This window comes from Neophocaena asiaeorientalis, unplaced genomic scaffold, assembly GCF_003031525.2.
Source record: "Neophocaena asiaeorientalis asiaeorientalis breed wild unplaced genomic scaffold, Neophocaena_asiaeorientalis_V1.1 scaffold85, whole genome shotgun sequence".
NCBI classification, from domain to species: Eukaryota; Metazoa; Chordata; class Mammalia; order Artiodactyla; family Phocoenidae; genus Neophocaena; species Neophocaena asiaeorientalis.
This window is the reverse complement of record NW_020174301.1, coordinates 8183145-8247424: the sequence shown is the minus strand read 5'-3', so window position 1 is coordinate 8247424 and position 64280 is coordinate 8183145. Positions and strand designations below refer to the sequence as shown.

Genomic DNA, 64280 nt, shown 5'->3' with positions numbered 1-64280 from the left:
ATCTGTCCATTGGTTTAAGTGAGGTGTTAAAGTCCCCCACTACTATTGTGTTACTGTCAATTTCCTCTTTTATAGCTGTTAGCAGTTGCCTTATGTATCAAGGTGCTCCTATATTGGGTGCATATATATTTATAATTGTTGTATCTTCTTCTTGGATTGATCCCTTGATCATTATGTAGTGTCCTTCCTTGTCTCTTGTAACTTATTGTTCATCTCTGTTTGTTTGTTTTTTAATTCTTCTAGGTCTTTGTTAAACATTTCTTGCATCTTCTCGATCTTTGCCTCCATTCTTTTCTGAGGTCCTGGATCATCTTCACTCTCATTATTCTGAATTCTTTTTCTGGAAGGTTGCCTGTCTCCACTTCATTTAGTTGTTTTTCTGGGGTTTTATCTTGTTCCTTCATCTGGTACATAGCCCTCTGCCTTTTCATTTTGTCTATCTTTCTGTGAATGTGGTTTTTGTTCCAAAGGCTGCAGGATTGTAGTTCTTCTTCCGTCCCCACTTCTCTTCATCTCATGCCTTGACATCTCCACTTCCATCATCCATCCATCCTCTCCACAAACATTTACTGAGCACCTACTGCAGGACAAGTACTGTGCCTTCAGAGGAGTTCACAATCCATCAGGGAAGACTCACCTATGACAAATAATTGTATTTCAGTGTGCTGAAGCCCTAGTTCTGCTGTGTATCAACTGTTATGAACACACAGAGAAGAAAGGCATGAACAGTATGAGTCAGGAAAGGTTTAACTTAGAAGGTAATATTTGATCTAGGTTTTGAAGAATGAAAAGAAGTTCAACAGCTAGAAAAGAGAAAGGTATTCCAGGCAAAGGAAATAGCACATTCTGAATTCCATTCTGGGACTTCTGTAGTTTCTACTTACATCATGGACCTCATAGTTTTGGTACTTATAGTGTAAAACGTATCATTTATAACCTCATTATATGTCTTGGACTACAAACTTCTTGACACGTCAGTTCATATACTTCATTTGTATTCTCCTCAAACCTTAGCAAAGTGCTAAGCATTGGGCACATAGTAAAGACCACGAAGATGTTGACAGAGTAATCTGATAATCTGTCAACATTTATGTACTCAGTTTTTTTGTGTGTATGTATTCCCATAGAACTTTATGGACATTAAAATTTGGATTTCATGTAATTTTCACAAGTAATGAAGTGTTATTCATCTTATGATTTTTAAAAACATTATCTTTAGAGCAATTTTAAGTTCACAGCAAAACTGAAGGCAAGGTATAGAGATTCTTTCCTATATGAATTGCCCCTCCCCCACGACTGATATCCCCCACCAGAACGGTACATTTGTTACAAATGATGAACCTATACTGACACATCGTAAATCACCCACAGTCTGCATTACAGTTTGCTCTTGGTGTTGTACACTCTATGAGTTTGGACAAATGTATCTATCATCATGGTATCAGACAGTATTTTCACTGCCCTAAAAATCCTCTGTGTTCTGCCTGTTCAATTCCCCTTGCCCCAAAACACACACACACACACACACACACACACACACACACACACACACACACAGTTTTTATGTGTAAGGGAAGGGAACTAATGTTTATTGACTATTGACTACATGCTAGGATGAGTGTCAAAAGCTTTACACGTGTTCCTTCATTTAGAGAGATTAATCAGGCAATGGGCTGTTTCGGAGGATGAAGGTGTTAGGAAAAGGGAAAGTAACATAGATTTCAATGCAGCAATCCAGCAATGATTGAAGAGGATGCCTCTGATGGGATTTGATCACTCACTAGGTACTAAGAGAGATGGAGAGAGAAGACACATTTTGCTCCTGAAGCCTCTCTTTTCACGAGCTCCCGCCCGGTACACATCCCACTGGGTGTTAATGGTGTCTACACTTTATTGACTGCACTATGCTGGGATTTATCAGGAACTTCACTGTAAAAGGGGTAGCGTGTGACGGCAGAAAGAGCAGGAGCCTCAGAGTGCAGTGAAACGTCCCCACCTTAGTTTTGCATGTTACTAGCTGTGTGACATTAGGCAAGTTTCTTAAAACTCTTGAAGCCTTAATTTCCTTGTCTGTCAAATGGATACAATAATAAGTACACCATAGGTTTATATGACATTAGTTGCAAAATACCTAGCACCCAGACATGCTTCCTCTCCTATCTTCCTATGTACAACCTATTGGACCTGAAGAATTTGAAAGTACCAGACATGATGAATAAAGAAAAAGTACTTTTCTTTGGCAACATCCTATATTACAGAAATTTTGTTTCCTCCAATATCAACAGTTGCTGATGTCATAGTGTTAGTTGTTCAACATATTCTTGGAAGATTAACATTGTTATCGATGCTTCAATTTGCAAATTAAAAACAAAATTCAGATAGAGAAATTGTTACACAATTCCTAAAGTTCAGAACTCTCTTGTTTCTATTCTTTCACATAAGTCACTAGACTACTTTTTCTTCAATGAGGCATTTTGTACAGATGGAAATAACTATTCTCTTTCTCAGTTTCAGCAAGAAGCACATTTATCATTTGTTCAACAAAGTCATATTCACTTTTTACAACTGAGAAATAGTTTAGGGATTTCATTATATTTGGGGAAATTTTCAACAATCAGAGATTTAGCAGCTGTCAAAAAAGACCTCCACAATTAATCTTTTATGAGTGTGACTTGTAATCTCTACACTAAGGATAAAAATTACTAAATATAAGGGAAAATAATTCATAAACTATAATATTTCTTGGCAAAGAAAAACTGCTTTATTCTTTTTAAGATGTTTGAAAATTTAAATGAAACTTACATGTTTGAAATTAGTGCCAGATGCAACACAATTCACTAGCTGCATCACATTCACTATGATTTAGTAAAAGATATTCAATAATTCTATGTTTCATAGAAATCTCACAAATACAAGTATTTCATTCACAAAATGCATGGTTTGGCAGGGTTCCAGGACAGGAATTTGCTGGAGGGAAGGTAAATTTATTGATTAAAATAAATCAAATGACTGACATTTCCTCCAGAAAACTGGCAAAATAATAATATTCAGAGACTGAAAGTCTTACAAGCAAAACTGGAAGAAAGGTCTGAGCTATTTACGTTTCTCATAGGAATCCAATAATGTCATAAGAGTAAACAATCAGATATTTGAGAATTCTCAAGTTAACATTGAGAACATTTTAAACTACATATTTTTGGAGTAGGACTTTCCAGAAACCTTTGATGTGAAATCTGGTGGCTGTAAGTCTTTGGAGTACTTATAATTATATTCCCCCTCTATCCCTTGCACATTTATATGCACTAAACAATGAGTATTCTTTGATGGAACATATGTAGAAACAATCCAGATAGTTCTGAAACAGGCCAACAATATTTCCTTCCTACCTCATGTCTCAGTTCTTCCCCTTCTGTGCTCTCTTTCCCCATTTTGGTTACACCTCCACCATCAACATTTGTTATGGACTGAATGTTCGTGTACCCCTAAAATTCATACGTTGAAATCCTAACCCCAGGGTGGCTGTATTTGGAAATGGGGCCTTTAAGGAATTAAGGTTAAAAGAGGCCATAAGGGTAGGGCCCTGATCCAATAGGATTAGTGTCCTCTTAAGAAAAAACAAACACCAGAGAGCCCTTCCTGCCCCCACCCACCCCATTCTCTCTCTCTCCTTCTCCCTCTCCTTACACAACTGCACAAAAAAGATTTTATGAGCGCACAGCAAGATGGATGCTGCCTACAAACCAAGAGAAGAGGCCTCAGGATGAAACCTACTTTGCTGACACCTTGATCTTAGGCATCCCAACCTCCAGAACTGTGAGAAATAAATTTTTGTTGCGTAAGCTACTTAGTCTGTGGCATTTTGTTATGGCAGCCCCAGCAGACTAAGATAGCAATTAAAAGGCACAATGTAACGGTCACAACAGCATTTTCCTACACATCCTCTCTTTAACTACTTTTTATGGATTGGATTCAGGGAAAAACACTATTGAGGGGCTGGACACGTTTGGCCAGGAGAGTTTCATACAGATCCTCACACCACTCAGCCCAGCTTCTAATCGAGCATCAGAGAATGTGAGTGTGAGAAAGGACTTTAGTAACCCAAACTTGTCATTTCAGGTTTTGCTGTGATTCTGGGGTCATAGAAAACTACTCCATACACCTGGCACATGTTCTGGAAAACAATGGGGGTGAGGTAGTTGATAGTTAAGTATTACACTTAAACATCGGTTTATACTAAATTGTGATATGTTATTGAGTGCAATACAAAATTCTTTCACATTTTTAGAATGCTTCAAAGAAAGGCATTACTGATAAGGCTAATGCCAATACCAACTGAAAATTACTGTGGGCAAGGTAGTGCCTTACGGGGTTTATGTGTATTTTGTTACATAATCGTTACAACACTAGAAAATAGGAATGTGTTCTTCTTATTATTATTACAGAACGTTATTTCAGAAAATGGAAGCATTTCTAAAATAGCCCCACTCCCATCACGGTCATATTATGCTGTTTTATTTTCCTCATAGAGCTTTTTTTTTTTCCCGTTTTTTTTTCCCTTGCTTATTTTCTATGCTTCCCTAAGCCCCTTCTCAGAGCCTAAGACAGTGGCTGCCACGGAAAAGGAGCTCAATGAGCTTTTGGCCAAGGCCACGTAGCTGGTCAGTGAAGCAGCTGCCACGATCACCAAACGGTAAGCGCCACTAGAGCAGAAGTAGGGATCATTTTGCTCTAAACATAGGCTGGCAGGGTGCCTGCTCAATAAATATGTACAGAAAGAAAAAAAAGTAAGGAAGGGAGCGAGGGGAAAAGGGTGTATGAATGGAAACGTTCCCGGAAGGGTCTAGAGAGCTTCTGCAGGGACTTTCCGTCCTTGGGGAATGAACTCAGTTCAAGGTCTAAGCCAGCACTTTCCTCACCACGGAGTACGGGAAGGAATGGAGAAAGAAGAGTCTTTAAAAACGTCCAGAAGAAAGAAGAAAACGGCGAGAGAAAAGCTGGGAGAAAAGAAGTAGAAAGAAAGGAATCAACCCCTTCCGGCCTATTTAAAAGCACAGCTGAGCGCGGCCGGTTTCCATGGCGACCCCAGGCCAGAAAGGCCTTAGCCTATTGGCTGAGATTCCGGAGCCAATGAGAAGGCGCGATGTTGACGGGTCTTAAGATGTCTGCTGGACGGCCGGCTACGGACCGGTGAGTAGAGCTGGTGGCTGGCCTGGCTCCCGGGCTGCCCGGACTCCGGTGTGACGGACCTGGGAAGGCCGGGTGCGGGGAGCGAGGGAGCCAGCGTGGGTGGCCTCACAGCCTCTCCGCGGAGCCTTCCAACCCTTTGGCCGGGCCCGCGGGAGAGTCGGCGGAGCTGGCCTCCGCTTTGCTTGGACCCGGCGTCGTAGCGCCTTCCCCGTCCTGTTGGTGGGAGAGGGGTTCTTCGTCCCACCTCAGCCAGAGTGAGAGGGGACTAGGAGACAGACTTTCGGTCCGGGAAACAGTCTCTGGTTTACAGTTGCTGTACCCGGAAGACAGCTGCAGTCAATGGGAGTGTCAGCAAGCTAGACGTCCTACATCAGAATTTGCAACGCTTAGTTCTGTGCTGGGAGGGGATTCTTCCCGCTCGGGGATCGGAGTGTGACCCTGCTGCCGGAGAGCCTGCAGAGTTACGGGTTGTGCAGCCAAACAGGAAAAGATGTACCTTTCTAGAGCCACCCTATTGCTGTCTTGCACCCTGTAAGTATTCTCACAGCTGCATCCAATTTGAAATGAGCCTCGAAGTGTTATTGGTTACTTGTAAATCCTTCCGTGTAGGGTTTTGAGTCTGGGGAAGTGTTGGCTAAACAAAACGCTCACTTTGATGAAAACATAAGCATACATGCAAAATCCTGCTAAATAGTTTATCAGGGTAATCAGATTGGTAACTTAAATCCGAAGTCAGGCCTGTGATTCAGTTGTACTTTCTCTACCTTTTTGAGAAAAGGGAACGTATTTATTTCATAAACATGAATAGGACATTTACATTAATGTTGATGACAGCATGCTTAAAAGTATTTCAGTTAAGTAACTAATTCCCAGTCACAGAAACTGATTATTGTGTAAATTATTTAACACAATCTTGAGATCGGTGGGTGGTGGCTTGTGACTGTCATACAAGTAAGATTAAATTCAAATCAGACAAGATTCAGATTTCTTTATTTCTAATTGAATATAAAATCTGGGAAATAAGACAGCTTCATTTGGTAAAAATGGAATTGAAATTCTGGAGTATTAGAGGCAGGAGACATTTACCCAGTAAACTGCTCAGATTGAGTTTTGGTTATACACAGTTGCCTGGACTTCCAGAAAATGTGACATTATTACCCAGACCTCTGAATGTGACTTCAATGTATGCGATTTAGCCTAGCATTTTACATAGCTTTCTGCCCTTAGAAAGTGAGAAGAAAATTCTCACTGTTAACAAATGTTAACAGAATTACAGGCTGGAGACATTCTTCAGACCCATTCTCTAATCTGTGTCACCAAGAATATATTACTATTTAAAGTTTATTCTCTATAGAGTTTTCAAGCTATAGAGTTCTATTTTTCTAAGATAAGTGGATTACAGTGCATTAGGTGAGTCCGTTAGCTCATCTGTAAAAGGGGTTTAGATAATAATTCCTAGTGGAAGGGTCACTGGTGAGGATTAAGGGTAAAACGGTGCCTGTCACATTGTTTGTATGCCATGTATAGCGGTGACCTGCTTTGTTTTTCGTTTTGTTTCTGTTTCTTCTGTCACAGTTGGGGTTTCTTTCCCTTTCTGCAGAGCATCTTTTAGGTGTTCTCTCTGAAGTGCAGAGTCTTACTGAAAACTAGCAAGCTTGCCTGTGGTGGCTGGGTTAGGAGAGAACCCCTATCTTCTGGGGTGTTGAGGTTTAATTAGTATTGTTCTGACTGCGAGAGGATGGAATGTTACAGCAAAGAATGAGGTGATTCTGGGCATTTGGGCACGTATAATACTGAGATCCATAAAGAAACATTTTAGAGCAGCAGGACATCCCAGAGATCTGATCACACCCTTCATGTTATAGCTAAGAATGAAGACCCAGACAGATGCAGTGTCTTCCCCACAGTTTTGTTGTTCAGGACCAGGAACCCATCTTCTGACTTTCAAAACAGTGTTTTTTTCTGCTGCTCTACCACTGGTTCTCAATCCTTTCACAACCCAGAACTCCTTTTATTATAATTTGATATCTCCATGGTTGCTATATTTTGAAAGATTGTGTCCACTAAACTATATTCATTAATTTTTGTTCTTGTTTTTTTTTTTAATAAAAATCAGGTCTGTAGCTGCCAATCAGAGTCTCTGCTGAATGAATGTGTGGTGAAGAATAATGTTTCATTGAATTTCGGTCTCCTGACCTAAAGGTGGATGATATTGTTTGAGGGATAATAAAATATACGGGGCTTTTTGAATATTGAAATTAGCTTAGAGACCTCCATTACTGTCTTCATAAAACTTTGGGAAAACCTAAGCTGAGGAACTGCTGAGCTGTGTCGTGTTCTTCTAGGTGCATTGCCATCTGCCCAGGTGTGCTAAGTGTAGTGACTGTGTTTGGTTTCCACGGGCAAAAGAAAGCCCAGCCATTGAGACGAGGATGATACATAAATATTTTTTGTTCATCATAAATCATGTTAGCCCTGGACTAAAGATGTGTTCTGCATAGCATACACAGCATTTTTTTTGTAGAATAATTGTGCAATTGGAAAAATCTCTCCAATATGAAATGGAGAGGCTGATACTCAAAACCATAGAGAAAAAAGGGATTCTGAATGATTTACATCTTCTTTGGGGCTAAGTGATGAAACTAAAATATTTGACGTGCAGGCTAAAAACGTGAAAATTTATGTATTGATACACGGACTGTTATATAGACCTGGCTATCATCTACACTAAAAAACTTGTTTCTTGTTCTCTGGTATGCCACGTCTCTTGAGAATGGCTGAGTAATTTTCACATGTGAAGGGTAATTTGGAGTGATCTGCTTTAAAATGAAGGAATGCACTCTGGAAGGTATGAGGTGAGCAGCACTTCAAAGAACTGGAGAATCACAATCCAGACGAGCACAACAGAAGAAACAGGGGGCCTGATAGGACCAGTTGGTACCATAGTACAATACAAATGTATAAATAACACGTATGTGCTTTGAGTAGAAAGACAGTGTTTTGGAACGTAAGCCTAAAACAGGTCACGAAGCAGCCACTCCATATTGGCTGATTTGCAGCCAAGCTGCTGTTCAGGTGGGCAGTTTCACTTTGCACACTCCTCAGTGAATAATCTGTGTTTGTCCGTGGCCACCAAGTTGCCCTGGTATTTGTGTGTGTGTATGTGTCTTATGGTCAGAGGAGAAGGGCACATCACTTTACAGATATTTAGGAATTAAGTTCAGAAACACACCTTATTTGAACTTTGCCTTGTTTTATGGATTTGGACATAGAGTTCACTTTTTAAAAGTTATTTTAATTTCTTTCCCCTGTGGGCACACACAAGAAACTATCACACCAGTCAGTGGCCTCCTGAGGACAGCTCTTAATGCCACATCAGCAAGAACTTACTAAAAATAGATGATTTTGAGAAAGTCCAAAAGTGATCAAAAATGATTGAGGGCTGATGAGGAAAGGCATGCCCTGTCCACGGCAACTGGCACTGCTTCCCAAGGTGAAACCCATTTGGGTGCCCAGAGCACAGAGTCACCCTGTGGAGATACTGAAGCAGTGGCCCAGTGGAGGAACTGTGCCCATCTGAGCAGTCACAGCTGAAGTCTGGGCTGAGTGGTACTTGGCTGATGGACAGAAGCTTGCCATTTGTATAGAATGTTGGTTCCATGAGGATAGGCATTTTTGCCTGTTTTGTATACTGCTGTTCCTATGTCTTGAAGAGTGCCTGGCACACAGTGGGCATGTAAAAGATGCTATGGACAGGGAGGAGAAACAGTGGCTTCGAACGTAGAACCCCAGTTGGTGCTAAGAAAGCTAACTCTGAAACTTGTTACTGTCCTTAAGTCCTGAAATGGGATAGTGAGCCTGAAGGTATATTATGTCAGTGGCAAAGTCATGATGGAGCTTATTATCACTCCCCTCCCCCTGCTTCTCAAAACAGTAGAAATATTTTTATTAATAGCACAACACCTGTTTTTCAATATTGGCATGTTTTACACTATGTCCTTTGTGCTAACAGAATATCTCAACATAACCTCCATTCCAACTTTTAAAATCCTCAGGCCAGATTTAGGGATGGATCCAGCTTTTATAGGGCTTGGAGCTTATGTAATTTGAGGTTTCCTCTTTAAAAAAAGGAATACAGATTTAAAATATAGAAAATCAGGTATAGTGCTTTGGAAGGACCTGTGAAAAAGAAGAGCCTTGAAGCTTAGGTTCCATTTATCTTCCTGGTAATTTGCTTCTGGTTTTATTGCTCCATTCAGAAAAAGACATCAACATTTTTAATTGAAACTTCAGTCAGACTGTGGAAATCAAGGAAGTAACTGACTTGCATCAATTGCGAAGTGAATGCACCTTAAACATTAGAAACTTCAAAGCTACCTTATGGATGCTGCCACCCATGATAGAAATGATAAAAATGCAGTACCTGGCCTCAGAAGTAATAATAATGATGGCAAAAAGCACTTAGCATTGATCGAGTCCCCAGAACCTCCTAAACACTGTGTTGAGTGTCTCAATAGCTTATCTTGTTTCATCCTCGGAATAACCCTGTGTGCAATATAGTTATTCCTGTAAAACAGATGAAAAAACTGAGGGTCAGAGGAGCTAAAAGTGATTTCCTCACACCACTCATATGTGGCGGAGTCAGGATTACAGCTGGAGTAATTAGATGTTAGAACCCTTCCTCTTGAAAAGCCAAGAGAATGTTTTGGTGAGGATGTTTCAGAGAGCCAGCAACTAGGAGGCTGGACCCAGACTGGAAAGTGAGAGCTGATTCTTTGGACTTGGGAGGAGGTCCTTAAAAGTTATCAGGCGTCCATTATTCGGAGTAATGCAAAATCCCGTGATACTTTGTCTCAGAGACAGTGCTGGTGGTTTTCTTACTAGGTTAACGCAGTAGGGGGCAGAAAGGTTAGCAAAAAAGATTTCCATCTTTCTATTTTATTCCTTTAAGTTGATAGTAAATCTTGAGCAGTACAGCCAACTTCTGTATTCTAGGCCTCTTTTGAATGAACTGGTTTTGGCTCCTTACATATGCTAAAATAGACTGTGTCGTGGAGATTAATAGTGAAAATGTACTCAATTATAATTTTAGCAAATGATTACCACCTCAGTTTTTAAAAATCATTTTTATTAGACTTAACAGTAGTTAATGGTTCTCTCTACCAATGGGCTGTATAACTAATGATGAGAATTACCCTGAACTTTAACTTGTTTCCCAAATACAGTATTATTTTAAAAAGCTGTATGTTTTTGTTAAATTGTTAGGATTGTACTCCATTTAGTATTACTTTAGCAAGCAGTATAAAATGTAAAACTAGGACATCCTTTTTACCACCATACTTTTCTCAGACTACCTGCATAGCTTAAAATTTTTCCTTTGAGTAATACTTTTCCTACTCTGTAGTCCCCTGAAGTTTCGTACGTTCAAATACAGGCGAAACATCCAATTTTATTTTCTTCTCTAACTGTTACAGCTTGAAATATGTATTATAATTCTTAAGTTGCCTGCAGTGTATATTGTTAGGCTCTTAACATTCTTGAGCAGTGAATGCTTTTACTGAATTTCCTCTTTTCTTTGGACAAGATTATCCATATGTTAGAGAATCGAGGTTCTATTGTCATTAAGTCATTCATCTGTAGGTGTGTCTTGTAACAAACTTGCTGAAAATACACTTTTTAAAAATTTATACACACAGGGCTTCCCTGGTGGCGCAGTGGTTGAGAGTCCGCCTGCCGATGCAGGGGACACGGGTTCGTGCCCCGGTCCGGGAAGATCCCACATGCCGCGGAGCGGCTGGGCCCGTGAGCCATGGCCGCTGAGCCTGCGCGTCCAGAGCCTGTGCTCCGCAACGGGAGAGGCCACAACAGTGAGAGGCCCGCATACCGCCAAAAAAACAAAAAATTTATACAAGCAAAATATTTAAATTATCTTAATATGGAGGATACATCCCACTTTATACCAATTAAAAAAAAAGTTTCGATAGACTGTTCCCAAACCACTGGTATAATTATTAGGTTCCTGGGGTATCTTTTAATGGTTTTAAAATTCTTTCCATGTCTACTTTATACGTCTTAATTCATTTTTTTCCCTTTAGCAGAAAAGATGTGGAGTGGGCTGCTACCTCCTGGCCTAAATGAAAGTGATGTTGAGTTGAATTCTGATGATGAAGCCACAGTAGAGAGCTCTGAACTTAACTTAGAAGAAGGTAAAGAAGATGGGACCATTACAAACACAGAGGTCTCAGATATCCCTACAGATGGACCAAAAACTGAAGCAGAGGCAAATGTAAATGCATATGAAGAGTGTCCCTCTGGAATTCCCTTAAATATGTGGAATGTAGGTTTTCTCTGACGTGTTCTTATTAAAGCCTGTACCTGTGTGTTTGTGCATGGTCCTGTGTGTGTCTCTGCTGTGGTCAGAATGTATATGTTCTTGGGAGGTAAATAGGCACGGAAGATTGACTCAGAATAATTTTATTACTCTGTGGGTCTGTGGGCAATTCACTGGCCACTCAGATACTTATGTTCATTTTTGTTTTGTTTTTCATAAAAAGAGGAAGGAAAAAAAAACAGTTAGTAGGATTAGCTACTTGGCCTAACATAATACAGTCTTAATCTCTTTGTTGTCTATGAGCCATTGACTTTTACCCTCAGATTATCAGATTGACTTATTTGGAAATAAATGAAGATAAAAACTCAGGTTGTGAAAGTCTCAGACAATAGAGTATCTCAAGAAGAACTGAACTACTTTCATTAAATTTGTATTTTTATAAATGTTATATAGTTTTTTATTACTTAACATGTTATTTTTCAGATGTATGCTTTGCTTCAAAGCATATTTGCTTCTCTTTCTTTTTTTTTTACTTTTATGTAGAAATTTCAAGAACTGCATACAAAACATTCTGAACAGAAAATCTCAACTTCAAGATCCAGAAAGAAAAAAAGAAAACGCTCCAGAAAAGGTGTTTTAATTTAGGTTAATTGTCAGTAGTGCTAATATTAAATTGTGACCAATTGAGCTCAACAATTTTTTTTTTTTTTTTGCGGTACGCGGGCCTCTCACTGCTGTGGTCTCTCCCGTCGCGGAGCAACAGGCTCCGGACGCGCAGGCTCAGCGGCCATGGCTCACGGGCGCAGGCGGTCCACGGCATGTGGGATCCCGGACAGGGGCACGAACCCATGTCCCCTGCATTGGCAGGCGGACTCTCAACCACTGCACCACCAGGGATGCCCTCAACAATTTTTAATAACCATGATTTTGAAATAACTGAATACTTGGTATTGACACTGTGAATTCTTTTTCAGGTAAATTGAAGAATGAAGAAGAATCTCAAAGGTAGGTGGAATCTAAAATATCTGTCTGTCCTAGATAGTATTGTAGAACTTATACAAATAGTTGAACTACTTAACCTCTGAAACGTAAGAACTAGTAGATGTAATATAATTGTAGTAACCAATTAAAAACAGTAAACGTAAAAGTGAGTACATTTTGTAAAACATAAGTTATTGTCTCTCTTCTTACAGTGAACAGTCCTCAAATGAAACCCAGTTGAAGGAGCTTACTCAGTATTTTGGAGTCAACGATAGGTTTGACCCCCCTGTTAAAAGGAAAAAAATTGAAAAGGTAAGATCTTTTTTATTGCATCTTACATTAGCCAGTGGGAAATGTTTGTAATTAACCTTGCCTAAGGTGTTTCTCCTCATTAATTCGTTCAGTGAAGAAGTTAATGTGTGCAAGATGCTAGATAAACAAGTAAATATATAGTTACAAATCGTTAAAAAAGCTGTTAAGAAAGAAACGAACAGGGTATAGTGAAGAAATTAATATGGAAGCCCCACTTTAGCTGAGTGGTCAGGGAAGGCCTTTCTTAGAGGGTGCCGTCTCACTAAGACTGTAGGATGGGAAGGAACCATCTGTATAAGGAATGCTAGTGTAGAGGTGATAACCTGGGTAAAGATCCTAGGGGTGGAAGAGTCATCATAGAACATTTGAGTAGACGTAAGAAGCTCAGCCTGGCTGGACGGGGTCAGTGAGGAGGAGGGTGGGTGGCCCAAGGTAAGATTGGAGAGGCAGGCAGGCAGGGACCAAACTCTGTAGGACCTTAGAGGACGAGGTAAGGAATTGGGTTTTAGTCACAGTGCAATTGAGAGACATTCAAGGGTTTTAAGTTAAGGGAGTGATGTGATCTAAGTTATGTTTGAAAAGATTGCATCTTACGTGGAAGATGGACCTTGGGGCAACACAAGCAGATGAGAAGAGGACAGTTAAGAGACTCTTCCAGGCATGAGATGATGGCGGCTTGAACAAGAATGGTGCTGCTGAAGGTAGAAAAGTGGGTAGAGTTGAGGTACACTGTAGAAGTAGGATCAACAGTATTTGCCTCCTGATTGCTTATGAGGTGGTGGGGAGATTCAGGATTATGAGGGCAGGGAGAGAACCATTCAGGGTTTTACTTAAGCAGTGGTGTGAATAGTCATGTGAATTACAAAGATGGGAAAGCTTTGGAGGGGAGGTTTCGAGTGGGGCCTAATCCAGAGTTAATTCTGGGGCATGGGTAACATCAGCAAGCAGGAACAGAGTAGACTGTTGGTAAAACGAGGCAGGAGCTTCAGAAGAGTCTGAGCTTGAGATGCATGCTTGGGAGTTGTCAGTCTAGAGATGGCGTTAATATTTAGTAGAGGCTTGAATGAATGAATAACCCATACATTCACTTAGGGGAATGTTGACAGACTCCAGGAGCATGAAAATTGAGCTCTGGGCCATAGGGACAGAAGTACAGAGGCCTACTGGTTGAAGCCCAAGGATATTGTATCCTGCATGTATAGACAGGATCATTGCTGTATACTACTGTGTATAGAGATGATTACCATTTTCTGGTTAATCAGTATTTCTTATGAAAAACCTCTGATTTTTAAACCCGTCATTGGGTGGAATTGCCTCCTTGAGGGCACATGCATTAAGAAACTGACACAACAGAGTTTTACATGCGAACCTTTTGATTCCAAGTTTGCCAAGAATTCCTGTCACCTAATCCCTAGAACACTGTGGAATTGGAACCAGGATCACCTGCTGCTGCAAATAATTAGAGCTATTGAGCAATCTCCTTTTTCCAAATGTTCAAGCAGGTGCGGAAATGCTAAATTTCTTACAAAGAAAGAACACTGGTAGAGGAGAAACTGAAACCCAGGCTTTATTGCGCCATTCTCAGTTCTCCAGCTTCACTGCCCAAGGGGCTGGTGAGCATTTTAAAGTGTGATTGCTGTGCTCTTGACTCCTGTGATTCTGGTGGGCCGGGAGGAGGGATCTTGCCAGGAGGATGCTCTTGACTGTACCAAACCTGTCCCGAAGCCTGAGGGAGGAGGCTTATGCTGATGGCAGCGGTCCACGGGCCATCTCTGGCCTGCCTGCTTTAGAGTCCCAACCTCTGAATGGATTGTTCTTTTGACGGAAGAAACGGTTAAATGTTGGTTCTCATAGGAAATATTTTTTAAAGTTTTATTTGTGACTTAGGTGGTCTTTGATCTTCAACTGTTAGAGTATTTGTTGTGTTTTCTCATAGCTGTATTGACTTTAGAATGTCTGAATTGTTTCTTAGTGAAGTTAAAGCTATGAAATTCAGATTTTAGCCTTTCTAAAAAGTAGAAATTTTGAAGGCATTTTTTTACAATCTATCTGTATTAGAATATTTTTATTTCCCTACATATATGAAATTGTACCTTCTTGATACTTGCAAGATAAGGCCAACTTATTCTTTGTCTAAAATTTAGAATTTGTGAAGAGTAACTTTAATCAAGGATACTAGGATTTCATGTGCAAAATCTTATAAACAACTCAGTTTTAGGAACTAGTGTTCTGTCTCGCATCGTACATTAGACGAATTCTAGAAAGAATTATAAGTCAAACACCATTTTAAAAAGGAATTTCTGTTTAAGGGAAGACCGCTCTAAACCCTTTTATAATCACCTGTTGATCTGTTTTATAAGTTTGGCTTTTCCTAATGGTAGGCATTCCTCTGTATGAGTGGCATCTGCCCAAGAAAGTCATGGCATCACCTAAACAAGGAAACTGATGCCGGCCAGGCTTGTATCTGCCCAGGATGTTGCCAGCACTTAATATTCTATAAATAAGTGCAAGCATAGAGGAAAGGAAGGATTTGGTGAAGCCAGATTATCTCATATTCTCTTGGTAGTTCAGCTTAACTGCACGCCAGCAGGTTCACACTCATTCTTTGGTTTGGGATCACTGTATCACATGCGCCCCTTTTGCTGTCATGCTAAAGTCTCTACTGTGAATCCAACAGAGTAGATAGACATTAAAGAATGTCCACACGGGGGGCACCAAGATAAATGCTAAGAATAAATGTAAGTTCAGCAGATAATAGCACTGCCCAAGAAATCTAGAGAGGATCATGAAAATCCGTGTTGCAGTATGGACAAAACTAGCATGGATTTATAGTCCATTATTTTACTTCTCTGGAGCAGAGGCTGATCTGTTACCATATCTCAGAGACCCTTTTTAGTCTCTTTTCGCTCAATCACTCAACTCTCAAGAATGGTAAAACAAAACAAACTTCTTACATCTATCGTGTTGTCCTTTTTCTTTTTTATTCTTTTCCTTCTTTTCTTTTTCTCTTTCTTTCTTTCTCTCTTTTTCTTCCTTCCTTCCTTCCTTCTCTCTCTCTCTCTCTCTGTCCTTCCTTCCTCCCTCCCTCCTTTCCTTCCTTCCTTCCTTCCTTCCTTCCTTCCTTCCTTCCTTCTCTCTCTCTCTCTCCTCTGTCTCTCTCTCTCTCTCTCTTTCTTTCTTTCTCCACTGCCAAGCCAAAACTGTTGCTCAACCAAGGATGTGTATTTACAACACTGCTGTCACCTGCTTCCCTGACAGTGCAGAGAGACTTATATTTTTAAAATGTAATCTTCCTAATATCCAAAGCTGTTTTAAAGTGTTCTTTGTATTAAATACAGCTATAATTGTGTTAATGGCAGCAGTTCCGGCACTTATCAATAATTCTGTAATCATAACAATTGTTTTGTGTCTATGTGGGAATTTCTTTAGAATAAATTTTACTCAATTTCATTATAAATGTCTCAAGTATTCTTTAGTTGAATCAGTTTGATTAGTCAGTCCTTTTTGAAAGTAGTTTTATGTATACTTAATGGATACTTTTTGGCAAGAAAAACCAGAGGTACTTTTAAAAATTTTGAGAGTAACTGCACAATGTCTTTGATAATTTTTAGTTGTTTATGAGAGGAAGCTGCTATTGTATAGTACGGCTTTTTTCAAACTTATTTTTTTAGCAGAATACTCTTTCTTACTAGAATCTTACACGGAGCGCCAATACAAAGATCACAGGCTGGTTGCCTTGAGTGGGCGGGTGTTGGGTGGGTAGGGTGGATGGTGGGGTGTAGAGGTACCATGTTGTTCCCCTGGGATCAGGTACAAACCATTCTCTCGTCATCCTTATGTGATCCCCGTCGGGTGGGTAGTATGGCCAGTATTATTCTCACAATACAGATGAAGAAACTGAAGCCTAGCATGATTTGTCTAAGAAAACAGAGCAGGTTGAAAAGTAAAATAGTCCCAAATCTAGATTTTTCTGAAGTAACAGTCCAACTTAGTTTTTTACTTACCTGATTCAAATAATTTAGGTAGGCGTGATTTTTATGTAAAAGTAGTAGCACTTAATTCTTAGTTCTTTTTTTTCTTCCTCCTTTATGGAGAGATTACCTAATTTTTTTCCCCTAGGTATTTAGGTCTAATCATAGAACAACAAACTTGAGTGGACACTTCATTTGTATTAAGGTTTGAAAATTGAATATGTTATCTGAATAAATATTTAATAGCAAAATTTCTCTAGAAATATATTGTTACAGTTTGACTTAAAGAGCTTTAATCGGTATGTTAAGAGATTTTACTACACACACATGGATGGTTAGTCCTTAATGTTAAACCTCATACCCACACATTTCTTAGATATTTATAGTGCTGCCTTGACGTCTGCAACAAAACTGTTAATAAGGGCTTACTTATTGCCTCATGGGAACCTGTCAGATACTGGCCTTAGATGATTTTCCACCTGGGGCCAAATTGCCATCCCTAAGTTTGTCTGTACTGAGGCATATCTGAAGCTCAATTTCGATTCCTGCCAGAAGGCCTCTTAGGAGCATGCTGAGGACCTGCAGAGTATCAGCAGTGCTTCTGTGCCCCCTGCCACTCCTGTGGTATGAAAGATGCCCTAGATAATTCCAATAAAGGTTACTCTGGGGTCCAACTTAAGACTTTTAGAAAGTTTTAATACTCAAATCTTATTTCATGAGACTACTTACTGACTCACAGTTGAAATCTTGGGTCTTATACTTGGGTCTGAGCCCTTGACAAACTATAATGAGGTCTGTAGTAATACAGAGCTGAACCTTCTTTTTGTTTCAATGGTATCCTGATAGATACAATGTAAATAGCTTATTTATTGAATGACTTCTATGATCTAAAAACTTTGCTAGGTATTTTACTTTTTTTTTTTTAACCTTTACCATAACTTTGCAAAGAATGTGGCATTATTCTCATTTTACAGGTGAGATAACTGCAACCTTATAGAGGTTTAGGGACAAAACCCAGGGTTTCTTGGCCAGTAAGTAGAGGAGCTATAATTTGAACCCAGGTCTGACCTCAGCAACCATGTTCTTTGTAAACTATTACTAACTTTTAGTCTTAAGGTGATGGAAATGTTTTACCTCCGGTTTTTTTTTTGTGTGTTTGTTTTAACATGAGCATTTTGAAAATATTTGGAATGTTAGTAGTATCTTCTTACAGAAGCAGAGAGTTTGGGTGTGCCTATGGAACCAGAAATTTTTCAGAGCCAAAAAGAACTATTATATTTTACTTAAATAAATTGCTAAAAAAAAAGAAAGAAAGAAAGAAAAAAGAAAAGGGAGGAAAAAAAGAAACATGTGTAGTGAAACTTTGTTGAAATAAAAAAAAAAACTTTTAAAAGAGCTAAAATCAAAGTTGACCATGTAAGTGGAATTCTCGGATTTTATTTCTAGGAGAGAATTTTGGTCATCCAAGCTGATTCTCTCATTTTCTTTAAAGAAACGGAGCCTTATGAATTAAGTACCTCCTTTACCTGGCGCTGTGACTGTGTCCTCTGACTCCTGGTCCAGCACTCTTTCCACTATATTAGATGCTGCTTGGAATGGCTGGGGGAATGGGAGTTAGTTGATGGTGGAGAGAGAGATTTGTAATTTTAGCTAATTTATTTTTAAGTGAAAATTATACCTATCGGCCAGCAGTTCATATAAGTTTCCAGAAAAGGGGAATGTTCTTGTTTTCCACTTTGTGACATTAACTGTAAGCTGTGGCTCTGTGGCAACCAAAGGGTGTTAAGTTAGCCAGTTGCTGCAGCGAAATGCCTCACTAAATAAGCAGACTGCTGGTTTAGTTCCTGGGCATTGGTAGTAAAAAGAGATCTGCATTATCCTAGGGCCTGGAGTAAAGGTGTACAGCACCCAGGTCCTAAATAATCTCAGGAAGCCTAAATAATTAGAGGGAAACAAGCAGACCTATTATGTGGAATAAGCAGGACAGGCTGGAGAATGGATGCTGTTAGGTTGCTGAGTTGAAAGTGCTGGAGAGAGACGTGGCGTGCAGGCACGGCAGCAAGCAGGGAGCGGTTAGGTACTGGGCATTGGGGAGGGTGCTGTGGGGTCAGCGGGTGTATAGGCATGAGGGAACCTGCAGAGATACAGAAGGTAACGTTCGACATGAGACTTACAAGGGTGGTTAAGATTTTTCAAAGAGAAACACATCCAGAGGCACAGGGAGTATGAAGAGACTGGTAAATGTGGCCAGAGCATAGGAAGTACAACCTTGCCCAAGATGGGGCTGAGAAAGCATTTGGGGACCCTGTTGTGAAGGGATTTGGGTGCTATTCAAAACGAGGAAAGAAGTGATAGTGTTTGGAGCTGGGTAATGACATGGGATATGCTTTAGGAAAACAGAAGACTAGTTTGACGAGGGTTGAAACCTTACAAACAAGAGGTGATGAGGCCCTGAGGAAGCGCAGAAGGGAGACATGAGAAACACTACAAAAACAGAGTGAAAATAAGAGCCAGGGATCGGAGGCGTTGAATATAACGGAGGGTTCTCTCTGGGGTGACTAGGGGTCACCCCTGAAGGAGAGTCGGGGCAGGAATTGATGAGCTTGCTTTTCCACATGATAAACATGGAAGACCCTGCCTCTGCAAGGCCTTCAACATGAAGATGACTAGCAAGCAGCTGGAGACACAGGTCTTAGTACAGGGGAGAGGTCAGGTGTTTTGAATTATTTAGAGATACAAAGCAGCTTATAAGAAATAATTGAAGGCCTAGGATCGAGTATAATACTGAGGAGAGGGAAGAGTAAGAAGAAAAGGGGGCCAATCACAGAACCTTGAGGACTGCTACAATTAGGGGACAATAGGAGGAGATAAAGGGCATCAGAGGAGAGTTAAGATAGACATTTGGGGAGATAGTTTTAAGAATGAGGATGTAGTTGACATAAGAGATGATGGGAGGACAAATGGTATCATTTATGACTGTAGAGGGAGCAGTTTCAGAGGAATGATGAGGACAGAAGGAATAGAGAAGAATGGGAGATGACACGGGACAGCTGATATACTGCTTTCGAGAGAGATGAAGTACCGACATAAGAAGAAATCAGTTTGAGGGAGGTGAGCTGTGTCATCTCATCCAGCCCCTGGTCCAGATTGGGGAGGACAAGCTTATTTATAGGATGAGAGAAAGATGGAGAAAAGAGAGAGAGAGGAGAAAATTTAGAGAGAAGGGTTTTGGCTAACATGTAAGCAGGTGGAATTATGATGAGCACAGGAGGTGGGATAAGTCTTGGGAAGAGAGATGATTCCTTCTTGGAGGCAGTAAGGATGGAAGAACAGAGTAAGTGAGAAGCGGGTGAGAGGAAGATTATAGAAAGTACATAAGTACCCTTGGTTATCCTCTTCCCTCTCTCCCACCACCTCAGCCTCTCATGAAGTAGGGGTAGAGTATAATCTGCTGAAAAGGAAGGAGGTAGGGTTGAGGGTATTTGAAAAAATGAAAAAGACATGCAACAACTTCTTAAAGGAGTGTGGGAACTTTCAAGGGCAGAACTGAGAGCCCACCCAGCTGAGTTTGATAAAGAGCGTTTAGTAAAGCCAGTGAATTGAGTCATTTGATTTTCTCTGACTTTGCTGGGACACCTAGATGTTAAAGTAGTGGAAACAAGTGGTTGGGAACGACCAAAACAAGATGTGATGTTGGAGAAAGTTGCTTAGTTGCCTAAGGTATTGCTTAGGTCAGTGGTTCTCAAACTTTAGCCTGGTTAGAATCAATGAATTTCTGGGCCCCAACCCCAGAGTTTCTGATTCAAATCTGCATTTTTAACAAGTTCTCAAGTAGTGCTAATGCTGCTGGTCCAGACTCAGACTTTGAGAACTTTTGGCCTAGAGTCCAGTTTGAAAAGGTTAATCATGGGTTGCAGACCAGAGAGGCAGGATAGGAGACTCCAGGAAGGGGCTGAAGGACTGTGAGAATAAATATGATGGTGACAGAGTATGGGGTTCCAAATGAAGACAAGGCCGGTTCACTGGCTCCGAGGACTTGGGGTAAGTGGAAGGACAGAATCTTGTGTTTAGAGAGAATCCTAGATTGTAAAGCTCTTACATGGCCTAGAGCAAGCGTATTCAAAGTATTGGGCTTCCAGGAAATAAAGAACTTGTGCCTGAGTGTAACTCAGTGTACTACTTCCTTCTTTGAGAAAGTCTTGTTGTCCCCATCCCATACCCTTCCTCCCCTGAAAAAAGTCAGCTAGACAAACCTGTGCGTAGTCAGGTAATTGATTTGCACACTGGCACAAGCTCAGTTCCTAGACTGGCATCACTCGCAGACCTGACCTGATACACAGACCACACTTGGAGAATCCCTGGCCTTGAGTATAGATTCTGGGGTGGGGTATTATTTAGCAGGCACTGAAAATGAAGGATGTTGGAAGAGTGAGTCCAGGACGTTGTTTGGACTATCAGGAGAAGAATTCTGCAGAAATACAAAAAAGAGAAATTTCTGGAGACTGGTGGATGATCACAGGACCAGAATGGGAAAAGGACAGTAGAGCAGCACGGCCTGGGCTCTGAGGCTCTGAGAGGCTATTGAATGCCAGCCTCAGGCTCCAGTCGGGAGCAAGTAAAAGAAGCCTAATCATCCTCCAGGCCCTTGGGTTGTCGAATGAGGGATCGAGAGAAGGAACAGTCTTCACTTTAACGCAGACATCAGTGACAACCTTGCTGGTCTTTGTTTCCAAAAATCGTTTTAGGCAGATTTTGTGTGGGTATTTTTAAAATCTTGTTTCAGTAAAGGCTACATGGGAGCAAAGTTTCTCTTAGTTGACTGGTATAATCAAGCAGTATACTGCTGGAAGAGACATTCCCTGGACTTCTTTTATTAGGTCAAGGAGGGAGAAGTCCATTAACTGAAAATGTGGAAGATACACTAGATAAGCCATCGTTGGGATAAAATTTTCTTCTAAGAAGCATATATTAGACTATTTTTAAAAAGTTATATTTTCTTTAGTAACTATTTCCATAAGCTAAAACTCAGTTATTTAACTCTAAGAAGCATCTTTCCATAAAGTATGATGTATCCTACACAGCCTGTTTGGTGATCCCATGAAAATTTCCATTGTGATTTCCTGAAGTATCTTCAACTAGTAAATAACATTTCCATAGGAAAGTACAATCATTCTTATATGTAACTTTCTTCCCATGTTTAATATCCAACTTAGTACCCATCCCATCGTCAGAGACTAGGAGGGGCTGTTGAATGAAAGTCTCAAGTTACAGGAATAGGCCATAGTGAAAAGAGGCAGAGGAAAATGGTGGTTTAGAATACAGGCTCTGGGCAAACCTAGATTCATGTGATGGTGGCTTTAACATTTACAGACGCTGTGACCTTGGCCAAATTAGTGAGTCTAAGCTTCTGTTTCTCCATGTTCAAAACAGGATAACGGTATAATTTCATTGAGCTGTTATGTGGATTAAATGAGCTTTCTTATAGTACTAAGCACAGGGTGTACCACATAATAAGCATGCCATAATTTCTAACTTATTATCATTAGCATTATATTGTTATTAAGGGAAAGCGTAGTCCTTAGGGTCACAGAAGTTTGGATTTGCATCTCCTTTTTCTTAGTTCAGGAAATGATCTGACCTTGGCTAAGTTATTAATACCTCTGAACCTTCTCATCAGTAAATGGGAGTGGTACCAACTACCGTATACGATTATTGTGAAAATTAAGTAGTCTAAATGTGTAATGTGTTTGGTGTGGTCCTGTGACGTAGTCTTTACTAGCAAATGTTTGCCTTTCTTTCTTGCCTCTAACTTTTAGGTTTCTTTTCTTTCTAGTCGGGCCTTGAAAAGAGCATAGACCAGGCTGTGGAAGAGTGGAACATTGAGAAGGCTGAGGAGCTCAGCAATCAGCTAGCTACTCGAGAGGTGAGTCAGCCCAACTGATGACACTCTTCTGTGCTTCCAGATCTTCTAAAATGAGCATATGTTCTTTCTGTGATCATGAGTGAGTTCAGTATTCAAATATTTGACCTAAGATTTTCCTTTCCGTTTTCTTCCCTCTTAAATCCACCTTTTATTTCGAAATGCTGGGTTTTATTTTTGTCTTTAATGTTATTAAATTATTCTGATCTAAATCTTGTGCTGGAAATAATCCATGATTAATGTTCAACCCCTAGATTTCATCTAGTTCAGAGAGCTTTTTGCCAGTTATGATTAAAAGGCTAGCTTTCTTTTTCCATTTGCATCTTTAACTCAGTTTAACTCTCCCTGAGGGCAGCCGTGTGTTCTAATGTCACATCTCTCAACATGTTCCTAACCCTTGCTCCCCAGAATGCTTTCTTACTGCATATTCTAAGTAGTTGCCTCAACCCTAAAGAATTTTCAGCCTTTTTTTAAAAACCTGTAGTCTATAGTATAAAACTAGTAGGTTTATTGAATATTCTTTTTCCAAGTACCAAGGCATCAGAAGGTTCTCACTTGCACCCTCTGGGAGGAATATTCCTCCAATTAGGAATGACTGCCAGGTATCGCTAGGTAAAGTCACACATAAAGAGCTCATAATTGGCATATGTTTTTTTGTTGTTGTTTTGTAAATCTTTTTTGTCCTAGTTTCTAGGAAGAAAGCTCTATCAAAGCTTTCTTTTTTAATATATCCCTACCTTCTTTGCCTCATTCTTAAACTATAACTACTCCATGGTGTTTAATTACATAGAGAATATCATCGGTCACCTGTGTAAACTCTTGACACATGCACTGATCTTTCTTATTCACATTTTTGTGAACATTTTTTCTAAACTAAGACTAGTGGTGAAATTGCTATTTCAGTAAATTCTTCTATGGAAACACCATTCCACCCTTACATCTGCTGATGTCAAAACATCTACCATTGGTGGCTGTATGTTGGCTTGTTTTCTCTTTTTGGTTGCTGGCCACAGGTATCTTTTGGGATTTATACTTTCATGTAGGGGAGAAAACCAGTTCAGAAGCAAGGCTTAGGGATTCACAGGTTGTCTCTTTTTTCCCCCTAAGCCTTAAAATCAGTTGTCACATTAGATATTGATACTTCCATTTATAATGTTTATGTATATGTATGTGCATTTATTAATGGCTAATCTAAAGAAAATTAGTAAGCTGTGAGCTTGAGTTTGGGACCTAGGTAAGAAGCAGCATAAATGGCAGTTATGTGGCCTTTCAAAAATGTGAGATTTTAAAAAAGGATTTTTTTTTTTTTTGGTAAGATTCATTCATCCCTCCTAGCCTATGATATTCTTGTGCTTTCAGTTTGAAAATTGCTCTTTTCATCTTTAAAATAACCATATTTTGATTTCATTGATTATAGCATTCATTGAGTATAATAGCATTTTATTATTCTCTTTCCAAGTAGAAAGATTCAGGTATTACATTTGAATGCAGTGAATTTGATGGTGTGTTGAATGGTACCACAAACTCAGGAGGATTTCAGTGTTAGCTGTTAGTTATTGTAGTGGCTTCTTCAGTCACTAAGTTTCCTCAGATCTTTGCCTTGCTAAAGGAAGAAAGAGTAATGCCAGCCCTGGTCTATAACGTTAGAATGTGGGCTGCCCGTGATCCATCCATGGCTGGCTATTGTTCTTTTTTGTCTTTTTTCTGTTTTTTAGCACCCATACCAGAGGCCAGGGGAATTCAGAGAGAAGCATTTACTTTACTGCAGCACTGTGTTCCTTTTAGGTAAAGTTAGTAATGCTGAAATTTTAAGAGTTGAACACTTTGATTTTTTTTTAAAAAATCTTTTATCTTGAAATAATTTCAAACTTTCAGCAAGTTGCAAAATTTGCAAAATGTTAACAGTTAACATTTGCTTTACCATTCTTTCTAATTTATGTACCTTATTTAGATTTACCAAATATGTCACTGATTTCCTTTATAGCAAAAGAAAATTTTCTTTTTTCTGGTCATGTCTTTTTAGTCTTCTTTAATCTGGAATGTTTCCTCAGTCTGTCTTTGTTTCTCAGGACCTTAGTATTTTTGGAGAGTAGAGGCCACTTATGTTGTAGGATGCCCCTCAGTTTTTGTTTGTCTGAGGCTTCCTCATGATTAGATTCAGGTTATGCATTTTTTGGCAGGAAGATCACAGAAATGATACTGTGTCCTTCTCAGTGCAAGATATCAGGAGGCATGTGATATCTATTTGTCCAATTTATTGCTTATGTTCCTTTGATTATTTGGGTAAGGTGGTGTCTCCAGGTTTCCCCTCTATAACGTTACTGTTCTTCCCTATATAATTATGAGTATCGTATGGAGAGGTGGGAGATGATTTGAGACTGTAAATACGCTTTTCCTCACTGTTCTTTACTTGCTAGTTTTAGTATTCACTGCTGATTGTTTTCCTGCTCAAGACAATTATTATTACAGTAAGATCTTGAAAACATTATTTGATTGTACTTTTCATCTTTACCTGGCAAATCAGATCTAAAATGTGCCTTCAGTGAGATACCGGATTCTAGAATCTTTTATGTATCTATACTAAATCTCTCAGTAACCTGGTCAATTGGGAATTGGATACAGTTTCCCTAAGTGATGCGCTGGGAGGGCTGGGGTTGCAGTGGCCTTGTGTCCACCAGGGTTGCATGTTCACTCCCTCCTTGTCTGCCTTATCAGTGGCCACGCGTGAGCTCTCCTTTCCCTGCCGCAGGAAGCTGCTTGTCAGAGGGAACAGAAGTAGTGCCTCCGAGGCCTCAGAAATCTGTGTTTCCTTTGAGAATATTAAGTTTCTGTGTTTTGTTTTGTCAGACTGCTATTTTAGAAATGGGAATTGCATAATACTGGCCAGGTATTTTCCATTTTAAGAGTTGTTATTTCCTGTCACACTTCATGGCATATGAATGAGATTGCTTTAGGAATTTATACTATTTTTAGCACTTGTAAGGATAGTAAACACTTTCCCCAAGTGTTCTTTTTACTTCCATACAAGTATAATGCTTTGTTCTAGTAAAAGAAATTTATATAGTGTGGGGTTAAAGAATTCTGATTAAAAGGCAAAACAATAATTTGGGCCCTATTCTTTTACTTGTATAAGTGGAAAAACATCTGGAAAGTTTTTGCTGGTCAGACACAGACATTGGAGAGATACTGATGCCGTGTTAATTAAACACCCGCGAAGAATACCTAAAGTAATCAAGATGGAATTCTTGAATGAATAGTTTAGTTTGAGGTTTAGTTTCCATGTTTATCTCCTTGGTGCGAATCACTGTGGATATGAAAGATGGGATTTTGCAAAGTAAGTAATTGTGAGTTTGGGGCAGAAACTCTTTATGAATTAAATGTATATGTGCATGGTAGGTGTCCTTTTGGAAATCAGGTATATGGGTTTTTAATCAGTACCGTTTTCTTTTTTTAAGAAGCAGTGACTGGGACTTGCTGATAAAGCCTTTGCTCAGAGGCACAGACCCCAGAGTTCTTAAAGCCTTTTCCAACCATAATAAGTGAAACTAATTTTCGATGTTTAACATTTATAAGCCTGTGAAACCAATAGGGCGGCATCAGTATTGAGAAAAATGAAGCCAAAAGAAGAGCCATGTCTGAGAATGGGCCTTGAAAACAGTTCCTCAAAACAGGGCAAAACAAAACAGAACAAACTGGCATGCCAGAACAAAGCTGTCAGTGCGCTAGCATTTTGACACAGCAAGCACATATTTTTCCAGAATCATATTCCCTTAAATTAATGATGACGTTAAAGATGTATTTAATCTGGTTTGGGGGATGGCTTAAGTTCACATGTTGGAAACCTAGATTGTGCTATCAAGTTTGGTTTTGCCGTGTAGTAATGTGGTCGCTTTGGGACTGTCCCTCCTGTTGATTAAATCCTTCTTTGTTGTTAACAATCTTGGAGGAGAGCTAAAGTGGAAAAGTCCTGTTGATTAAATCCTTCTTTGTTGTTAACAATCTTGGAGGAGAGCTAAAGTGGAAAAGTACACTTGGGTTTGTGTCATACTGATGAAACTGTTCTAATTTGAAAACAAAAGTTCTTTTTTTAAACAATACTATTTATATATATATATATCATACGAGTACATTCACACACGCACATGCACACAGGTGTTTGAGCACATTTGTAGCTTGTTAACCTCAGGCCTGAATTGGAAGGGCGTTCCATTCATTGATAGTGATCCTCGAAAATGCCACCCTTTGGTACTTGCCTTTTCTGGCACACCATCTTTGTTACAATCCAGATCATACCAATTTGTAGAAACCAGAAGAAACAAGTATCTCAAAATTAAGTGCTAAAGCCTAGATTTAATAAAGTAAGCTGCACTTCAGCTGAATCTCCCATTTTGGAAAGAGAATTTTTCTCTAGGCGTCTTCGTGGTAGCCTGCTGTAGATAAAAACCAGCGTGGTTTGGCAGCAGTGAGTTTCTCCCATCGAATGGGTCACACCTACGTTAGCTACATCTATTGCTTTCAATTATAGCTGTACAATGTCAGGGCAGAAATGAGCGGGGAAGGGAGGTGGCCTGTGAATTTGGTTTGCGCTTTGTATACCTCATGCCCTTAAAGGTTGCCTTTTCTGTAAGTGACTCAAACAGGATGGCCTTCGGCAGCACCAGCTAAACTTAATTCCTTGAAAACATCAGTACATACTTCATGTTGTAATGTTATAACCATTTCGTATAACTTAGAATAGTCATTAAAAAAATAATTTGCAAGGTTTTAATATTCACATCTGAGATATTTTGGTTATAATCTGCTACCATCTTTGCTAAGGCCAAAACCTTTCAGTTTGGAGTAAAGAATAAAATGTTTCACATTTTAAAGCTCTTTTGCTGCAACTTCTGGATGGAGGCCTAAGGCAATGACTTCAGCCTTTAGTGCTGTTAAGTATAGTATTTATTTAGAACCTAACCAAGGTATCACAAGTATAAAATGATTTTAAAAAAGTATCTCACTTTGATAGTATTCTTTTTATAGATATAGATATAGATAAATATTACATTGGCAGTATGAATTAAACTGAGAATTTAATTTTAACTTTATTAAATTTATTAAATAGACTACCTAGATTTTTGGATTCCAAACATAGGTAAACTTAATAATGTTGAAATAGTAATAGTTTGTTAATATTTAAATAACAAAGGTAGGAGTGGCCTTTTTAGAAACTAATGTTTGAATTGATTAAGTTGTATTCTTTCCTAGCTCAATATATTAAATACTCTCTAAATTTGGGCAGATTATTAATTTGTTGCCTAAGTTCTATTTTTAGAGCCATTTCCTAGAAAAACTGAAGGCATTCTCATTGGAGAGGGATATACACACACACACACACACACACACACACACACACACACACATTTGAGGAGATAGCATCTGTATTTTATGTTAACATGTGAGAAGTGGTCCTTTCTCAGAAATATTTCAGGTGCTACAGCACTTGGCCCTAGCATTCAGAACTTTTCCAGTACCGTTCCTTGTTAGGCTTTAGCTTCCCTGGGAGGATTCTGGCTACAATTCACCCTTTTCATTTTGGTTATTAATTTTATGTCGATGTACATGCTGTGTTGTCTGATGGAATAAGAGCTTGAATTCACTGCCCGCCCCCGCCGCGCGCAAAAAAGCAAAACACCCTGCCCCAAATAGTACAATTTTGACAGATTTATCCATCAAAAAGTACCTGGAGCATTCTCACATCTAGAGTTCAGAATTGAAACATTTGTTTACATTTTTGAGATAGGGATGCTGCCAAACTTGATCAGTTTGAAGTTACTTCTCATCAGTGCTGTTTTCAGAGCTTCGATATTTTAGGAAAGGTGTTTGCATCACATACAAAATAAAGACTAAATTGAAAGACATTATAGTGAAGCAAGTCTTATGGTTCTAAACTCTTTATTCTGTATTCCAGAGAGCAAAATTATTTTCTTCCTGTTTTTGTGACTACTTTTAGAACTATCTTAACAGCCGTGATTGCAAAGGTAAAATGATTTGTTCAGGTATGAAGCTGAACGTGTATTCCAATTAGCTATTGTAAGAATTTATCATTAGAACCATGAAGGCTGGCAGGTGCTTTCTATTCTCTTAATTATTGTGTTTTCTAGCCACTGAAGGTAAGGTAAACAAAGTGAAAATGCATTAAATAGTACTCATTTGTACATATTAAGAGTTTAAAATTAAATATCTCCATTTCAACATTTTATTTTTACAGAAAGGAGATTTCCTTTTTTGCTAGTACGAGGGGTGTATATGAAGAATATATTATTTCATACAAAGTCATCTAATGCCTGCAAACTCTGGCAAAATTTGTTTTATGCCCCTATTTGAAATTTTCCTAACGCTGACTTCCATCCCTTACTTTTTCTTTCTTTCTTTCTTTTTCTCTTTCCAGTTAGCAGAGTGTAGGACCAGTTTCTTTGTGGTATATTTCACTGATTAGCATTGGGAGAGAATCTAGGACACTAGGGAGAGAAAGCCCTCACTGAACAGGCTCTTGCTAGTTGGCAGTGATCAGCCACCTGGGGAAGCCGGCTGCGCTCTGCCTGCCGCAGAGGGAGGGGTGTGTGCTTCCATTTAGGATCATCTAGAACTGACTCACTTTCATTAACTTTGGTCATTTCTCAGTGGTTTTTTAATTTAGATGTTCCTCTGTGTGTCATTTTGTAGTCTGTGCATAGTATGCGGGACTTTTAAATGGTGATTTTAATTCTTTGAAGCCTTGTTCTCCTTAGTTCTTAAAAGTAACTCAGTTATTTCATATAGATGAACAATTAGCACATCGTATGGAAAATCAGCTATGCCTATCCAGGTGAGGGAAGGCCTAGTTGAATTCCTTTACGTGGAACCTAAAGATACGTTCTTTCCTATAAAAAATGGTGTACATCCTTGAAGTTGGAGCATTTTAGAAATGCTCCAACTTCAAGAGAAAAATAAAAATGGTACCGAGGGATGGGTTTTCCTTTCAGGCTTCTAGGTGTGCTTTTTAGATCTCATTGCACTGAGGACATTTTCTTTTAACCTCTGGGGTATGATTGGGTGATCACCTAGAATGGTGTTCCTTATACTCTCTTTTAATTATGTTTATCTGTGCTTTTAACAAACCTTAAAAAAAAATTCAGATGTTACAAGTCTAATTAAAGAGACAGACAAAGCACAGTTTATACTGTAGATTTTTTCTGCAGTTCAATTAATCAGCATGTTTTCTCGTTTAATTAAAACCATTTTAGTAAATTAAAGCCCACAGCAAAACACATATATAATTTGTTTGTAATTAGCTCTTAATTGGTGGTAGTTGAAGCTTAGCACCCATGGTTTCTTTCTTCATGATTGCCATTTTATTAGCAGCCAGTCATTAATTAATCTTTTTCTAATTAGCTTATAAAACTGTTGATGGCACATTATTGTAAATGTGATTTTAAGTTCAAAGCTTGTTAATAAGCTTTCTTACTTAGAAGAACAGAGATAAAGAAATTGCTGAAAACAGTACTACAGTTCTTTAAAAAAACTGTCTTTCTGATGGGGACTGTGTAAAGCATCTAACAGCTTATGGTTAATTTTTTAATGCTTTTTTCCCTTATGAATGGAATAAGTTGCTTGAATATAAATGTCTGTATCCGGGAGTGATTTCAACAGTATAACATCTTTTCTCCCTGCTTTGGAATACTGTAATCTACATATAATTTGAAGCCTTAACAGTCATCATTAAACCAGGTGTTATATAAACTATTCCGCTATGAAATCAGAGTTGAGGATATGAATCAAAGTCTATCTTCTCATACCTCATGGACCAAATACAAAATTTTTTTATAAATTGCAAGGTGAATCACATACACACACACACACACACACACACACACATATATGTAATATGTCTATACAAATATATCTTATAATGTATTTTAAAAACAGGGTTTGTTGGGTTATGCTTTGAAATAAAAACCATTTGGATTTAACTGATAATGAAGTTGTAGGTATAAAAATAAATAATAGGTGTTTGTACAGTTGTGTACACAACATAGGTGTAAGTAGTACACAAACATGCAAACCTGTGTGTGCACATTTTAAGATGACAGTGAAATTGGGCTGTTTCCTCTAACAGAGAGAAAAAGACTTGATTTACAGTCAGTGTTTAAATGCCTGGATATGGCAGAGCTTATTTGCTGTCCTCAGAGCTTTGGCATCTCAGGTATGACCGTGGAGAGAAAGGTACCAATCCGAGTGGAGACATCCTGAATCTACTATAGCACCTGCCATGTTAAATTGTGGTTTGAGTGAAATACATTAGCCACATCATCTTCCTTATTGAAATATACTAGCGATTTCATAAAACTCCTTAACTGCATGGTGTTCTGAGCTGTTAATATTTTTGCAAAGTTTTGAAAGTTACTAAAAAAAAAAAATAAAGCATCATCAGTCCTTGGAAGTGCTTTTTCTTCTTTGCTTTTTGAACTTTGCATGTTATTTCAACTTTGGCTATTTCTCTGCTTGTTTCTAAGAAGGCATTTTGTGATGCCATGCAGGAGACACTAGAAAGGGATAGCTGACAAGGAAAAAATTAAAAATTGGATAAAAAGTAAATGAATAATGTCATATTACCAAAAAGATGAGAGGCTAATTTGTGCCGACTTTTTGCTAATTTTGTTCAAGCCTCAAAATGAGGAGCTGTCACCCGTTCTGTGTAGCACTGATGACAGTGCCAATGATCCATGAAATAAGCTGCCGCTGGCTTTGTTCTGATAAGAATGAACAAATCTGCACAATGTTCGGCTCCCAGAATCTCATTTTCATACTTGCATGCAGGCGAAAAGAAATAAGCTGTTTGCAGGCTTGATTAATCAGACATTGGAGGGGTTTTTGTCTCTTTGATCTCTTTCGTCTCCTAGGTAACTTGCTTGACATTAATGTTGAGCTCGAGTAAAGACAATCATGAATTGTCGACCAAACTGATATAGAAATTAAAGACCTTAACACTTTAAGTGCTCCAGTAATGGTTCCGCTTTACTTCAGAAAACATCTGTTTTCATTTAATTAAAGAACAAAAGAGAATGGCATAAATATTTTTTCATAGAGACCTATTATTCCATCAAAAGTTAAAGTATGATAATTGGTATTTTTAAATAAGTGCCTTGAAAGTGTTCAGAAGGGAGGAAAACTTCATAAATCTGTTACAAGCTAGTAATTCAAAGATGAGTAAAGTATTTTATGAAATGGATAAGAAGTTTACAGTGATGCTAGATTAAGCTGTTTGAATCAGATGCTTCAAATGATTAGCGGCAAACTTCAGTAGGGCAAGGTTTAGTGAGAAAAATGAACTTTATTTTGCGAGTTTGTCTTTTAAAAATCTCTACTGTGTTACAAGATGTGCCATTATATCTATTTTACAACCCAATATGATTTACGCATGCTAAACCTGTAAAATTGAAAGGAATTAAAAAAATGTCGCCGGGTGCATTTGCTTGAGGTTATGCAGACGCTTTTACAAATCTTCCAAGTGGCTGTAAAGATGAATGCCTCAAGGGTCCAGCCAGGGCCCTGCTTTTCCAACCAGCTAAAGCCCTTATCTTAAATCCAAGCAAAGTACCATTAATCTTTTTGAAAGACCTTTTATGGCTTTTAATATATCCCAAATTAGAACATTTTACACCCTTGGTTCCTGAAATATGGTGATAAAAAGCCTTTAGAGCTTAATTTTCCTTACCGTTTGCTCTGACCAATTTGCAGTTCTTTGTGATAATGTTTAGACACCTTAATTAAAATGCAGCAAAATATTGGATGTTCTATATGGAAAATGCTGATACTTTGGCTACACATACAAGAAATTCTGTATATATTTTTGTTTGTTTAAAAAAATTTCTTCCCACATTGTGTTGCTATAGTTATCTGATGACCTGAAACAGTTTTTTAATATAAAAACCATTGACCAAGCTTTTGTGATGTTTACATTGGGCACGAAGATGCATTTTTCTTTTTAGAGAAGCAGAAGGGGGATTCTTGTGGGCCTATATTGTTTGTTTGTAATACGGAAACATAGCATGGTATTCTTTTATCTTCTGGAACTTGGGCTGGTCATCTTGCCTGAGAAAACATGTTTCTTCTCAACTGTGTCTTCTATAGAAGATCTCATGATCCTTTCATATTTCCAAATATTTCCTTTCTTTTTACTTTCTCCACAGGAATAAGTGAAACATTCATTTTAAGCATGGGAAGGACACAACATTGATAAGACTTTTCATCATCATTACAAGCTAAAAGATTCTTTCTGTAAAATGCATTAGACCAGGCTTGTTTAATGTTCATCAGTTAAAGAACATTTCATTGAACCTAACCCCAGGCAAAATACAGTTAGAAAATATACCTTTCCTACAAACAGGTCTGCTTGAACGTATGGCCTGCGTACCTAATCATTTACTATATTTAATTAGTCTACAAAGCGATGGAGCCCTCTCATGTAAATACATGTTTCTTACATTGTAATGAATGCTTTTTAACAAGTTTATGCTATGTCTTCTGTGGCATATGTGCTCTCAGTCTTTACTGTGATGCTGATTGTGCTGGGTTTGTCCTTCGTGTTGCTAGAAAACTAAAATCTTTTACATGGTAAGAGTATATGACCATGCTGAAGAGGCCCCATTTAAATCACATGACCACGGTCAGTGTCCAGACACACTGAGATGCTCTTTGGTTTGTCTATCCCCAAACCAGAAAATCCATACTGGGAAATTTCAGTAAGCTAAAACTGTAAGCTGCGTCTTAATTTACAACAGTTTTAGGAAATAATTTTGTCACGGGGTTAATGGTACGTGGCAAATATAGTTCAGGTCATTTTTGTTTCATGCTCAAAAGTATAGGCTCAATTTAAATATAAGATAAACTAGCTGAGTGGAACTTCAGTTAGGGAGTGATCCTGGCAAAACTATATCATATTTCAAATTTGCATATGCTATCTAAAACATAGGAATATAATTAGATAGGCAAATACTGAGTTCTGTGTTTTATCTTTTGGAGGTGGGGGACAGAGAGGAGACTAAATATCCTACACGAATGTGGAGAGACCCAGCGTACCTCCTAAACCCAGGCGGCAAGCTGCATGTTATGACAGTAGACAGTTCATTAGGTGCATTTAGTGTTCCCCTGATGTCCCCCAGCACCCCTGTGGCCAGCCGCCTCGCAGCCAGGTGGAATTGTGAGTAGTTCTGACCAGACAGCTTTGAGCAGAAACGCTGTGTGTCGCTTCTGGACTAAAGCATTAAAGAGCCAGCGTGAGACCCTCTGGCCGTCTCTAACTCTGCCACAGCGCCTTGAAAGCCACGTGTTGAGATGTTGGCACCACAAGATGGAGAGACCTGCCAGTCCACAGCTGACATGAAGTGAAACACGAAATAAAAGTTCAGCCACTGAGATTTGGGGGTTTGTTTGTTACTGCAGTTTTGACTAGCCTAACCAGACAGGCGTAACTTGATGTTTTTACATTTATGACAAGTGAATGGCGTTTCAGTTGATAGGAAATCCATCTTCGTGATAAATGATTCCAGAGCTTTCTTCCAGAGCTTCGTTTTCTCCTTAGATGATGATGCTATAGCCCTTTGATTCTTAATCTTTTTTATAGTTGACTTATATGAATTTTTCTGTAATAAAGAACTGGAAATGAAAAGAGAGCCAAAAGAACAGGTCCGGGATTGAAGCAGTCAGATGTAACTGGCAACCCCTTCTCCCCAGCTGCCCCCGAAGCCCTCTTTATAACAGCTGTATCTGCAGCGCCTGCAACAGTGCCTGGCAAAATAATGCATTTGTGCCCTCGTGATATTGGTTGAATGAATGTCGTCCTTGTGAAAAAAGATGCTGCTGCTAGTGTTGGCTTGAGTGTCAGGAAGGCTCCGAGTTGGTCTGCTTTCCCAGGTGGGCTCACAGCCACAATCGACCCTCCTTCCTTCAGTGGCTTTCCTTTTGGTGTCGACTACCTCAGCACGCCGGCTTGATTGTCGTATTGCTTCCATTTACTTACCTTCTTTATGTGTATTCTTTCCTAGACTGAAAAATCAGATCTGTTTTTGTTCTCATTTATAAACCCCAGTCAGTGCTTGATGACTGCTTGTTTGTTTCATTCTAAAGGAAACTGTTCTCCAAGATGAGCTGAAAGGAGTGTTGGGCATGTCAAACCTCACTTTCCTAAGTCGGCTTCTCTCCTTACACACGAGCCCCTGACCGCCTGCCGTGCCTCACTGTTGGCCAGCAGGTCCCTAAACCTTGGGCTGTAATACTTTGACTTGAGAGTAGCTTCTGGGTCCTTGCCTCTCGTCCACAAGTCTGCTGGCTACTGAAATGCAGTAGGCTGTGTACAGAGAGAGAAAAGGAAAGAAATACCAGGAAGAGATTTTTAGCCTTTGTTGTTTAACCTGGGTTCTTAACAGATACTTTTGAGCCATCCATATAGCTGGGCGTTTTTAAAATCAGAGCCCACCAAAACTAGGGGATTACCGTGCCTGTCCTGGAGACGCTCGCCGAGGAACAGCTCTGTGGTCAGAGAGCTGTACCATGGGTTATGGCACAGAAGCTGAAGGGCTAGAGAAATAAAGAAATAAAGACTTTGTTGGGTTGAGTTAGAGATGACTTCCGGGGGTGGGGCTGAGAGGAGGCTTTGTTCTGCTTCAACCTTCTAGCACTGGGGCAGATGGGTGTAAGGGGGGAGCATGCAGGCACGGGCGACTGGCAGAGGGAACACTTCGGTACTGTGGTCCTGGTGCCCCGCCTCTTTGCCTCTTGGCACCCCTTGTATTCCTTTTTCTATCAGTGAGTGACAAGCGATTGCCCATCACACAAACTGTTTATGAAGTAGTAATTAGCTTTCCTGTGTTTTATTAATCACATCTATGACTGCCAATCTGAGCTTCTGATCAGCGTGAGATAACGGGTACACCCATACTGAGTTTCTGTAATTCTAGCCCAGAGCAAAGAAACTGGATGTCTCTGTCAGCCTGTGCAGCCTTATCGGGGTAAATTCCTGTCTGGCCTACTGAAATGCTGAAAGCGCTTCAAGATCTTCATCCACAGCCCTCGTGGACCCTCGACGGGCCTTAGTGTGGGAAGGAGTTCCGTCTGGGAGACTGGGAGGCTGGTACAGCTGGGATAAAGGTCTGTGGGAGGTTAGGAGAATAGGGGCTAGCTACATCTTTGCATTTGTTGTAATTCGGTGGTTTTGGGGGCCGAGCATAAGAATTTCTGTTCTTAGCGTGTCTAAAGCAACGCTGACATGGGTTTCATACCCACAAATTCTCGAGTATTTGTATCACTGTGATTCTTGTATCAGCTAGAATATTTATTTTCACTTTTCCTCCTGTGTAATTCTTAGCTTGGTGTAAAAATTGCCAAAGCGATTGCCTGCCACAACTTTGTAAAAGCCAAAAAGGATGCTGAAAATTCACAGGTTGCTCGAAAAAAGAAGAAACTTGCCTGGGGGTGAGTTCAAGATTTTTTAAATTAGTAATTCTGCTAAATTCATAGGAATTACAGAAATCCTGTGATATATTTGGTGAATCCAGTTTATGTGTAATTGTTATTCATTTTATTCTTTGTATCTTTGCTGAATGTTTATCAGATTATAAATATGGAGGCATTTCTTCCTCCTGTTCGATGTTTATTTTGTAATTGATGGAGTATGTGAAAACTTTTAAAGTTTATTTTACTTTGGCACTTAGTAAACATGTTACTTCAGGAAAGTATTTAGAAATAAATTGGGATTTTCATATTCTTCATTTTAGGTTTGAAGCAAAGAAGAGGTGGGAAACCAAAAGCAACATGGGATATATGTGACTTGCCAGAGTTCTTCAAGACCTTTGAGACTTCACTTGAGTCTTCAGTTGCTTAATTTACTGAAAAGATTTTCCTGTTCATGTTAACTAAGTCGGGAAATTGATGGAAATAGAAAAAAATAAGCATAAAATTTGGAAGTTGATTATCAAATCTTTTTTCAGTCTTTTTCTAAAGAGCTCATCCTGCTGAAGTGAATGAAATGGAGCATTCTGTTATTTGTACAAGAAATCTAAGCATACATACAGGAAAAAAGAAAGATAGGATTTTATTTATTTATTTATATAGACCTTCAGTATAAAATCAATTTTACTTTTCATCCACTTGGTATAGCATAGCCAATGAGCTCCTTGTACTTTCTTATCTGTACTCAATGTAACTGCACTTATTCTGGAGCTGTGTTTTTAAGATTGGCATTTGTTTATAATGGATTAGTCATAAGTGCAAGAAAGATACTGTCTTCACAAATGACTTTATCTTAATGTTATAAAAGTAATTATTGGTTCTTTATTGGAGACAGTAGAGTTGATATTTCACAGTCACATAATAAAAGCAATTGATTAATTTTTGTGTACCTTCAGATTAAATATCACAGTTTTTAAAAAGGACAGAATGTAGTATTTAGAGGATGATTTAAATTCACGTTCTCTGCCTGGAAGTGTCTTCCTAAATCTCTCTCTCAGCCATGTCGTTCTTTAAATTATGAGATAGTTCTTAGAAGAGAAATTGGTATAATAGTATTAGACAGTTATAACTCAAGACAGGGTAACTCTGAACCTTCTAAGAACAAACATGGTTTGATTATTTTTTCTCCTCTTCCCCATCACTCCTGGAGAGACTGAGTGAATGAATGAGGATAACAGGGATTGGTGCCCTGGGAAGTGGTTTTCACTCAAAGTGTGTTTCGTAGTCCGAACTAGAAGGGGCTTTGAGAAATTGTCACAAGCTGATGGACAAGACCACAGCTGGATGTTGTGATTTGGGGGTAGGCCTAGGTATTTTGGTACCTCCTCTTGGTGCCCAGTGGAGGTGAAGGACTGCTTATTGTGGCTTTCATCAGGTCTCTTCCCTTCTTCAGCCTTCATCAGAGGTGTCTGCTGTCCGACACAGACTTTCTCTAGGTTGATAATATAAATTCAGGAACATAGAAAATGAGTCATGATGATATTAGTAGTAGTATTATTTTGTTATTTTTATTTTATTTTATTTTTCTTTGCGGTACGCGGGCCTTTCACTGCTGTGGCCTCTCCCGTTGCGGAGCACAGGCTCTGGATGCGCAGGCTCGGCGGCCATGGCTCACGGGCCCAGCCACTCCGCGGCCTGTGGGATCTTCCCGGACCGGGGCACGAACCCGCGTCCCCTGCATCGGCAGGCGGACTCTCAACCACTGCGCCACCAGGGAAGCCCTATTTTGTTATTTTTAGACTTACAAACAGTAATCAAATTTTACTTATTTGTGGTGGCATATATTTTTTTTCTGTGTTCTGGAATAAGTGAGCAACTAATTGCTATTTACGAGAACAAAAATAGTATCTTGCTTCCACTTAGGTGACAAAAGCCAGTATAATAGAGAAAGCAAGATTTTAAGAGATTGTGTACCTTCTTATAGATTTCATAATGGAGAGATAGTCAGACTAAATATTGGAAAATCTAACATTTTATGATTTAATATTCCCTGTTGGGTTCTGTGGATATGATCATACCCTGCTTAGCTACAACGTCTTATTTCAAACTCCTTATAGGTGAATACAGACTTAGAGTATAGGAAATTTTCCTCTAAAAAAATCCTTCATGGGGGAAATATCCGCTACACAATCCAGTGGTTTTGTCTGAAGCATGAAAAATGTTCGCTTTGAGCAGGCAGGTATGAGTATTCTCATGCAGAGGGCCCCAGCACAGGCATCTCCCTGCAGTCTCTGCCCGCCTTTCCCCCTGGATCCACTTCCTTAGAGCAATGAGTGACCCCTGCAGGCACATCCCCACTCTGCTTGTGCTGAGGCCTTGCCGGAGTGGCCTCCCTTAGGGTCTGATTTGGGAGCCCCTGAACCCAGAGTTCCCCTGACCCTTCTTCTTCTGCCTGCTCCGGGGCCAGAGGTTGCCCACTTCCCGTACTCAGAGGTCCCACGTGGATGGGAGCTTTTTCCCTGAGTAGATGGCATTATGGTGGAATCAGGTAGCAGGGGATTCATTTGAGAAGAGGAGCCATGACGCCTAAGGCCCCACTCTTCGGGGCCTGGGTTTTGAAAGGCTCTAAAACAGTGCAGCCGAGGAGGGGGTGGGAGGGGAAGAGGGTTTGAGGGAGAGGAAGGGACTGGTTTTCTTGGGTTAACCCTGCTGGCATGTCATTTGGGAACACTTTACTTTTAATCTGTTTTAATTTGAATTAGACATTTTACTCATTAAAGCATTAAAATGGGGACATTATTCTTAGAAAACCCAGGTTGCCCCCAAAGTGTAGTCATTTGTCCTCTCCGTCTGGTCACAGTGAAATAAAGATTCTTTTTGGATCAGTAGTAACTTCAGTTCCCGAAGCTTTAACATGTACATTTACTACCACCAGAATGACTGAATTAGATGAGTAATGTAAATGTCAGGTATTGTTAACTGAGGTTAATATGTTTCAGGCCATGGGTATGGCATTAATGTAACTACAGTTTACTGTTTGAGTACTTCAGGCTAAAACACCTTACTAAAGAACAATAATTTTGAGCTTTGCAGCGCTGGTTCTGAGAATTTGAACTTGATAGTGCATTCTTCTTTGGGAACCCTCAGGGTGTTTCTGATTTTCAGCAGAACATTCTATTCTTTCACCAAAAGAAGAGTTTGAGTATATAATCTCAGGTTTGCTGTAATTAGTTCTGATGACAGACTTAAAAACCTTGGCCAAAACTGCAAATCAGTAGTTAAGCAGGTTTTTGCAACTGATCATAAATCTCAAAACTCCGTATTTTAAACGTGCTTATTGTTTTTTAGAGAGACAGCTAAGGGAGGAGCAGGCCAAGGACAGGAATAAAATGTTACCTGAACTTGACTAACAGCTTAAAACCTCACCTTTAAAATCTGCTGATTTCCCTGATACCTATCGTCTAAAATGTTATCTAAATATTTTAATAACTTAGCTTATTCTTTGGTAAGACAAGTTTGAACTTAATTTTTAAAATATGAAGGTTGATTTTTCAAATGTTCAAATTTTCATTTGTCAGGTAAAGATATCACATTTTTAGAAAGGTATGTCCTGCTAAACTATAAAAAATATATGAGGTTAATATTTAAATTAAGATGCCAATTGTGAGTAGTTTGTTTTAAGAGGTAATGTGTGAGGAAACAAGAGTATAACAGTAACGTCAGGCCCCATTTTGGAAAATTAACTTAGTGAAACCTGGTAGTCAAATTCAGGACCAACCAAAATATTCAAGTTCTTCCATGTTGGCAGAAGTCGCTTTTATTTGTAGAATCTGGCAGAGCAACAAATGCTTTGCATGTCAGTTTAATGTTTTTTGAAGCCAACTGTTTATTCATTGGCTTAAAATTTACACTCTAGTAAAGTCTTAGCCTTGACTTTCATGAAACAAATAGTAATATTTGGACAAAACATGTACACGAAAATCTTTTTCCAAGACCAAATGTAGATTGGTGTTTGTGGTATCAGTGCTTTCTAACATGGTAATGGATCTGAAAATGCTTTGAAAAGTCTAAGTCGTTATAAACCCAGGGCATGCATTCCAAGGAATTAATTTTTATTATGAAATAATCAGAGCATCTTTCTAGGTTTTCAGATTTAAATTAGTGAGACTTTCTGCTAGAAAGTAGAATCTATATGGAGTAAATTTCAATGAACTATCAAAAGATTCTTTTATCAATTTATTTATTCTTGACCTCAGCATACTGAGACAAGGAGATCCATTTTTCCATTTTTGAGGTTGGGGTGCTCTGTAGATTTTGTTAAAATGAGTAGAGCTGCATTCTTTAGTTTTTATTATCTTATCCTCCCTCCACTTTACTCACCTTAAAAGACACACGACACACGCGCGCACACACATTCAGTGTTGTAGCTGTAATCAGCACGAAGACATACTGGGCAAGGGATTCTCAACTCCAGTCGAGAACATGGCAGCATGTAAAAGATCTAGATGCCATGAAGAAACTTAGGAAGGAGTCAGACTGTTGTGCTCTCGTGTTAAAATGAAGTGTGCAGTTTCTTCAACAGCGTCTCCTGCTACTCTCCTATGAGTATTCTGGAGATACGTGTTCATTTTGCTAAAATTTCTTCAGATATGGCAGTGGTGCCACGCTAGCTCTTGTGACCATGATCCCTGGAACACAACTACAGGCCTTTGGTGGGACTATCTATTAAGTGCCATGTAATACGCTGGGTTTTTAGATACGCTTGTAAAATCAAGAATTAGCTGAGGGATAATTATCTTTTTATTAATATTAGTAACTCCCTTTGTAGATTCAAGTAAAACATAAGAATTTTCCAAGTAGGAGGAAATTTAGGAAAAAATTGAATTTTGGTACATGCCTTTTATATCCAGACCAGGTTTCTTAAGGAAACACAGAATAAAAGGGACTGAGATGGGAACGGAGGGTAGTGTCCAAGAGAAGCCTTGGCTCCTGGGTGCTCCTGCCTGGGGTTCCTCCTGTGTCCTTACTCGTGTCATTCTAGAAGGCCCAGCCCACATCTCCTCCAGGGCTCATGGGCTGCCTCTTGCTGAATTGCTGCAGGGGGCCAGCTATGTGACGGGTATGGAATGAGGTAATCTTTTCCCACTTCTAATATCTGAAAAGTGTGTCTGTCCAGTTATTGTTCATTGAACTGAAAGGTTTAGAAACCAACATCTGCGGTACAAGCTGTAATTATTGATGTCTGTTTCATATTCATCTGTAAGTTCTGACATTTGATCAAGAAGTTAATATATCACTTCATCTTCAGGCTGCATATGCCTCCGCTATAAACGTTTTATTTTTTGATGGATAGTATCTAATTATGACTGCCCAGAATAAAAAGTGTTTTCATTTGTGAGTGATACTAGAAGTAATTATGAATGTCACAAGGAGTAGTGAAACAATGAAGCCTTGCGTTTCTTTGAATTCCTCCCTACTTGATATCTGAGAGACGTTCACTGAACGTTAGACACTAACTCGTGCTGATGCAAAAATGAATAAGCACAGTGTGATTGGGAAACACATATAAAGCGTGTTTTGGACAGCTTGATTTTTAGGTAGGCTGTTAACACAAAGCAATAATCTACATGTAATAAGTTAAATAACTTAGACGTAAAATTTTTAGTTCTGTGGGTATACGTTCTCTCCAGGGTGTGAAGTCTCGCTGAGCAGCTGCTTACGGTCACTCACTAGCTTAGCACTCACCGCACAGTGAGTGGGACTGACACCCTGACTTTCACCTTATTTCTTAGATTCATGCAGAGGTGAGGGTCACCGATGGGGTGAGACTAGGGGGTGAATGCAACTGTTTTGCACAATACTCCCTAATTTTAAGCTTAAAGCTTTTCTTAGGCTGTACCAACACGTCCTTTATACTACAATGGCTGTGTCACAGTGCCAGCCCATGTTAGGGAAACGTTAACTACTACAAGAAATATGTCCCCAAACTACAATGACTCAAACACGATAGAACTTTATTTCCTGCTCATGGGACAAAGGAGGATGTTCCTGTCACCGGGGGGCTCTGCTCCGTGCACTCACTCAGAGATCCAGGCTGACAGCAGCTCTCTGACTTTCTCTTCCTAGCAACCCTGGGGGGTCACCATCCCAGTCAACTGGAAGGGAAGTAACCATAGAATAGCACTCAGGGGAGGTGATGGGCCTGGCCTGGAAGGGGAATACATTACTTCTGCTCACTTTGTACCAGCTAGAACCTCATTACTTCACCTAACTGCAAGGGAGGCTGGTAAATGTAGACTGTTTCCCAGGAAGGGGAGGAAATACATTTAGTAAAGAGCTAGCAGTGTCTGCTGCGTGTGACCGTTGCATGTGACCCTGACTTGTAGTAGCCAGGTGTTACTGAGGCATGATGTTGAATGCCACAAACTGCGATTTGTGGTTTGATGTAAGCATTTTACTTGGATGTGTTCACAGAGCTGATCAAAATAGCCGCTCAGATTGCCAGGTAATGCGCATGGTAGAGGTCCCGAGCATCTCCCACAGTGTATGTAAGTGCTGAAGTAGAATCACATTTCAACAAGACTCAAATGAGAATGTAGTTGCCACCCGTGGAAGGTCAGTCAAGGTCACGGCAGAGGCGATGCTCAGTTTAGGTCGAAAAGGGTAGAACTGGGACTTCATACAGGAGACCAGTTGAAGCAAGGTCATCCCAGGCAGGAGGAGCAGCATGACACGTTGGAGGCGCAGCGAGGAGTTTAGCAGTGGGGCAGCGTGGGAGTTTGGAGGCCGAGCCGGAGAACCATGGTGCTGGGGAGGGTGGCTGGAGCCCCCCTGCGCACAGACAGTGAGACGCGTGGGGGAGTTTGGACTTGTGTCTCTAGGGAGTCAGGACACATCAACTCAAGCAAGCAAGAAATGCATGTTTGCATGATGAGAAATGGGTTGGGAGGCAAACCTGAAGATAGGTCGGTTAGGGTGTTTCAATAGCCCAGGGAAGAACTGATGAGAACCTAAACCAAGGCTGTGGGAATTGAGGGGAGAGCATGAATGTCGAGGATGTTCGGGGAGAGACTTGACGAGACTTGCTGACTGTTTGCACAGGGGTGCGGGAGGGTTGGGTGCCTGTGGACGGTGATGTGGGATGAGTGAGGCAGGTAGCAGAGAGCAGGAAATGTAGGTCGTATTTAGTAATTTAGTCGTGTTTCGTCGTGTGAAATCAGACATTTAGTAATAGGTCATTTTTAGCAATGCTGGTGATGCTTAGACTCACTGTGGCAAGGTTCATGTGGCATTTCCTTCCGGAAGGTCAGAAGAGAAGGTTGTTGCAGAAGACAGGAAAGAGGCTTATTTGAAAGGTGGAGTGTCAACAGCAACAAACGCTGCTGAGCCGTCGAGTAAGATGACAGCGGCTTCAGAAGGCCCTGGTCATCTTGGCCAAATCAGAGATTTAAATCTGGATCACAATAAGTGGCACCTCAGATCAGGTTTCTGAGAAGCAACGTCTCAGATGTCTTCTGAAAGTGATGTATAAAGGTGTGCATGTCTGGAAAAACCTGTAAGGGAGAGAGTGAACCCAATGAGGAAGGGAAAGAGCTGGTTAAGCCTTGGCCCCTTATGGCAAAGGAGACAGCCTCTCCTGCCCTTATCCCAGTCGGCCAGTGGCTGTGGGCCTTCCCTGGGGCGTCACTTCCCTGGGCAAAGCGGCCTCCCTCAGTGGAGGGCAGTTCTCTCAAAGAGGGACAGCCGGGCACTGGTCGCAGCTGAAGCAGCAGCTGGGGGATGGATAGGCCCACCCAGGAAAGAGAGACGCGGGGAGTGTGGATGCGTGTGCAGGACAGGACAGACAGTCGTCATCATGGCAGTTGGGCGCAGCTCTATCTGGGGGAGATTATTTGGACAAACAGTGTGGGGTGGTAAACTTGAGGTCAGAAGGGTTTAGGTAATCCCCACCTTGCCTGGTGTCTTGATTACATGAGAAAGAGAGATGCCTGATAGTGCTGGGTAGAAGCCTGCTGGATTTGAAATCATAGGTGTTGTGATTATTGATTCCAATAATAAGTGAAGCCCCTTAATAACCCTCCCTGAGATAGTATGAAAACTGAGCTGCTTAAAGATTTAAAAAACTCGTGAGCGCCTGCAACCGTGAGTACACGGTAGAGATCGAAACCATCTACTGCTGTAAGATATGTGCTTAGGGCTGCCCTGGTGGCGCAGTGGTTGGGAGTCCGCCTGCCGATGCAGGGGACACGGGTTCGTGCCCCGGTCCGGGAAGATCCCACATGCCGCGGAGCGGCTGGGCCCGTGAGCCACGGCCGCTGAGCCTGCGCGTCCGGAGCCTGTGCTCCGCAACGGGAGAGGCCACAACAGTGAGAGGCCCGCGTACCGCAAAAAAAAAGATATGTGCTTAAATACCAATATATAGATAAATGTATGTACATATATTGATAGATATAGAGAGGAGGAGCTCCCATAGTAAGTTCCGTGGAATCTTGGCCCATTAAGAAGAACAGGTTTCTGTGGTTAAATACATTTGGGAAACACTGCATGTTAGCACCACTGTGACCTTGACGGTGCACATCATCAGCACATCAGGGCCTCTGAGAAGCCACTGACCTCCCGCTGCTGTTCATCACAAGCTTCTCAAATTTGTGTGACAATGTGATCTTTCTTCTTTTCCACCTACCACTTATTAACAGTCCACGTGAATGAATCCGTGTATTTAACGCTCTGGGAAACACAAACCTAACTGTACAACATCTAGAATGGTAACACTTTAGACTACCTAACACTGCTTTTGCTTCCGGGAACCCTGTCTGGGAAGGGCCTCTGTGCTTTCCCCCTCTGTGTTTGTGCTGAGCCCCTCCCCTCCCCCTGTCTAGCCAAATCTATCCTTTATTTGAGGCTCATCTTATATCCTCATTCTCTCAAGCTTTCCTTGGTATCTCCCCCCAGGGTGTGGAAATCACATCCTCTGAACGCTTATATTATGTAGATTTCTGAGTTCAACCCAGGCCTACTGGATCTCTGAGCCTGTGGTTTGGAACTGTTTTGTTTGATTTTCAAGGTCTCCAGTGATTCTAATGCAGCTAGACTGGTGCAGGATTACAGGCCAACATTTTATGTGAATGGAAAAATGGTGGATGGGTGGATGGGTGAATATATACATACCTGGTCCTTCCAGTTGAACCATTTGAAGTCTTGTCTTGATGTCCGTATTAAATATTCATGACTCATTGAGAATATAAGCCTTGGAACTATGGTATTGTTCTACTGAAAAAAACTTTTAAACATGCTGAGAATCAGTATTGTATATGCTCCTGCCTCAAAGAAACACCTTAATTCTACATACATCATATAAAAGTCTTGCCGGTTGAAAAGCTAAAATGTTTTCATTACACGTTCCATACTCTTGGAAGCATCCCTCTAAGGAAGCCAATACACATTATACTTTTTTATAGATGAGGAAACTGAGATGCCGGGAGGTTAAGAGAGAACTCTAAGTCTGTCCCTCTCTCTAGCATACAAGAGCTGGGATTAGGGCTTAGGCCAGGCCTTTGCTCTTTATCCCTCTTCCAGTGATTCTTCCTTTTTTTGTGTGGTACGCGGGCCTCTCACTGTTGTGGCCTCTCCCGTTGCGGAGCACAGGCTCTGGACGCGCAGGCCCAGCGGCCATGGTTCACGGGCCCAGTTGCTCCGCGGCATGTGGGATCTTCCCAGACCGGGGCACGAACCCGCGTCCCCTGCATCAACAGGCGGACTCTCAACCACTGTGCCACCAGGGAAGCCCCAGTGATTCTTAAAGTGTGATCCATGCACTACCAGCAAGCAGAAGAATCACTTGTTAAAAATGTGAACTCCAGGGTCCCTCTCTGGGGGTGGGGCCTGGGATTCTGCATTTTAATAAGCTCCTCTGTGATTAATGCACATTAATTCTGAAGGATTGTTGTCTTGGAGTAGCACCTCCTTTCTACACAGGTAAGCTGGGTTGGGAAAGACAAAAACAAGCCAGTGAAACTTGCATGTCTTATCATAAACCATAGGGAGGGAGGGATACCTCAGTATAAATACTGAGTCTGGGCTTCCCTGGTGGCACAGTGGTTGAGAGTCCGCCTGCCGATGCAGGGGACACGGGTTCGTGCCCCAGTCTGGGAAGATCCCACATGCCGCGGAGCGGCTGGGCCTGTGAGCCGTGGCCGCTGAGCCTGCGCGTCCGGAGCCTGTGCTCCACAACAGGAGAGGCCACAACAGTGAGAGGCCCGCGTACCGCAAAAAAAAAAAAAATTACTGAGTCTAATTCCATTAATATAAATGCTCATATTCCCCAAAAGCCTGGCTCTACTCATAAACCATATTCATTAACCAAAAAAAAGGAACAGAAAAAGAAAAGTTCCGTGTCAAAGAACTCAACTGGAAGCCTCACTTGGGACTCGCTTCCTTACCAGCAGTGCTCAAAAAGAAAAGAAAAGGAGAAAATCTAAAGTCCGTGTGCATAAAAGTTCCATTCCCCATGGCGGAAGGCTTAATTAAAGTTCTCAGATGTTTCTCTGCAGCTTGGAAGACATTTTTATGGAATTCACATATTACTAGAAGTGGCTCCAACAATTCTCGAGGTCAAAAGCTTTGTAAATGGCCTCGCTGCATCAGGAGCACGCCGCCCTCTTCAGGATTCCTGTCCTGGCTCCTTTCCCTCGAGTCTCGTGGTGGGAAACACTGACTGCTCCTGGATGGCACTAGAGTGTTTTCCACAGTTACGGTCAAACGACAGAATCTGGAAGAAATGGACTTCCCTGCATTTTCTTTCCTGAGTCTTTCAATAAATATGTGTTGAGGGCTTGTTATGCTCCAGGTACAATTGTAAGCACTGAGGATATGGCAGTGAGCAAAACAGAAAAATCCTGAGCTTCATGGAACCCATATTGTAGTGGGAAAGACAGATCATAAACAAACTAGACAACATCACAGTGGTTCCCAAGGTGAGATCCTGGACCAGCAGCACCTGGGAGATGGAGAAGTGCATGTTTTCAAGTTCCAGGCCAGACCCGAATCAGAAATTGGCATAACAAACCCTGCAGGTGACTCTCATGTACACTCAGTTTGAGAACCACTGTGCTCTCGTGTGGTGAGAAGCTATGGAGAAAAAGACAGTGTCCAGAGCAGGTGTTGCTGATACCAGCAAACGTTAAAACGGTGAAGCGGTTACACCCTGGACTCTGGAGCAGCCCAGATTCAAATGGCAGTGCTACCACTATGAACTGTGTCACCTTCAAGCAGGTCACTCAACCTCTCTGTATCTTGGTTCTCCTACTGAACAGTGGAGCTACTAATAGTACCTATGTGACAGACCTGTGAGGATGAAAGGAATTGATGAATATGAAAGTGCTCAGATCCGGATACATAGCAAGTAATATCCCCATGGGAGACAGTTCTCTGGGGTTTCTTGCATTACTCCCATCTTGCAAGCAAGGCGGAGCTACCCTTTTGCTGCAAACTATCTTTGCAAGGATGTTTGTGTATAAACAGCCTTGGAAGATTGAGATAGTGTCTCCCTCTGGATCAAAGAGCAGCCATGCTTACTGTCCAGTATGATAAAGAACGTCTTCCTTTGGAGCTAAGGCAGCCATGCCTGTTCCCATTATAAAGATCTGGAGCAGGTGTCATCTGGCCCTCTTAGTATCGCACTATTGGAATCAGTGCAAAAAGTGCTGAGACAATGGCTACTGCTTGTGAGTAATAAATTGTCCTTTGTCTCTGATCCAGGAGTCTAGTATCCTCTACCAGCATCCATGAAACAGTGGCAGGCTGACTCGCTGACTTTAAGTAGGGCGAAATCTCAGCCCCTTCATAGTTCTTGATGATACGTGCATGAATGTTTGGGTGTGTGTTAGTATTACTGCTATTACTCCCCACATGTGCCAAATTTCTGGAAGAAACAAAAATATAACTGGTGACTCCAGCCTTCAAAGAGCTTCCTAATGACCCAAAGAGGTTAAATATCTGTATAAAGTTGACAAGAAAGACAGTAAAATGGGTTTGAATCTAGGCTCTGGACTCTCACTCTCTACGGGAACTCTCTAAGCCTCAATATCTTATGTCAAGTGGCGTTAGTAATAATGCTTTACCTTGTGAACTTGTTGTGGACATCGAGATAATGCACGCAGAAAGTTTAACCCGAGACCTGGCATTCAGTAAGCACTCAGTTACCATTGGCTCACATTACTGTATTAATTTTGTGTGTAAAATACGGTCAGAGCATTTTCTATCCTCTCCCTGGATCTTTAGGGAAGTCAGACCCAATACCGTACCGTATTCCAGGCAGAAGCTGCTTTTCAACTACCCAAACCCCAACGCAGTGTATTCCTGGATTCTGCCCCAAAAATTCTCCAAATTAAGCTCCTGTAGGTGGGGTGGATAAAGGACTGACTTTAGTCAGAAAGCTCTCAGTTCATATACAATTTGAGTTCATATATAATATGATAATAATTTGAAGTTTATATGGTTGTTTGTAAAGATTTTATTACTGTACATAAAACTCTAGCACATAATATATATTCAACCAATGTTATTCAGTCCCCTTGGCTGCAACAGCATGGTTTAATGGACCATTCCTTTTTCATGACTGCATCCCTAGGACTTTTCACAATGACTAGCACATAGTAGGTGTTCAATAAAAAATTTTGACTGACTGAATGAACTGAAGTACCTGCTAATTAATAAATTCTTATTTTCCCTTCCTTTGGAGACATTTTTGCTTTTAAATGTCCTCAGTATATTTTTCTGAAACCAAAAGATTCTTGACAAAGGTCCTCAGCTTCCTCTCTGCCACTGGCTTTTAAACTTCTGGAGGCCACAGACAGACCCTCTCTCTGGAAAGACACACATGTGAACATATACACTGTATTCTGATATAATTCCAGTGGTTCTTGGTTCTCTTAAACACTTCCTATCTAGAGGACCCTACTTAAAACTCCTGTTCTAGAGTACCCAGCCCACTAAGATAAGAAGGCCAAGAAATCCCGTCCCCTCTATCTGTCCCAAATCAGCAAGCTAGTATGGACAGCCCATAACACAGTGACTATTTCATCCATTTAGTCAGGGCCACATAAGACCTACTTCCAATTACTTGTGTTTTAGAAGAGCAAACCTTAAAGCACTTCACATATTTTGCGTTCCTTAAAATAGATTTGTGGGTTCTGAATAAGCTCAGGGAAATGTTATTGTAAAAATAGGTTCATTCAGTCTTACTGATCATGCTTATCATCCTGAAAAGTCTTAACATACTTTCTATAACTATATTTCTGCTCTCCCTCCATTCTCTAGTTGTGAGAATACCCAATGGTCAAAGATTTACCAACCTTCTCTGGGCCCTAGACAACTGGGCAGTCAGCACCCTCCTGGAAGCAGAAAGGAGGACTGGACAGGAGAAGACTTTCTAAAACTAAATCATGTCAAGTGCCTTGTTTGACCTCAAAAAATACTTCACCAGGGTTGGTAATTGATTGACAGGGAAACTCAAAGGGAGAAATGGGGAATGGATGAAAATACTTAAGTAAAAACTGCCCAGAGGAAGAACCTGAGAAGTTCAAGCATAGATTTTCTGCAAAGATGAAAGTATAGGCTTTATCGTACTCAAGAATTAGATGAGTTTTCTCCTTTTGGAAGCTAAAAAAAAGAATGATCTGCTGCCCAAGACAAAGAAGAAAATGATTTGGGCCCAGAGGGAACTGTCACTCATACCTACACTGTCCAGGGGGCTAGAGAAGGATTATAGCCGCTATTTTGGCTTCTCTAGAGTGAAGCAGCAAAACAATGTCTAGTAGTTGCTAGGCAACCATTAGCTCATCGCTGCCCTTTTCCATTAAACATTATCTCCCTTCTTAGATTGTTTTAATTTATTTTTTTTAACAGGAAAGGTAATGCAACAGAATTATCAGTGTGACCTAACAATAAAAATGCATTTGAGGTAAAGGTTTTTGCAAAGGTTAGATCACTCTTGGGTGGGATGTTAAAAATAGTGACCATTGACTGAAACCTCTTCCCCCAAATATTTCGTCACTTGACCTCATGTTTCCCGATGCCAGAAATAACACTGGAGACATAACAATAATCTCTGAACATTGTAAAACTTAAGGTCAGACATTTTTACATTGATCCAGTTTGAATAATCCTCCTAGTGCTCTGCTATGACCTACCTCAAGCTAGAGCTTGTCCTATGGCAAGTTTCTCTACCGGAAAAGAATGGTGGTTAGAGGTGGTGAAATGGAGTTCTGGCTCTGATCAGCTCTGCAGACAGCTGAAAGCATATTACTCACAGTATCTGAGCAGAGAGACAGGGAAATACCTCCTGTTTATGTAAGGAACAATTTCTGGAACATAAAAGTGAAAAGTACCTGAAAGGAGACGGTATGAGTCTTTGTTCAGAAACCCATGTGCCTTCAAGTTTTAGAGATACATTTGTGACTTTTACAAGAGGATGAGGCGGTACCCAGCAAAAGGGTATAAAGTCAGGACTGGGAGAGTTACTGGTAGCCTGCCATGCACTATGCACATAGGGTCTTTTTTTAAAATTCCAGTGGGTTCACTGTCTGGCGCTGGGAACCTGTCTGGGAAGGGATTCAGGGAAAGAAGATGGGCTGATTCCATGGACTGGGGCTCAAACACTTAAAGCCGCACATATGAAGTTAGTTCTCTCACTTCCATACACACCCAAGATAAGGAGATGAGAATGGGTGTAGGGCCTGGGAGAGTCAAATATGCAAATAACTAGGTTCCAAGCCTGGTTCTCTTGCTCACAAGTTGTGTGACCTTGGGCAACTTTCCTGTGTTCTTTGTTTGTAAGTGAGGGTAATAATATCTACTTCGTCAGGGCTGTTACGAGAATTAAACAATATAATGGATGGTAAATGGCAGCCACCATTATTATTATTATTACTTTACTGTTGCTACTAACGCCACCTCACTACCAACACTGTTCCTCTACAGTAGAGAAACATGGCTTCACACTGCCCCTTTCAGATGTCTGTTATTCCTCCAGGCTGCATTTAGTGTTCTAAATGCAACTCCATCTGGACTAGAAGAGTATATACACCATATAATTCCAACTATATGACCTTCTGGAAAAGGCCAAACTTTGGAGACAGTAAAAAAGATCAAGGGTTACCAGGGCTGGGGCTGGGGGGGAAGAGGAGAGACAAAAAGGTGGAGCACAGAGGATTTGGGGGGCAGAGAACATACTCTGTGTGATGTTACAATGACGGATATATGCCATTATACATTTGAATGTACAACACCGAGAGTGAACCCTAAGGTAAACAGTGGACTTTGTGCGATTATGATGTGACAATATGGGTTCATCCTTGGTAACAAATGTACCACTCTGGTGAGTGATATTGATAAGGGAGGAGACTATGCCTGTTTGGGAGCAGGGTATATGAGGTAGCTCTGTACCTTCTTCTCAATTTTGTTGTAAACCTAAAACTGCTCTAAAAAATTTGTCTTGGGCTTCCCTGGTGGCGCAGTGGTTGAGAGTCCGCCTGCCGATGCAGGGGACACGGGTTCGTGCCCCGGTCCGGGAGGATCCCACATGCCGCGGAGCGGCTGGGCCCGTGAGCCATGGCCGCTGAGCCTGCGCGTCCGGAGCCTGTGCTCCGCAGCGGGAGAGGCCCCAGCAGTGAGAGGCCCGTGTATCGCAAAAAAAAAAAAAAAAAAAAAATATTTGTCTTTACATTAAAAAAAGAAAAAAGAATGTAGGTTTCCCTCTTGCAGTCACTTTCCTCTTAAAGTCCAGTGTAGGAGAAAGATGTCATCTGAGTCACCCAAATAGATAAAAGTAACTGGGGTAAACGGTGTAAAGGAGTTCTTAATTCCAGGAGAGGCCATGATAAGTGGACGTGACTGGGTCAAGATGCAGGAGGACCTGGGAGACTTCCCTGAGGACAGGATAGTGGAGCTCAGCTCTGAAAAGGCGAGCACGGGAAGCATGTTCCACACCGGGGAACAGCCCAAGGCCCTCTGGTGAGGGAGAGGTGACACTCTTAGAGGCTTAAGAGGATTGGGGGTGGATAAGCGAAATCCAGGAGTGGGGAGGTCAGGGGCGAAGCTTCAGGTCAGGAGTAGAATAAGCCCACACAGCATGTTGAAGACCCAAGCACTCCTGCGATCACTAACATTGGTCGAGCCCACTTGCTGTGGAGGCCCAGGGATCTCAGGGGCTGCCAGCTGCCCAGGCCACCCCTGGACCCAGCCTGGCCCAGCTCCCTGCGGCAGCCCCCTCCGCCATGGTCTCAGCCTCTGGGACCATTGCTGGTGGCCCTCTGCCTTTCTGCACATCCATCATCCACTCTTAGGAGCTTCACTTAGTCATAGCCTTTCCCTCTATGGTTGAAGAAGTTTTACTCGGTGCTTTTACATCTGCTGTGATCCCCCATTGTCCCAAAGCAGATAATGGTTCTGGAAGAGGCTATAGCGGGTGGGAAAACCGTGCTTAGGAATGCAGCAGCTGGACCCCTGGCTGTCCAGAGGAGCTGGCCCTTCCCGTCTCAGGACGACTGGACTCCTCGCAGCCTCGCCACCCTCCTCCTGGGCTCTTTGGGAGGATGATTTTTCCTTGTCCTTTTGTGCCATGCAGACACGCAACACTTTAGGAGAACATCGATAGAGCGCCGGGAAACCCCATGCTACAAAATAACCCGCACTGTCATCACGTACATGTTTTTATGATCATCAGTTATTTAAAAGGAGGTACTCTAGGTACCTCCTGAGTGATTATTGGGTGGGCCAAAAGGTTCGTTCGGTTTCTTCTGTAAGATGGCTCTAGTAGCACTTAGTTGTCTCTAACTTCATTCAAGACAGTTTTGTTAGATTGTATGTGACAGCTGTCATAGCGTGCATTTAAAAAAAGACTTAATCAAAATTGGTGAATTTTTGTGTAGCCATTTTAATATTGAAGAACGAAGAAAAAAAGCAACATTTTCAGCATATTATACTTTATTATTTCCAGAAAGGTAAAAACACAACCGAAATGCAAAAAGAGATTTGTGCAGCGTATGGAGAAGGTGCTGTGACTGATCGAACGGGTCAAAAGTGGTTTGTGAAGTTTTGTGCTGGAGATTGCTCGCTGGATGATGCTCCACGGTCAGGTAGACCAGTTGAAGTTGATAGCGATCAAATCGAAACAATAATTGAGAACAGTCAATGTTATACCACGCGGGAGATAGCCGACAAACTCAAAATATCCAAATCGAGTGCTGAAAATCATCTGCACCATCTTGGTTATGTGAATCACTTTGATGTTTGGATTCCACATAAGTTAAGCGAAAAAAACCTTCTTGACCGTATTTCCACATGCGATTCTCTACTGAAGCATAATGAAAACTTTCTGTTTTTAAAAAAATTGTGACAGGCAATGAAAAGTGGATACTGTACAATAATGTGGAATGGAAGAGATCGTGGGACAAGCGAAATGAACCATCACCAACTACACCAAAGGCCGGTCTTCAGTGAAAGAAGGTGATGTTGTGTATATGGTGGGATTGGAAGGGAGTCCTCTATTATGAGCTCCTTCCGGAAAACCAAGCCATTAATTCCAGCAAGTACTGCTCCCAATTAGACCAACTGAAGGCAGCGCCTGACAAAAAGCATCCAGAGCTAGTCAACAGAAAACGCATGATCTTCCATCAGGATAACGCAAGATCGCATGTTTCTTTGATGACCAGGCAAAAACTGTTACAGCTTGGTTGGGAAGTTCTGATTCATCTCCCATATTCACCAGACATTGCACCTTCAGATTTCCATTTATTTTGGTCTTTACAAAATTCTCTTAATGGAAAAAATTTCAATTCTCTGAAAGACTGAGGCACCTTGAACAGTTCTTTGCTCAAAAAGATGAAAAAGTTTCGGGAAGATGGAATTAAGAAGTTGCCTGAAAAATGGCAGAAGGTAGTGGAACAAAATGGTGAATACGTTATTCAATAAAGTTCTCGGTGAAAATGAAGAATGCGTCTTTTATTTTTATTTAAAAAACCAAAGGCATTGGGACTTCCCTGGTGGCACAGGGTTCAGAATCCGCCTGCCAGTGCAGGGGATGTGGGTTCGATCCCTGGTGCGGGAAGATCCCACATGCTGCGGAGCAACTAAGCCCATGTGCCACAACTACTGACCCTGTGCTCTAGAGCCCATGAGCCACAACTACTGAAGCCCGCATGCCTAGAGCCCATGCTCTTCAACAAGTGAAGCCACAGCAATGAGAAGCCCGCGCACCACAATGAAGAGTAGCCCCTGCTCGCCACAACTAGAGAAGCAACGAAAACCCCATGCAGCAACGAAGACCCAACGCAGCCAAAAATAAATAAATGAGTAAATTAAAAAAAAAACAAAACTGAAGGCACTTTATGGCCAACCCAGTATTTTATAAGCATGGTTCAGTTGATGATCCATTAGCAAAATTATTTTAGAATAATATTATACTTGTCGGGCTTCCCTGGTGGCGCAGTGGTTGAGAGTCCACCTGCCGATGCAGGGGACACGGGTTCGTGCCCCGGTCCGAGAAGATCCCACATGCCGTGGAGCGGCTGGTCCCGTGAGCCATTGCCGCTGAACCTATGCGTCCGGAGCCTGTGCTCCGCAACGGGAGAGGCCACAGCAGTGAGAGGCCCGCGTACTGCAAAAAAAGCCATAATGCTTATAAACAGATTTTCGATCAATCCTCCTTACTTTTCCAGCCTCCCTTCACCCCCACGTCTAGAGGTAACTGGAGCCATTAGAATTTCTTACCCTTTGTGCAGTGAGTGGGTCTTGGCTTTTCCCATCAGCCCCTAAGGATCCAATCATCTCAGGTTTCTTCATTGTTTCCAGCTTCTATTAACTTGGTTGCTAATGACTCTTTTTCTATTTACTGTCCTTGTAGATATGTGCCTTTAAAAGATGGTTTTAGTATTATGGTGGAAGGAATGAAAGTAGATAAGTTCCATCCACCATTTTTGTCCAGAAATCTCTCTTAGTTTTTTAAATCAACTTCACGAAATGTGATATACGTATAATAAACTGCATCCCTTTAAAATGTGCAATCCATTAGTTTTAACAGAAGTATATGCCTGTAAAACCTCTACCACAATTAAGATACGAAACATTTCCATTACCCCAAATATTCCTTGTGCTCCATTTGCAGTCCAAGCCTCCTTCTAGTGTCCCAAACAACCACCAGTTTGTTTTTTAGCACTATAAATTAGTTTTCATTTTCTAGAATTTTATATAAATGGGATCGTACAATATTTACTCTTTTGGGGCTTCCCTGGTGGCGCAATGGTTAAGAATCTGCCTGCCAATGCAGGGGACATGGGTTTGATCCCTGGTTCGGGAAGATCCCACATGCCGCAGAGCAACTAAGCCTGTGCGCCATAACTCCTGAGCCTGTGCTCTAGAGCCCGTGAGCCACAACTACTGAAGGCTGCGCGCCTAGAGTCCGTGCTCCGCAACAAGAGAAGCCACCACAATGAGAAGCCCGTGCGCAGCAATGAAGGCCCAATGCAGCCAAAATAAATAAATGTATTTAAAAAGAATTTACTCTTTTTGCCTGGCTTCTTTCACTCAGCATAATGATTTTGAGATAAATGTTTTGCACATACAGTTGCTCCTTTGTATTACGAAGTAGTGTTCCATTGTGTGGACAAACAATTTGTTTAACCATTCTCCGGCTGAAGGGCTTTGTTTCTAGTTTGGGGCTATTGTGACTAAACTGCTATGAAATTTGTGCGCAAGTCTTTGCATGGAACCCCTCATTCATTTTTTTTTTTTTTTTCGATGTTGGGGGTAGGAGGTTATTAATTAATTAATTTATTTTTGCTGTGTTGGGTCTTCGTTTCTGTGCGAGGGCTTTCTCTAGTTGCGGCGAGTGGAGGCCACTCTTCATCGCGGTACGCGGGCCTCTCACTATCGCGGCCTCTCTTGTTGCGGAGCACAGGCTCCAGACGTGCAGGCTCAGTACTTGTGGCTCATGGGCCCAGTTGCTCCGCGGCATGTGGGATCCTCCCAGACCAGGGCTCGAACCCGTGTCCCCTGCATTAGCAGGCGGATTCTGAACCACTGCGCCACCAGGGAAGCCCTCTCATTCATTTTTAATTTAACTATTTCAATAGCCACATACTGGGTCTTGCTGTCCCAACGTTTCTCTGTGCCAGTACAGCCTACACATTGCTTCCAGAACGTTCTTCTCAAGGCACAACTCTGATCCTGTCATATATTTTATGATGTCTCACAGTCTGTAAGTAAAAGTCAATATTATTTTATTGCCAAGAACATTCACATATCTTTTCACATCACTCATAATCCACCTTTCCTTTGGCCACACCAAACCCACTCTCACCCGGAAACCCCCTTCACACTCCTGGACTCCTGGACCTTCCCCCTATTCTTCCAGGAGAGCCTCACCCATCACTGTACATGAGTTGCTCTGCAGCTATTACAAGTATGGAGGATGGGCCATTGCCTTCATGAAATTCAAGTTGGCCGTCTATCCCTCCTTTAATTCTCCATGACCCTTTATATACCTCTCATGGGCTCACAGCACTTCACACGGAGGTGGCATTCTACCTATTGAGTAAACAAATGAGTGCATTTGTAACTCTGTATGTAGGACACAGTCGACAGGATGCGGTGTATCCTGCATCACGGGGAGATGAAACAAAACATACGAGTTATCCAGGTGACCTAAGTGTAATAACGTTGAAAATAAACATTTTATGGAAATATTTCTCAAATGCGTTACAAACGCCTCTGTCTTCTTAACCAGATTTAACTGAACATAATTGAGACCTTGTAGTGGTTCCGAGTAATCACTAGAATCATCCTCTACACATGCGTATGGTGGTGCAGACGTCCGCGGGGCGGCTGCGCGTACAGCTTTCACACCTTCACGAAATGTCCCCATATGGCCGCACTTTTGTACTTTTATTTCCTTTCTCTATTAGGCTGTCATTTCTTGCCACACGCTGTCTAGTTGCTGCCTTATGTTACTTGTAATTACCAACATGATGGCTTGCAGGGTAAAGAAATGGGGTCTGTTCCACTGCAAAGACGTATCAGTCCTTAAAGATGACGACCATATGGTTGTGATAAAGTCACCCCAGGCCTAGAACAGAGAATGGCTCAGCAGTGAGAGCTGTTTGTTAGTTTACATGGATTACATCCCCAACAAAGGAAAGGAGGCCCAGAAAGGAGTGAACTGATGGAGATGACATGATGGTTAGCTACAGAGCTGAGACCAGAACCCAAGCTCCCTAACTCTCGTCCCAGGATTCACTCTTTCTGCACAATATATTTACAGAAAGTAGAGTTACACAATTCTACTCTGGTTTATACCTACATTTTGGGTGACTGAGTTTCTGGAAGCATCACCAGAAACATGGGATAGGTGTAATTTGACCATGTAAATATTCACCAATATGGATCTCCCCACCTTCCAATGAACTGTTTGAGATAACAAGATTGAGAACAGGACCAACAGCTGTTGGTCAAAGGGGGAAAGGGGCTGTTCCTCAGTCCATCTGTGTCCCTAAAGAGGACAGCTGCTGAATGTGCCAGAGGTTAAGCCATCAAATCGTGTGGGCTCAGCCCCAAGGGCTCCCCATCGATTCTTCCACATCAGTGTTCAGCTCTGGGTGCATCTTCAGGTAAGAGAGGTAAAAAGGCTAGTGAAGCCAAACCGTATAAAGAGCTGTGCCTGCTGTGCAGACACTGCTAGTTGCCCACCCAATGTCTAGTGCCATTTCTTTCTTACTTATATAACCTGATTTTAAATACATCATCTCCCAGCCTTCATTGCAGCCAGGTGGCCACGTGATGCATTTCTGGCCAACGAATGGACAGGGAAAAACCTCGCCAGAGGGAGGTGTACCGATGTCTGTAGTTTACTTTGGAATGCCTCAAAAATCAATCCTGTAAATTGATGGATGGCTAGAGAGCTGGAGAGCTGGAAAGATATGTGATAAAGCAAATATGGGAAAATGCTAATGGTGGAATCGAGCTGCTGGATATACAAATGCTTCCTGTAAAATATTTCCAACTTTGCCATATGTTTGAATTTTCTTTCCAAAATAAAATGTTGGGAAACAAACTTCCCATGGAGAAGGCTTTTGGTCTTCAGCCTCTCATCTTTCTCCTCCTATATGTGTAAAGTGCCATGGCTATCTTGTAACAGCGATGGCTGGTTTGATGTCTACAGGACCGAGGAGCAGAACGACAGAAGGCTGTGGGCCCTTGATGAATTCCTTGAGCAGTTACACCAGGAATTTCCTTCTACACCTGTTGCTTCTACCTGTTGCTCCATGGGCCACAGAAATCCTCATATGTTTGAGACCGTGTTGGCTGAGTTTTCGGATATACTTGGATACTCTAGAAAATAACACTTGTTTGAAAAGTTTCAGACACAGAGTGCAGTAGTAGAGGGAGACAGCCCCACACTGCTTTTTCTCCCGGTGCTGTTTGCAATATGTTCGCAATGCGTATGTTGAACCTTTTCCTCTGTGGTCCAGAGTCTGTGAACCTTGTTCTCTTTACATGGACTTTGACAGCAGTGGCCTGATTCCCAAGGGAGGGTCTGAACTCTTGGGTGGACAACGGTGGCACAGGCTCTTGGGGTCAGAGACGGCCAGATTCCTCATTTAGGAGATGCAGCCGAGGGGTCGTTACTATGGACACAGCTGTGGCTCTGCACGGGGCAAAGCCAAAGTGGAATATATGAAAGCAGAGTTGTGATTCTCCGTCAAGGACTGGCCTGGAGCTAGGGATTTCCCAATCAGGCTGCTAACTCGAAACGTGTTGGTGTCCCTGGGGTTCCCCGACGTATTGCCAACATGGGCTAATGTCTAACTTTGAAAGCGAATTCCAAAAGTATGGTCAAATAGCAGAACTCCAACTCCTCTTGTTAAAAACCAAATTACATTAAGAGTTCTAGTTCAGTTATAGACTGATTTAAAATATATATATATATTTTTTTCGATTTCCAGTATATTTTCTAGAAATGGTCCAGCAGAGCATTTCTTCTGTCTTCCAGGCCAGGTAAGGTTTTTTCATCTGCCCCTGTCTCAGATCTGTGTCTCTTAAAGCTGGATTCACCCTCAGGGAAAAATACCACTGGCCTTTGATTGTTTCCATGTGGATATGGTCGTCTTGTTTCCTGTTCTAGCAAGTGTTGAAGGTTAATACTCCCATCTTCCAAGTCAGAAGCGGTTCAGAACCCTCTGCATCTCTGCAGAGATGCTCTGCATCTCCACTGCTCCTCTCTAGCCCCAAGAAAAAAGCTACTCACGTGATGTTTCAGATCAAGAGCAAGAAAAGGATCTCAGGATTGAAAGGGCTTCTAGGATCTGGTCAGGACCGGCTCTGTTCTGTGCCTGTTGCTACAGCCAGCGAATGTTCTTCCCTTCACTCAGGCCTCTTGAACTCTTGGTACCTGCACCACCACAGTGTTTGCTGGTGTGTGATCCAGAAGACAGCATCGTGTCAGGGCACTGATGCCGTGGGAAGTGCAGCAGGACCCAGCAATTGTTCTTCCCGTCCTGGGGCTATGGGGCCTCCAGAGGAGCCAAGGCCATGCTCTGACTCTATGTGGGTCATGTAGAATGGCTCTGTCCCCCAGTCATGAGGCTCTGGGGTGAACCTCTTGGACGCTGGTGGGTGTGGGTAGAGAGATTCCATCCAGATCCCCTCGGACCTGGGTGGTCAGACAGTGGAGGGGCAGCTGCAGCTTCTAGGTCATGAGTCTGACCACCAGCTTTAGAGATAGCAACCCTGGCCTCCAGGCATGCAACGGTATCTGATCTGGGATGGGGGAAGGCCAGGGTGTGAGTGTTCCTTGGGAAAGCCTCCTTGCCCAGGGAAAATTCCCTAATTTACCTGTTACATGCATCTGATGCCCAACTCAGTACCTCAGCCTTCTGAGCTCAGACCCTATTATCCTGAACATCTTCTCTCCACTTTCCTTCTTAATGACAAGGTCCAAGGAATCACAGGGACTTAGCTTCCTCCTACTCATCCTCCAGAACTCAGATTAGATGTCCCTCCCTTGAGGAGCCTTCCCTGACTCAGTGTCCTGACTGGGTGCCTTGTCCTATGCACCATGTGGTTTTGCACCACCTCCACCATGAGCCTTAGCATATTCTGCTGTCATTCCTTGCTCTGCGTCTGTCTCCCCGACTGGACTGCAAGCATAGTGGGAGCAGAACTGGACCTCTGTATTAGACTGTATGACCTTGGTCAAGTCACTTCTGTTCTCTGGGCCTCATTCATTTATTACAACTGCTTTTCTGTTGTACCGAGGGCTGAACTGGGAATTCACTGAAGTTACAAGATGGGTGACTCAAGGTCTCCAGTCTCAGGTTGCTTTTGTAGGAAGTCTTGAATATAAACAAACAAACAAAGAAAGAAAACACAAGCAAGCATGATATTTAAGCTATTTAACCACCAGGAAGGTATGGGCATCCACCACTCGGCACACTCATATGGGGGCATCCCAGCTGAGTGTCGCCCCTCCGAGAAGCATGGCACCAAAAGCCCACGACCACGGTATAGATGTGCGCAGCAGAGGTCAGCCAGTGCTAGCCTGGCCCATGGACCACATTTGACCAGCCAGCTGTTTGTGTAAACAAAGTTTTATTGAACACAGCCACGCCCACTTGTTTACCTATTGTCCATAGCTGCTTTCATGCTACAAGGGCAGAGTTGAGAGGTTGCAACCCAGCCCAGATGGCCCATAAAACATGAAGTATGTACTATCTGGCCTCCTATAGAAAAGTTGGCTGACTCCTGGATTAGATAACGTTGTATTTTTCTCCGTGATTTCCTGAGCAGGTAGAACACACAAGTCGCATTAGATGTGGTTTTCTTTGAAGAGCTAGGCCAAAAGTCTGCGTGTCCAAATCAGACAGTGAATGCCATTCCCTGGGATGATGGGGAGTGGAGACCAAATCCTTGGGATACAGAATGTAGTCTGAGCTCTGTCCTCCAGGGAAATTATTTTTCTTCTGTACAAAAAATTCTGCCCATTGCCATAATGAAGCCCATTAGGGAGTTGCTCATTGTACCAGTTGGGGAGCACATATTTGCAATTAAAAACAATGAAGCTTCCGGGAAGTCACAGTCAAGAAATGTGCTCAGACATGTAAGAGCTGATCCACATGCAGAAGGAAGGGTCTAATGGGCTTGGTTGGACTGGCTTGGAAATCAACACTGCATGGTTTTTCCTTGCAGACTCCAAGAGAAAGAATCAGTAGGTTGGAACCAGGTTGGCTCCATGAGAGGCTGTGGTAATAGCAGGCTTGAGCAATCCTGGGAGGATGGGATGAGGCCCTGAGCAAGGACAGAGATTGGTGGAGCTTAGCTGGGCTGCTCTTCACTGATGTCTTCCCCTTGATGCCCTTCCTCCTCTCATACCATCCCTTTTCAGTCTTTTCTGTTGAATCCTTAAAGGCAGACCCCAAGTCAAGAGATCTCTTGTTTATCTTTGAACCACTGTGGGTGATTGCATTATTGGCCCCGATTCCTTACCCTTCCCTGCATTCATCCTTTCCTAGTGACTTTGTAGTTCTCCCACCATCTCCAAGAACCGAGTGGGGAAATATAGTTGCATGATCCTTGAATTTTGGTTTGGCCATGTGACCTGTTTTTGTTATATGTGGGTGAGAGGACAGTGTGACAGCTCTGATCCTGAGCTTGTGTACCTATGTGTTGTTTGGTACCTTTACCATCACTATAAGAAAAACATGCCTACATTAGGCAGGAGGTCAAAGGAGGATGAGAGACATATGGAGTGGGGTTGCTCTAACCAACCAACAGTCCTGCAGTGAGAGCTGCCAAGATGTCTGAAGCAGAGGCCTCAGCTGAGCCCAGCCTAGATCAGCCAAATCCAAGTAGATCCACAGATGTGAGCAATTATAAATCATTGATACTTTAAGCCACTGAAAGTTGGGTGGTTTGTTACACAGCAGAACTAACTGATACCAACCTCCCACAAGCTCTGGAAGAAAGGGTCTATCAGAAAGCAAGAGAGCTGTTAGATGAAGGGTCAGGACAAGTCCACCTACTGTGTTAGAAGCAAACATGGATAACAGCTAAGATGGATAGAGCCCTTCTTTATTCCTGGGTAAGAAAGGAGGAAGGAGAGGAGCAGGAGGAGGAGGAAGGAAGAAAAGAAGAAGGAGGGAAGGAAAGAAGGAAGAAAGGAAGAGAGAACTGGGGGCAATTGATTGAGAAAAAAAAAAAAGACAAGCCTATAGCTTAAAAAAAACAGAAGGGAACGTTGCCTGAAGATGCAGAAGCTAATTCTTTTGAAAAACATTTAGCTAAGGAAAAAAAGCTTTTTGATAGCTTCTGCTTGATACTTGTAATAAAACTGGAGAAAATATGGACTTTTGAGAATAAGAAATTAAGTGTAAGATAAGACAACAGTATCAGCCATAGGCACTCTCTTGGATCACTTACTCAGGTTCGCTTGCCAACTGCCATGCTGTGAGGACACTCAAGTAGCCCTATAGGGAGGTCCATGTGGGGAGGAGCTGAGACCTCCTGCAAACAGTCAGCATTAGTTTGTCAGCCACGTGCATGAGCCACTTTGGAAGTGGATCCTCCAGCCTTCATATGATGGCTGTTGGAAGAGAGTGCAAGGTGGAAGGTGCAATGATGTTTACAACCTACCCTCAGAAGTCCCACTCCATCATTTCCTCAGTGTTCTAGTGGTTGCGTCCCCATTCAATGTGAAAGGAACAATGCAAAAACATGAATGCCAGGAGACCATCTGAGAGGCTTTGGGGACCATCTTGGAGGCTGACTACTACACTCAGTGTATGAGATGCTTGCCTAGTGGAAGAATTTTTTCAGTAAACAATAATTGCTAACATTTATCCTGTCTTGCTCTGTTATAGACACTGCTGAAAGCGCTTTACATGTATTTAAACTTCCCAACAACCCTATGAGGTAGGTGCTATTACACTCATTTTATAGACCAGGAAACTGAGGTAGTAAGAGTTTAAGTAATTTGCCCAATGTCATTCACTTAGTATGGAGAAAAGCCAGAATTGAAACTCAGGCAGCCTGGCTTTAGAAGCCACACTTGTAAGCACTGTGTTATCCTGCCCCTTGATCACACTAAATTCTGCTACCACGGCTTTTTGCAATTGTTTTGTGGGAGTGGGAGTGGAAATATGAAGAATAGGAGGAAGCTAAGAGAGGTGGGGGCAGTTTGCTTGCTACTGTGCTCAGAATAGCAATTCCAGAATCCAGAAGCTTCTGCCCTACTGGAAAGATCCTGATCTACACAGTGACCTTCTCTGCACAACGTGTGGGTGACAGGTGGCTCCCTGTTCCCCGTCACTGCTTGGGATCACCCTCAGGATGCTTGCTGATGGGGTGTATATGCCACAACCAAGCTACCCAAGCATCTTCACACCTCCCTGGAAAAGAATACAATTAACTTGCCTTTTAAACAAACTTCCCAGGCCAGTCTATTAACAGTTATCTGCTATCTGCTGCCAGGGAATGCAGATGGGTGGGGAGAATCTCACTCACTTGTTTGAGGAGTGTTGGGTAGTAAATTATAAACGAAAATTCAACCTGCTTAGAATATCCCTCCCTGGACGTTTGACCTCAGGAGAATGTGGTGAATTTGCACCAGAAGAAAGCAACTGGATTTCCCAGGAACAGCCTGGGGCTGCCTCTGTGGCCCCCGAAGTGGAGATGGGCTGGGGTAGACCAGTTGTATACCGAGACACAGTTGAGGTTCTGCACAAGGCCACCTGCAAGGTCAGGCCACGTCCTGGGGCCTCAGTCGTGTCTCAGAAGATGCTGCAGTGCCAGCCTTGGAGACGGAAACCAACAGCGTTTGTCACAAAGAAACAGAGAGTGTGACTCAGAGCAGGGTGGCAGGTATGAGGGAAAAGCCTGCAGAGGACAGCGAGTGGGTGCGCTGCCCTTTTTGCTGCTCTAACTTCACACTCCTTCTTTTCTTTCTTTCTCTTTGGCTCGGGAGATGACTTAACATGTGGCTCACAGCTGACTCTTTGCAGGGATCTCAGATAAACGATGAGAAGAAAAATAACACCTGAGCACCTTTGTACTATTCATTCGC

At 41.6% G+C, this 64280-nt stretch overlaps 1 protein-coding gene across 6 annotated transcripts; it reads left to right on the top strand.

The window, feature by feature from the left end:
• The first annotated feature begins 5087 nt into the window (after window positions 1-5087).
• On the top strand, window positions 5088-37108 carry FAM204A (family with sequence similarity 204 member A). 6 transcript variants are annotated; one of them, XM_024756077.1, is made up of 8 exons: window positions 5088-5187; window positions 11283-11524; window positions 12062-12149; window positions 12493-12523; window positions 12712-12811; window positions 22616-22705; window positions 36087-36193; window positions 36496-37108. In XM_024756077.1, the coding sequence occupies exons 2-8, from the start codon at window positions 11291-11293 to the stop codon at window positions 36545-36547; spliced, it is 702 nt and encodes a 233-aa protein (XP_024611845.1). In that variant the 5' UTR covers window positions 5088-5187; window positions 11283-11290; the 3' UTR covers window positions 36548-37108. The 6 variants fall into 6 exon arrangements, with proteins under 6 accessions (XP_024611845.1, XP_024611846.1, XP_024611848.1 ...); XM_024756078.1 differs by having other exon boundaries at window positions 5120-5187; window positions 11286-11524; XM_024756080.1 differs by lacking the exon at window positions 5088-5187 and adding an exon at window positions 5509-5718 and having other exon boundaries at window positions 11286-11524.
• Window positions 37109-64280: the final 27172 nt, after the last annotated feature.

What these genes read in the sequence shown, in the direction of transcription:
- FAM204A (XM_024756077.1), top strand. Translation starts at nt 11,291, where the DNA reads ATGTGGAGTGGGCTGCTACCTCCTGGCCTAAATGAAAGTGATGTTGAG. An exon ending in AAAGGAAAAAAATTGAAAAG is followed by an intron (nt 12,812 to 22,615) that starts GTAAGATCTTTT and finishes TTTTCTTTCTAG; the next exon opens with TCGGGCCTTGAAAAGAGCAT. An exon ending in AAGAAGAAACTTGCCTGGGG is followed by an intron (nt 36,194 to 36,495) that starts GTGAGTTCAAGA and finishes TCTTCATTTTAG; the next exon opens with GTTTGAAGCAAAGAAGAGGT.